General features: G+C 39.0%; 1 protein-coding gene across 3 annotated transcripts; it reads left to right on the top strand.

Annotated features, from left to right (window-relative positions):
• Positions 1–27,972: 27,972 nt before the first annotated feature.
• LRIF1 (ligand dependent nuclear receptor interacting factor 1) lies at positions 27,973–51,237 on the top strand. 3 transcript variants are annotated; one of them, XM_007526921.3, is made up of 4 exons: positions 27,973–28,409; positions 46,889–48,398; positions 49,751–50,026; positions 50,772–51,237. In XM_007526921.3, the coding sequence occupies exons 1-4, from the start codon at positions 28,342–28,344 to the stop codon at positions 51,210–51,212; spliced, it is 2,295 nt and encodes a 764-aa protein (XP_007526983.2). In that variant the 5' UTR covers positions 27,973–28,341; the 3' UTR covers positions 51,213–51,237. The 3 variants fall into 3 exon arrangements, with proteins under 3 accessions (XP_007526983.2, XP_060057887.1, XP_060057888.1); XM_060201904.1 differs by having other exon boundaries at positions 46,897–48,398; XM_060201905.1 differs by lacking the exon at positions 46,889–48,398 and having other exon boundaries at positions 27,981–28,409.
• The last annotated feature ends 15,652 nt before the right edge of the window (positions 51,238–66,889 follow it).

The raw sequence follows: 66,889 nt of genomic DNA on the forward strand, positions 1-66,889 counted from the left end.
AAGTTGCATAAGTCCACATGAAACACCAGTTAACTGTCAGTATTCAGAGTCTAGAATATATTTCCTGTGTCTGTCTCTCTAAGATCCCAAATGGCATTGACAGACTGATGGGGGTCTGCCTGAGCTCTTATAGTAAGATAACATATTACTTAAGCAGGTGAACTTTAAGCAGGTGAATTTTAGCTTTAGTGGATAAGATCCTGGTATCTTGAAAATGGCCCATTGTTTGGTTGAGTCAGCATCTCTCTTCATCTGGGAGTGGTGGATCCAAGGGTGTATGTAGTCCAGCAACTTTTACTGCTGTCAGTGTAGTTAGGATCAAAGGAAAAGTTTCTTTCCACTGGGGTTCTAAGGTTTTGGACTGGTGACACCTTATCCACACCATGTCTCCAGGATGGAAGAGGTCAGGTATTACTCCAGAAGGGGCCCGTAGGGCAGCATGGACAGTTTGGTGAATCTGCTGTTGTACTTGTTGAAGTGCCTGAAGAGACTGGAGAAGGTTCTGGTTAGAGATTTCAGTTAGTTGCTCTTCTCTGAGCTTTGGGAGTATAGGAGAAAGGTCTCCCATACACTATCTTGAAGATAAAAAATCCCTGTTAGTAGTGGGTACACATAGCCCAGAGAAGGGCAAAGGGAAGGAGGCTCACCCACCCCTCACTGGTCTGTGTAGTTAATTTGGTCAAAGACTCTTTTTAAATCATATTCATCCTTTCTACTTGCCCCAAATATAATTTCCATTTAATACCTAAAGCCTTTGACAATAATTGAGTGATCTGGGCTATGAAAGCTGGGCCATTATTGGATCCCCATTGCTAATGGAAGGTAAACTAGTTCCTGTACTAACTTTTTTACTGTAACCTGAGCTGTTTCTGTAAAAGTAGGGAAAGCTTCTACCCATCCTGAAAAAGTATAAATGAAAACAAGTAAATAACAGTAACCATTTTGTCCAGGTTTGATTTCAGTAAAGTCCACTTCCCACTGTTCTCCTGGGGACACTCCTCTCATCTGTACTCCAGGGAATACTCTTGTGGGCATCCCTCCATTAGTCTGGGTTCAGGCATCACACCGGAGAACAACATACTTGGCCATCTGTTCAAGGTGTGGGATTGTAGTACTGACCCTGCAAAAGGTCAGTCAGTTTGGTGCTGCTGAGGTGTGTTGCTTGATGAGTCTGATACACCAGGATTAGGCCAAGGGCCTCCAGAAGAAAGATCCTCTCATCAGGTAACACTTTCCATACTGTTTTATCTTGTTTCCCCAAGTTGTTTTGCCTGCTGTAACTCATTTTCATTATAAACAGTATTCTGAGGCAGCCTTGGTGTTGAGAGACTGATGAGGACTTCAATGGGCCCCACTGGTTTTAGGGCTGCTTGATGGGCTACTGGGTCAGCTGCATGACTTCCTATTGCCTCAGGGGAGTCATCTTTCTGATGACCTCAACAGTGAATTATAACCAATATTTTTGGTAACCAAATGGCTTCAAATAGCTCAAGAATCTCATCTACATTTTTAATTTCCTTTCCTCCCTAAGTCCTCTTTCTTGGTAGATTGACCCATCAACATGTGCTGTTGCAAAAGCATAGCAGCTATCTGTGTAGATGTTGACAATCTTGTCTTTCCCCCATCTCAAAGCTTGAGTGGGAATGTCACTTGATCAAAACTTGTGAAGAGTACTCTGCAGAATGCTCACAAGGCTAGAAATTGACCTTCCTTATGACCCAGGTGTCGGGTCTCTGGTGGGGTGATCTCCAGGGGAAAGGTAATGGACCGGTTCTTTCTTGCTCATGACAGGGGTGACATGAAGTAAAAGACACTGGGGAGCTCTCCAGCGTGCTCAGAACTCATTTATTAGCTAGGTGGACATGAGTTAAATAGAAAACCAAACAAAGGGAATTATTATTGAAATATGTCAGAAATTACAGGTTTCTTAAAGGTCGGCTTGCCCCTATGGTAGGGGGCTGGTATGACAGGAATTGATGAGACAGTTATTCTCCATGACGCAAGCAACTTAATTATCCAAAGGTATCTGAGAGAAGCATAGGGTTTAAACCAGAAGGGTGAGACAGAGAGAAGATGGATATCAAAAAGCCATTTAGTGGGGAGTCGGGCTGTAGCACAGTGGGTTAAGCGCAGGTGGTGCAAAGCACAAGGACCAGCATAAGGATCCCGGTTTGAACCCCGGCTCCCCACCTGCAGGGGAGTCGCTTCACAGGCGGTGAAGCAGGTCTGCAGGTGTCTATCTTTCTCTCCTCCTCTGTCTTCCCCTCCTCTCTCCATTTCTCTCTGTCCTATCCAACAACGACAACAACGATAATAACTACAACAATAAAACAACAAGGGCAACAAAAGGGAATAAATAAATAAAATAAATATTTAAAAACTTTTAAAAAGCCATTTAGTTTGGAATTTCTCTTGTCTGGGGTCTGAGGTATGTGATGAAGGGTGTGATAAGGTGTGCTCTTCTGTGATCAGAAGGTGACTTTGAATAAGTGAATCTGCGGCCATGTGGCCTGCAGTTAATGGAGGGAAGTATTGGGGTTTCTGTGGATCTGAGAGTCAAGAAGGAAAGAACTAAGTCTGAGTTTCCCCCCTTTTGCTCACCTCGGTTGAAAGAGACTTACCAAGAGGTTATCTTCTCAAACCTCCATCCAAGGACAGGGGTGGTTCTCCTTAAGCTCTATCAGGCTTACATATAGTCCCAACACCCAGGAATTCCTCTTCTAGGGATATATCATAAGGAGTCAGACACACTCATCTAAAAGGATTCATGTATACATATATTAATAGCAGCACAATTTGTAATAGCTAAAACCTAAACCCAGGTGTCCAACAACAGATGAGTAGCTGATAAGATTGTGGTATATATACACAATGAATATTGCTCAGCTATTAAGAACAATGAATCTGCCTTCTTTGACTCATCTTGGATAAAACTTGAAGAAATTATGTTGAGTGAGATAATCCAGAAAGAGAAATATGAGCACGGGATGACCTCAGTTATAAACAGAAATTGAGAAAGAACAAAAAGAGGAACACAAAGCAAAACTTGGGCTGAGTCTGGAGTATTACACCAAAGTAAAAGACCTTGGGGGGTAGATTTTAAGCTCCTTTGTATGGGCTTGGGGGAGGGACACAGATTGGTGTTAATCTATACTCCCATTAACCTATAGTCTTATAAATCATTATTTAATGTGTCAGGGGTAAATCAGTTGAGTTTCGAGTTTTTTTTTTTTTTTACTTTTTTTTAATATTTATTTTATTTATTTATTCCCTTTTGTTGCCCTTGTTGTTTTATTGTTGTAGTTATTATTGTTGTTGTTGTTGGATAGGACAGAGAGAAATGGAGAGAGGAGGGGAAGACAGAGAGGAGGAGAGAAAGACACCAGCAGACCTGCTTCACCACCTGTGAAGCGACTCCCCTGCAGGTGGGGACCCGGGGTTCGAACTGGGATCCTTATGCTGGTCCTTGTGCTTTGCGCCACTTGCGCTTAACCTGCTGCGCTACAGCCCGACTCCCTCGAGTTTTTTTAATGCATAGGTTTCAACTCAGTATCTATTCCTTTTGTCTAAACATTTAATGTGTCAAATTTCTTGACTGAAATAATTTTGACACTGGGATTAAGTTGTTAAAACAATTCTTTTTTTATTAGTAATTTAATAGTGATTGACAAGATTGTAGGATAAGAGGGGTATAATTCCATACAATTCCCACTACTAGAGTTCCCTAACCCTTCCATCCACTGGAAGTTTCTCTAATCTTTATCTCTCTAGGAGTATGGACCAAAATTTTTATGGGGTTCAGAAGGTGGTAGGTCTGACTTCTGCAATTGATTCTCCACTGGACATGGGCATTGACAGGTCAATCTATACCCCTAATCTGTTTCTATCTTTCCCAATTGGGGTAGGGCTCTGATAAGGTGGTGTTCTAAGACACATTGTGAGGTTGTCTGTTCAGGGAAGTCAGATTGGTGTCATGGTAGCATCTGCAACTTGGTGGCTTTATGCTGTCTTTGCCCCCACTGTTTGTGTGTGTGTGTGTGTGTGAGTGTGTGTGTTTTACAGTTTATCCTAGTTATTATTGGTTCCTGTAGTTTCCATGTATGTGGATTTTGTTGCCTCCATATAGCAGAAAATAGCTGTGGTGCTGCTACGGTCTGCATCTTGCCTCCTAACCGCTATTAAAGCATTTCTAATACCAATTTTTAAATAACAAATAGGCTATAATCTAAGACCAGGTATATCAGAAGCATCTGGTCCTGTCAGTATCTAAGATATAATTATTTGTAAATAACATTAAATGACATAAATCATGGTGAATTCAAGTATGGTACAGTAAATCCTAACCATGGGATTTTTTTTTTTGCCTCCAGGGTTATTGCTGGGGCTCAGTGCTTGCACTGTGAATCCACTGACCCTGGAGGCCACTTCCCTCCCTTTTGTTGCCCTTGTTGTTGTAGCCTTGTTGTGGTTATTATTGTTATTGTTGATGTCATTCATTGTTGAATAGGACAGAGAGAAATGGAGAGAGGAGGGGAAGACAGAGAGGGGGAGAGAAAGACAGACACCTGCAGACCTGTTTCACCGCCTGTGAAGCGACTCCTCCTGCAGGTGGGGAGCTGGGGGCTCGAACCAGGATCTTTATGCAGGTCCTTGCACTTTGTGCCACCTGTGCTTAACCCACTGCGCTACTGTCCAGCCCCCTAAATGGGATTTTTTTTAAAAAATAAACCAAGCCATAAAATAATTTTGTTGTAATAATGACTATCTTTTGCTGTCTTAAACACTAACAGTAAGGAGCCTTCTTAATTCTTTTTAAAACCCACATTTTCCCTAATCCTAGAACCTTTGGGACTTTCCTTGAATTTCTTTTTTTTTTCTTTCTTTCTTATTTTTTTATTTAAGAAAGGAGACATTTGCAAAACCATAGTATAAGAGGGGTACAGTTCCATACAATTCCCACAACCTGATCTCCATATCCCATCCCCTCCCCTGATAGCTTTCCCATTCTCTATCCCTCTGGGAGCATGGACCCAGGGTCATTGTGGGTTGCAGAAGGTAGAAGGTCTGGCTTCTGTAATTGCTTCCCCACTGAACATGGGCATTGACTGGTCGATCCATACTCCCAGTCTGCCTCTCTCTTTTCCTAGTAGGGTGGGGCTCTTGGGAGGTGGAGCTCCAGTACACATTTGTGGGGTTGTCTGTCCAGGGAAGTCTGGTCGGCATCGTGCTGGCATCCAGAACCTGGTGGCTGAAAAGAGAGTTAACATACAAAGCCAAACAAATTGTTGAAAAACCATTTCCATTTCTACCTGCTGCTTCTCCTTTTTTTTTTTATAAGGAACATCTTTTATTTATTTATTATTTATTTTATTCCCTTTTGTTGCCCTTGTTGTCTTATTATTATTGATGTCGTCATTGTTAGGACAGAAAGAAATGGAGAGAAGAGGGGAAGACAGATGGGGAGAGAAAGACAGACAACTGCAGACCTGCTTAACTGCCTGTGAAAAGACTCCACTGCAAGTGGGGAGCCAGGGGCTTGAACAGGAATCCTTATGCCGGTCCTTGCACTTTGCACCACCTGCGCTTAACCCGTTGTGCTACCGCCTGACTTCCTGATTCTCCTTTTTAACTCTTTCTCTATGATATTGCCTCTGGTGACCTCAACTATACAAATGTAATAGTGCCTCCATGCCATGTTTCACTTTGGAGTATATCCAGAGGTGCCAATCATGAGGTGTCAACTCTTCTATTCCAATAATCTGGTGAGAACTTTTTCTTTTCTTTTTTTATTTATAAAAAGGAAACATTGGGGAGTTGGACATTAGCACAGCAGATTAAGCTCAAGTGGTGCAAAGCACAAGGACTGGCCTAAGGATCCTGGTTCGAGTCCCCAGCTCCCCACTTGCAAGGGAGTCACTTCACAGGCAGTGAAGCAGGTCTGTAGGTGTCTTTCTCTCCCCCTCTCTGTCTTCCTCTCCTCTCTCCATTTCTCTCTGTCCTATCTTACAACACTGACATCAATAACAACAATAATAACTACAACAACAATGCAAACCAACAAGGGCAACAAAAGGGAAATAAATAAATAAAGGAAACATTGACAAAACCATAGGATAAGAGGGGTACAAATCCACACATTTCTACCACCAGAACTCCATATCCCATACCCTCCCCTGATAGCTTTCCTATTCTCTTTCCTTCTAGAAGTATGGACCCAAGGTCATTGTGGGATGCAGAAGGTGGAAGGTCTGGTTTTCATAATTGCTTCCCCGTTGAACATGGGCATTGACAGGTCGATCCATACTCCCAGACCTTTCATAATTCATGGGACTCCATTATTCCATTTCAAATGGCACATTCCCTAACAAAGTCATAGACCCTAGATATAAAGCAGAGCCTAAGGGACAGGGTAAATGTGCACATATATCCATAACTCAGGGGGAAAATACGTACCTCAAAGTAAAAGTACTCAGTAACTTGCTATAAATAGACTTAGACTTAATAAGTTCATCAAGCTGGTAGAAAGACCTAAAGAAGACACCATAATATATATAATCAAATATTTACTAGTTAGGCCTAGAAACCCTCCTCTACTACACTCCACATCACTTCCCTCAATCACTTTAAGTCTAACCTCATCAGGTAAAGTAACTACAAAAACTAGGTAAGGACAAGATCAATTCCAACGAATCCCATTACCTGAGGTCCTAGTCAGGGAATCCTTGTAATATTACATTGATATAATGAGCTAGACCTCTACTAGATCCCATCCCTCTATTCACCATCACTGGTCATTTCCATCAGAAATGTCATCATATGTCCTCTTGTGGTCCTCTACAGACATCTCCCTTGCTGTAGAGCAGAAATGGTAGGGACTACCACACTCTCCAAAGAGAAACTGAGTCAATCTACTATGCCACTCAACAAAGATTGGTCCTGAAATGATTACAGCATAGAATGTTCTTAGCCATAACTATAGTCTGTGAGCCTAGACTGATAGGAACAAAGAGGTTATACAGGCTCCTGTGCTAAATATAAATAGATATAGGCCCTAGGTCAGACTGATAGGATTAACATTTCATGGTATTTATGTATTCTACTTATATTTGGGAGCTACTCTGCCCTAATCTAGCTTTTAGTGCTAGTCTCAACTCTGACACAATCTTTCCAGACAATACTTTTAGTTCATCTGCATGCTAGTTATCAGGTTCAGGTAAATATTAGTAAAGTCATGCAGCCACATGGAACCTGCCTAACAAAATTTCCCAGCTTCCTCCCACACAAAGACTCTACTTTCATTTGCCTTATCCCCACCTTTGGGTGGCTGTTTATTGAACAATTTGCAGATGCTACCATGATGCCATCCTGACCTCTCTGGACAGATGACCTCACCACTGTGTCTTGAAACCACATTCCTCCAAAGCCCTATGCCTCTAAGGAAATATACAAACAGGGTGGGGGTATTTATTGACCTGCACATCCATGTCCAGTGGTGAAGCAATTACAGAAGACAGAATTTACACCTTCTTTACCCCATAAGGAATTTTGATCCATACTCTAAGAGAGGGATAAAGAATAAGGAAGCTCCCAATAGAGGATATGGGACAAAGAAATCTGTTGTTGGGAACTGTGTGGAATTATACCCCTGTTATCTTACAATATTGTTAATCATTATTAAATCACTAATAAAAATTAAAAAAAGAAAATAACCTAAAAACTCACCAATTTGTAACTGACTTCTTAAGTTTCCAATGCTGTTACTTCACAGAGACTGGGATAGCAGGGAGACCAGTCCACCTGCATATCAGATGTCAGGTTCAGGCAAAAACTAATAAAGTCATAGATCCTTTGGAATATACCTAAAATAGTCCTAGCTTTTTCCAAAACAGAGACCACAAATATTCATCTACAATAGTCTTGTGTTCAGGTTTATGATTTGTCAACAATTTGTTCTACTTTATATCTTAACTCTTTTCAGCCACCAGGTTCCAGATGCTACCATGATGCCAACCTGACTTCCCTGGGCAGATAATCCCATCAATATGTCCTAGAGCGCCACTTCTTCAGACCTCTGCCCCACTAAGGAAAGAGAGAGACAGGCTGGGAGTATGGATCAGCCTGTCAATGCCCATGTTTAACAGGGAAGCAATTACAGACTCGAGACCTTCCACCTTCTGCATCCCATAATGACCCCGGGTCCATGCTTCCAGAGGCATAAAAAATAGGAACGCTTTCAAGGGAGGGGATGAGATGGATTTCTGGTGGTGGGAGTTACATGGAATTGTACTTCTTGTATCCTAAGGTCTTGTCAGTGTTTCCATTCTATAAATAATAATTAAAAAAAAAGAAATGAGGGAAAAGGTCTCAAAACTTAAGAAGGGGACAAAACCATTCTTTGGATTAAAGAAATTATCATCAACAGATCATGCTGAGAAACTTGGACAACCACATGCAGGAAAGTAAAACTAGACCACCACCTGACACCATACAACAAGGTTAAATATAAATAAATTAAAGATTTAAATATTAGACTAGAAACTTTAATTTAAAAAATTCTTATTTTTTCTATTTTCTTGACCTTGTTTTTATTGTTGTAGTTATTGATGTCATCATTGTTAGATGGGACAGAGAGAAATGGAGAGAGGAGGGGAGAGAGGCAGAGAGGAGGAGAGAAAGATAGACACCTGCAGACCTGCTTCACCACCTGTGAAGTGACTCCCCTGCAGGTGGGGATCCAGGGGCTCTAACTAGGATCCTTACACTGGTCCTTGAACTTCACACCACATGTGCTTAACTCACTGCGCTACCACCTGACCCCTGAAACTCTATAATTTATAGAGGAAAATGTTGATAAAAATTTGCAGGATACAATTTTGAAATACATATCAAATATGTATTTGGAGAATCAACCCATAGGCATTAGAAATGAAAACAAGATTAAATAAATGGAATTACATGAAACTAAATAGTTTCTGCACATCAAAAGCAAATAATACAAGAATAATGAGACAACCCATTAGATGGGAGAAGACATCACACACATCAGACAAGTGACTGATACCATACATATATACAGAATTTGTACATATCTACTAAAGAAGCAAAAGTAATCAAATAAATTGGGCCAAATAATTAAACAAAAACTTTTCTAAGGAAGAGATATACATGGGCCACAGACATATAAGGAAATGCTCCGCTTCACTTATCATTAGAGAAATGCAAACTAAAACTATGCTGAGATATCATCTCACATTTGAGAGAATGGTTTACATTACAAACCAGGAAATGACAGGTGTTGGAGAGGTTGTGGGGAAATAGGGACTCTGGTTCACTGCTGGTCAGAATGCAAACTGGTACAACCTCATTGGAAGACTGTATGGAGAACGTTTAAGCAAATGAACATGGAATTAACTCATGACCCAGCACTCTTGGGGAGTTATACACTAAACATTCAAGAACTAATTTGAAGGGATATTTGTGTCTGTATGTTTATAGTGTTTATAGTTGCATCATTCACAATAGACTATGAGTGGAAGCAGCCTAAATGCCTATCATCAGATAACTGGCTAAAGAAGCTATGGGATATATATTCCTTTTTTTTTTTTTTTTAAGAAAGGAGACATTAACAAAACCATAGAATAAGAGGGGTACAGTTCCACAATTCCCATAACCCAATCCCCATATCCCATCCCCTCCCCCAATAGCCTTCCTGTTCTCTATCTCTCTCTGGGAATATGGATCCAGGGTTGTTGTGGGTTGCAGAGGGTGGAAGGTCTGGCTTCTGTAATTGCTTCCCTGCTGAACATGGGCATTGACTGGTTGATCCATACTCCCAGTATGCCTCTCTCTTTCCCTAGTAGGGTGGGTCTCTGGGGAAGCGGAGCTCCAGTACACATTGATGGGGTCATCTGTCCAGGGAAGTCTGATCAGCATCTTGTTGGCATCCGGAACCTGGTGGCTGAAAAGAGAGTTAACATACAAAGCCAAACAAACTGTTGAACAATCATTGACCTAAAGACTGGAATAGTGCAGATGAGGTGTTGGGGCATTCCCTGCATGCTCTTGTGTACTTTTGCTTTCAGATATATATTTTTTCCCTAGTTTATGGGCACATGTGAACCTATGCTCTATCTCAGGGGATCTGGACTATATCTAGGTTTGGGGACTTTATTGGGGAGTAGACCACCTGGAATGGAATTAGAAAATGCCAGGAAAGGAAAGGAAAGGAAACGAAAGGTCTCATCTAAGTGATGAAGCTGAAGGGCTGTCATTCCACACCTGAAGTCTCTGGACACAGTCCGAAGTGAAGCATGTTGTGGTGGCACTCATTGCATTGATGACATTGTGATTTGTGGATGCAATATTATTTGATTTGAATTGAAGGCAGCATGTAGGAAAGTGACACCCCCCCCAAGGTTCCAGGACTGGGGAAAATATAGGCTCGATAGTGGAAATGTGAGGTTACTGTTGTCTTAGGGTTCAAGAAGACAATGGATAGTTATTGTTATCATCACATTATTTGGTGATTGGGTTAAGTTTGGAAAGTCCCTTTGTTAGGGTTTGGGGTATAATACCCAGCATCTTGTATATAGCTGTGCTACCAGTTGCTTCTGTTCTCCCTGGTCTAGGCTTTTGAGAGAGTCCACATATCAAAGACTTAGCCTATGTGTTAAAAATACTCAGTCTGTGTTTTAAGAAGTTCTAGACATATGATCAATTTCCCCCCTCTCATATTAATTAAATAATGGTTTATATGTTTACACTTTAATAGGAATGTACATAAAGACCATTCCCACCACCAAAAGACTGTGTCCCATCCCCTCCCAAACCCCCCCATCACACCAGGAAGCTCAATGGCCACCCTACCCTTCACCACAGGGTTTTTACATTGGTGCCCTGCTCTCAATTTAATCAGATCCTGCTTTTAGTTTCCCTTTCTGTTCTTCTTTCTCAGCTTTTGTTGATGAGTGGGATCATCCCATACTCATCTTTATCTTTCTGACTTAGCTCACTTAACATAATTCCTTCTAGCTCTGTCCAAGATAAGGTGGGCTCATTGTTCTTAATAGCTGCATAGTATTCCATTGTGTATATGTACCACAGCTTTCTCAGCCACTCATTTGCTGTTGGGCATCTGGGTTCCTTCCAGGTTTTAGCTATTATGAATTGTGCTGCTATGAACATATATGTACACATATCTTTTTGGTTGGGCATTATGGAATCTTTGGGATATATCCCCAGGAGAGGAATTAGGGTCATATGGAAGGTCTATGTCTAGCCTTGTGAGAGTTCTCCAGACTGCTCTCCATAGAGGCTAGAATAATTTACATTCCCACCAGCAGTGGAAATGGGTTCCTCTGTCCCCACAGCCTCTCCAAAATTTGTTACTGCTTTCCTTTTTGATGTATGCCATTCTCACAGGAGTGAGATGGTATCTCGGTGTTATCTTTATTTGCATTTCTCTGACAATCAGCGACCTGGAGCAGTTTTTTCATATGTTTTTAGCCTTTTGGATCTCCTCTGAAGTGAAAGTCTTATTCATATCCTCTGCCCATTTTTAGATGGGGTCATTTGCTTTTTTTGTGCTAAGTTTGCTGAGTTCTTTGTATATTTTGGTGATTAGTCTCTTGTCTAATGTTTGGCATATGAAGATCTCCCATTTTGTGAGGGGTCTCTTTAGGATAGTTTCTTTGGCTGTGCGGAAGCTTTTCAATTTGATGTAGTCCTATTGGTTTGTTTCTGTTTTAGTCTTTCTTGCAATTGGGTTTGTTTCATCAAAGATGTCCTTGAGGTTTAGGTGGGAAAGTGTTTCACCAATGTTTTCCCCTAGGTATTTATAATTTACGGTGTGACATCCAGGTCTTTGATGCATTTGGAGTTGATTTTTGTTTCTGGTGAGATAAGGTGGTTCAATTTCATTCTTCTGCATGTTACAACCCCATTTTCCCAGCATCATTTATTGAAGAGAGTCTCCTTCTTCCATTTAATACTTTGGGCCCCCTTATCAAAGATTAGATGTCTGTAGGTGTGGGGGTTTAGGTCTGGGCTTTCAATTCTGTTCCACTGGTCTGTGTGCCTATTTCTGTTCCAGTACCAGGCTGTTTTGATGATGATGGCCTCATAATGTAGTTTGAGAGCTGGGAGTGTAATGCCTCCATTTCTGTTTCTTTTCCTCAAGATGGTTTTGGCAATTCTAGGTGATTTCTGGTTCTATATAAATGATTGTAGTGTTTGTTCTATTCTTTTAAAGAAGCTTGGTGGAACTCTGATGGGGATCACATTAAATTTGTATATGGCTCTGGGGAGAATATTCATTTTGATGATATTTATTCTTCTGGTCCATGAGCATGGGATGTCTTTCCATTTCTCTTAAATTGGATGTCTCTTCCATTTCTTGGTATCAGTTTCTATTTCCTTGAGTAGTGACTCATAGTTTTCAGTATATAAGTCTTTCACTTCTTTGGTCAGCTTTACACCTAGGTATTATATTGATTTTCCTGTAGCAGTGAATGGGAGTGATTTCTGGATGTCTTCTTCTTCAGATTTAGTGTTTGCATAGAGAAATGCCACTGATTTTTGTACATTGATTTTGTAGCCTGACACCTTGCTATGTTGCCTAAGAACTTTCAGTAGTTTTCTACTGGGTTCTTTAGGTTTTTCTATGTATACTATCGTATCATCTGCAAAGAGTGAGAGCTTGTCTTCTTCCCTTCCTATCTGTTTTCATTTGATTTCTTTCTCTTGCCTGATTCCTATGGCAATAACTTCCAATATTATGTTGAAGAGTAATGGTGATAATGGACAGCATTGTCTAGTTCCTGATCTGAGGGGAAACGCTTTCAGCTTCTGTCCACTGAGTATGATGTTGGCTGTAGTTTTGCTATATATAGGTTCCACTATCTTGAGGAATTTCCCATCTATTCCCATTTTTTGTAGAGTTTTGAGCATGAATGGGTGTTGGATTTTGTCAAATGCTTTCTCTGCATCTATTGAGATAATCATGTGGTTTTTGGCATTGCTTTTATTGATGTGGTGAATGACATTGATTGACTTATGTATGTTGAACCAGCCTTGTATTCCTGGGATAAATCCCACTTGGTCATGATGATCAATCTATTTGATATACTGCTTTATCTGGTTGGCCAAGATCTTGTTTAATATTTTGACTTCTGTGTTCATCAGAGATATAGGTCTGTAGTTTTCCTTTTTTTGTTGTGTCTCTATCTGCTTTTGGTATCTGGGTGATGTTGGCTTCATAGAAGGTGGAAGCAAGTGTTCCTGTTTTTTGATCTTATGGAAAAGCTTTAGGAATATGGGTATTAACTGTTTCCTGAAGGTTTTGTAGAATTTATTTGTGAAGTCATCTGGTCTGGGGCTTTTGTTGTTGGGGAGATTCTTAATAACAGTTTCGATTCCTTTGTCTGTGATTGGTGCAGTTAGGTCTTGTAGTTCTTCTTGGTTCAGGTTTGGAAGGGCAGACGCTTCTAGGAATTCTTCAATTTCTTCCAGATTTTCTATTTTGGTGGCATATAGTTCTTCATAGAAGTTTCGCATGATTCTCTGGATTTCTGTGGTGTCAGTTGTGATATCTCCTCTATCATTTACAATTCAATTAATTTGAGTCTTCTCCCTTTTTTTAGTGAGTCTGGCTAGGGGTTAGTCAATCTTGTTTAATTTTTCAAAGAACCAACATTTGGCTTCATTGATCTTTTGTATGGTTCTCTTATTTTCGATGTTGTTTATTTCTGCTCTAATTTTAGTGATTTCTGTCCTTCTGGTTGCTTTATGGTCTTTTGTTCCTCTTCATCTAAGTCCTTAAGATGTGCAGTAAGGTTGTTTATTTGGGTTTTTTCTTGTTGTTTAATATGTGATTGTATAGCTATGAGTTTTCCTCTCAGTACTGCTTTAGAAGAGTCCCAAATATTTTGATAGGTTGTGTCTTCATTTTCATTTGTTTCCAGGAACATTTGAATTTCCTGCTTGAGTGTCTCTCTGACCCAGTGGTTCTTAAGCAGTATGTTGTTTAGTTTACAAATTCTGTGACTTTTAATAGTTTTCTGTTTGTTGTTGAATTTTAGCTTTACTCCACTGTGGTCTGAGAAGATACTTGGGATGATTTCAATGCTCTTGAATTAGTTGATGCTGTCTTGATGGCATAAAATGTGGTCTATCCTTGAGTATGTGTTGTGGGGATTTGAAAAGAATATGTATTCCAATTTTTGGGGGTGAAGAACTCTGAAAATGTCCAGGAGGTCTAGTCTGTCCATCTCTTCATTTAATTCTCTTGTTTCTTTGTTGATTCTGTGCTTTGTTGGTCTGTCTAAGTGTGAGAGTGGGGAGGTAAACTCTCCCACTATTATTGTATTACTATTGATGTATTTTTGAAGTTCTTTGAGTAGTTGCTTGATGTATTTAGATGGTCCCTCATTGGGTGCATACATGTTAATAATTGTTAAATCTTCTTGGCTGATTTATCCTTTAATTATTATGTAATGACCTTGCCTATCTTTTATTTATTACTTTATTTAATTTAAAATCCATTGTGTCAGAGATAAGAATGGCTGTTCCTGCTTTTTGTGGTCCATTAGCCTGTAGGATAGTTTTCCATCCTTTCACTTTAAGTCTGTGTTTATCTTGTTGGGTCAAGTGGGATTCTTGCAAGCAGTATATGGTTGGGTTATGTTTTCTTTTTTTTTTAATTTTTTAATGTTTTTTATTTTTTATTTAAGAAAGGATTAATTAACAAAACCATAGGGTAGGAGGGGTACAGTTCCATACAATTCCCACCACCTAATCTCCATTTCCCACCCCTCACCCCCCGATAGCTTTCCCATTCTCTATCCCTCTGGGAGCATGGACCCAGGGTCATTGTGGGTTGCAGAAGGTAGAAGGTCTGGCTTCTGTAATTGCTTCCCCGCTGAACATGGGCGTTGACTGGTCGGTCCATACTCACAGTCTGCCTCTCTCTTTCCCTAGTAGGGTCGGTCTCTGGGGAAGTGGAGCTCCAGGACACATTGGTGGGGTCTTCAGTCTAGGGAAGCCTGGCTGGCATCCTGATGACATCTGGAACCTGGTGACTGAAAAGAGAGTTAACATACAAAGCCAAACAAATTGTTGAGAAATCATGGACCCAAAGCTTGGAATAGTGGAGAGGAAATGTTAGGGGGGTACTCACTGCAAACTCTAGTGTACTTCTGCTTTCAGGCATATATTTTGCAGTAGTTTACGGATACGTGTGAACATATGATCTCTCTCACAGAAACTGGTGTATATCTAGGTTATGGGACTTTGTTAGAAAGTGAACCACCTGAGATGAAATTAGAGTATATTATAAAAGGAAAGGTCTCCCCTGAGTAATGAAGTTAAGGGTTGTCATTCCACATGTGAAGTCTCTGGACACAGTCTGAAGTGAAGCATGTTAGGTGGCAATCGTTGTATTGGTTAGGTTGTGATCGGCAGATGCAATATTATTTGATATGGATTGGAGAGGCATATGGGAAAGTGGGCCCTATCCAAGGGTTCCAGGACTGGGGGAAGTAGAGGCTCTATAGTGGAGATGTGAGGTTCCTGCTGTCTTAGGGTTCAAAAAGACAATGGATAGTTAATGTTATCATCACATTGTTTGGTAATTGGGTTAACTTTGAAAAGTCCTTTTGTTGGGGTTTGCTGTACAGTACCCAGTATCTTGTATATAGCTGTGCTATTGGTTGCTTCTGATCTACTTGGTCTAGGCTTTTGAGAGAGTCCGCATATCAAATACACAGCCTATATATTAAAAAGTTTCAGTTTGTGTTTTGAAAAACTTCGAGACATACAATTAATTTCACCCTCTCTTATTAATTAACTAGTGATTTATATGACTACATTTTACTAGGAGTGTACATAAACACCATTCCCACCACCAAAGACTGTGACCCATCCCTCCCACCCACTCCTACCCCCCACTGTCCCAGGAATCTGCATGTCTACTCCTCACCATAGGGTTTTTACTTTGGTGCCCTACTTACAATTTGGTCAGGTCCTGCTTTTAGTTTCCCTTTCAGATCTTCTTACTCAACTTCTATTGATGAGTGGGATCATCCCATACTCATCTTTATCTTTCTGACTTAGCTCACTTAATATAATTCCTTCTAGCTCTGTCCAAGATGGGTCAGCGAAGTTGGGTTCATTGTCCTTGATAGCTGCATAGTATTCCATTGTGTATATATACCACAGCTTTCTCAGCCACTCATCTGGTGTTGGGTACCTGGGTTGCATCCAGGTTTTAGCTATTATGAATTGTGCTGCTATGAAAATAGGAGTACACACCTCTTTTTGGCTGGGTGTTATGGAGTCCTTGGATTGGAAGAATAAATATCCTCAAAATGAGTATTCTCCCCAGAGCTATATACAAATTTAATGCAATACCCATCAAAGTTCCACCAAGCTTCTTTAAGAGAATAGAACAAACACTACAATCATTTATCTGGAACATGAAAACACCTAGAACTGCCAAGACCATCTTAAGGAAAATGGAGGCATCACACTTCCAGACCTTAAACTATATTATAAAGCCATCATAATCAAAACTCCATGGTAATGGAACAAAAATAGGCACACAGACCAGTGGAACATAATTGAAAGCCCAGAAATAAATCCCCACACCTATCAACATCTAATCTTTGATAAGGGCGCCCAGAATATTAAATGGAAAAAGGAGGCTCTCTTCAGTAAATGGTGCTGGGAAAACTGGGTTGTAACATGCAGAAGAATGAAATTGAACCACTTTATCTCACCAGAAACAAAAATCAACTCCAAATGGATCAAAGACCTAGATGTCAGACCAGAAACAACCAAATACTTAGAGGAAAACATTGGTAAAACACTTTCCCACCTACACCTCAAGGACATCTTTGATGAATCAAACCCAATTGCAAGGAAGACTAAAGCAGAAATACACCAATTGAAAAACTTCTGCACATCCAAAGAAACTATTAAACCAACAAAGAGACCCCTCACAGAATGGGAGAAGATCTTCACATGGCATAAATCAGACAAGAAACTAATCACCAAAATATATAAAGAGCTCAGCAGAGTTAGCACCAAAAAAGCAAATGACTCCATCCAAAATTGGGCAGAGGATATAAACAAAACATTCACTTCAGAGGAGATCCAAAAGGCTAACAAACATATGAAAAACTGCTCTAGTTCACTGTCAGAGAAATGCAAATTAATTCAACACTAAGATACTACCTCACTCCTGTAAGAATGGGTTATGTTTTCTGATCCATCCTCCCACTCTGTGTCTTTTGATGTGTGAATTTAAGCCATTGACATTTATTGATAATATGGATTTAATGTGTCATAGTGCCATTGTTCAATAATATTTTATTTGTTCTGATATGTTGCAAGTATTATGGTGATGCTCTTGTTTATAAGATGTCTTTTAGAACCTCATTCAGTGTGGGTTTGATGACGGTTGCTTCCTTTAACTTATGTTTGTCTGAGAAGGTTTTAATGACTCCATCTAGTTTGAGTGAAAGTCTAGCAGGATATATTATCCTTGGTTGAAACCCTATTTCATTCAGGGCTCGAGAGATATCTTGTCATTCTCTTCTGGCCTTTAGAGTTTGGATGGAGAAGTCGGCTGATAGTCTTATGGGTTTTCCCCTGTATGTGATTTTTTGTTTTTCTCTTACAGCCTTTAGGGTCCTTTCTTTATCCTTACTTCTTTTCATTGTGAGTATGATGTGTCTTGGTTTATTCAGGTCTGGGTTGATTCTGTTTGGGGCTCTCTGAGCCTCCTGGATCTTAATGTCCTTTCTGTTGTTTAGGTCTGGGAAGTTTTCTTCTATGATTTCCTCTAGAATGTTTATTTCTCCTTCCTCTATTTTTTCCTCTGGCAGGCCAATTATACGAATGTTACTTCTTTCGAGATCATCCCATATGTCTCTGCTGTTTTTTTCAGTGTCTCTCAATCTCTTTTTGAGCTCTTTCACCTCTTTCTTAGTTTTCTCTAGCCCATCCTCTGTCTGGCTAATTCTGTTGTCTGCTTCTGCTAGTCTGCTTTCCCTTCCCTCAGCTGCTTTCTTCATTTCAGCTATTTCAGCTTTCAATTCTCTAATTGCCTTAAGGTAGTTAGTATTTTCCTTGAGGATCTCATCTGTTGTTTCCCTTATACTGCTATTCCTTTCCTTCAAAGTTGTTTTCATTTCTGTGATTAATAAATTTATTGCTTGCATGCTTTTCTTATCTATGGTTACTTCTGGCTGATTTGTAGTTTATTCTGGGCTCTTGTCTTCATTCACTGTAGTAGCAGTTTTACTTGCTCTTTGTCTACCCATTTTTAATGCTCTTTTTATGTTCTGTTGTTCCTAAGTTATTGTGTTTTGTGTACAAGCCACACTATACTAAATGCCTTTATGACAAATGCAATCACCACCCTCAGAAATTACAAAAGTAACTAAAGCAATGACTGAAGCAGTTTAACCAATACCAGTTAGTCCCACAATATCACCAGTTCATGAAAAAATAGCAACCAAATCCAAATGAAAAAGAAAGATAAAGGGAAAAGGAGGATAGCAGGAATAGAAAATTATGCAAATCTACTGTCTACCATAATTTCTAGGGGTATCAAGAGGAGAAGGGGAAATAGAGTGGAGACAAACACAAATAGAGTTTGCTCTGCTTCAGATTTCTTCCCTGAAGTAGTTCACAAATGAGTATCAGTGAATTCAGAAGGCAGAGGAAGGAGGAAGGGAGAAAGGAAGACAGGGGAAAGAAAGAGAGAAAAGAAAAAAGAAAAGAAGAAAAGTTAAAAAAAGTGAAAGGTGATGTTGTATGCTTTACATTGGTTTGTTCTAGCCCTCCCCCTGCCAGGAAAATTGGTTTAGTCCTTCTAGTTTCGCGGGTCCACTTGTCCCCGCCCCAAGAAACCCCGACAGAGTTCCAGAGTTGGAGAGTTCGAGAGTTCTTTGCGCCACCGTGGGGGAAGGAAGCAGGAGAGTTCTGTTTGGTGATTAGTTTGGGTTTATGAATCGTTGTTCTTGAATAAAGAAATACAGCTTCCCAGCCCAGCTGTATGTCTCTGGTCTTCTCTGTTACCCGCCCGTGAAGCTAGCCTGGCCTGCTGAAGCCAGCTCAGATAAAACAAAAAGGAAAGTTGTGTTTTTTAAATTTATTTAATTGGCTTGGAGGTGGGAGTGGGCGAGAGTGGATAGAGGCGGTATGAAAAATGAGACAAGTTTCTATCACAGTGATAGTTCTTGTCACCTAGCAATGGAAGGTATGCTAAGAGTTAATTTTGGCCAACCTGAGGGAGAGGTGGCAAAGGGATATGCATGTATATATAATAATATTAGTAAAATAAAACATAGTAAAAAGCCCAAGCAGTGGGTCTGCAGCTTGGACAGCTCCCAGTTAGCATATGCACATTGAGTCTAGACAACTGATTGAGAAAGAAAACACAAAACCAAACAAAAGAAAAAAACTTTCTCTTCCAATCTGTATGCCTTTAATTCCTTGCTCCTGCCTGATTGCTATGGCAAGAACTTCCAACACTATGTTGAATAGTAATGGTGATAGTGGGCAGCCCTGTCTAGTACCTGATCTGAGGGGAAATGCTTCCAGTTTTTCACCATTGAGTATGATGTTGGCTGTAGGTTCGCTATATATAGACTCCACTATCTTCAGGAATTTTCCATCTATTCCTATTTTTTGTAGTGTTTTGATCATAAAGGGATGTTGTATTTTGTCAAAGGCTTTCTCTGCATCTATTGATATGACCATGTGGTTTTTGGTCTTGCTTTTGTTGATGTGGTGGATCACATTGATTGATTTACGTATATTAAACCAACCTTGCATGCCTGAGATAAACCCCACTTGGTCATGATGAACAATCTTTTTGATATACTGCTGTATCCGGTCGGCTAGAATTTTGTTCAATATTTTCGCATCTATGTTCATCAGAGATATTGGTCTGTAGTTTTCTTTTTTGGTTGTGTCCCTGTCTGCTTTTGGTATCAGGGTGATGTTGGCTTCATAGAAGCTGGCAGGGAGTATTCCAGTGTCTTCAATCTTCTGGAAGACTTTTAAAAGTAGAGGTATTAGTTCTTCTTTGAAAGTTTTGTAGAATTCATTTGTAAAACCATCTGGTCCAGGACTTTTATTTTTGGGGAGATTTTTGATAACTGTTTCAATTTCATTAGCTGTGATGGGCCTGTTCATATTATCCACTTCCTCTTTACTTAGTTTTGGAAGTTGGTAGGTATCTAGGAAATCATTCATTTCTTCCAGGTTCTCTAACTTGGTGGCATATAGTTGTTCATAGAAGCCTCGCATGATATGTTGAATTTCTGCAGTGTCTGTTGTGATATCTCCTCTTTCATTTACTATCCGATTTATTTGGGTCTTCTCCCTTTTTTGTTTTGTGAGTCTGGCTAAAGGTTTGTCGATTTTGTTTACTCTTTCGAAGAACCAACATTTACTTTCATTGATCTTTTGTATGGTTTTCCTATTCTCAATGTTATTTATTTCTGCCCTAACTTTAGTAATTTCTGTCCTTCTGGTTGCTTTAGGGTTCCTTTGTTGTTCTTCTTCTAGATCTTTAAGATGTGCAATCAGGCTGTTTATTTGTGCCTTTTTTTGTTTCCTAATGTGTGCTTGTATAGCTATGAACTTCCCTCTTAGCTATGAACTTCCCACTTTTCCAAGCTTTGGGTCCATGATTGCTCAACAATTTGTTTGGCTTTGTATGTTAACTCTCTTTTCAGTCACCAGGTTCCAGGTGTCATCAGGATGCCGGCCAGACTTCCCTGGATTGAAGACACCACCAATGTGTCCTGGAGCTCAGCTTCCCCAGAGACCCATCCTACTAGGGAAAGAGAGAGGCAGACTGGGAGTATGGACCGACCAGTCAACGCCAATGTTCAGCGAGGAAGCAATTACAGAAGCCAGACCTTCTACCTTCTGCAACCCTCAATGACCCTGGGTCCATGCTCCCAGAGGGATAGAGAATGGGAAAGCTATCGGGGGAGGGGGTGGGATATGGAGATTGGGCGGTGGGAATTGTGTGGAGTTGTACCCCTCCTACCCTATGGTTTTGTTAATTAATCCTTTCTTAAATAAAAAAAAAAAGAAAAAAACTTTCAAGCATTCTTTCCCAGGCTGGGTGAGGTTTTCTTGATTAGCTAATTGTCACTCCAAATGGGTCTAAGTCCCTTACTCAGAGGAAAAATCAAAAATAGCCTAGAAATTTGGAAGAGCAGTTGGAGTGGCACCCTGGTGGGTCCAGAATCTTGGTAAAGAAATGAGATCAGTGGGGAGCAGTAGCTCCCAAACCCCCAGGTCTGATTATGGGGAGAGGGGTTCTGAGAGAAATAATCAAGAAATTTCCATTCTTTTTGCTCTAATTTTTAATGCAAATTGAATTATAGTCACCTCCTTGGACTCACGTTTAGGATGCCTCGTTTGTCCCTCTGAAGGCCAGCATTTCTAAGGCTTTCTAGCAGTTGTTGTCAGAACTCATACTGGTGCAGCTACCTTCCAGTCACCATCTTGGCTCTGCCCCCTACTAGTTTTCAGGATATATATTCAATTGAATACTACTCTACAATAAAAAAGATGACATTGTGTCCTTTGAGACAAAATGGATGAAACTGGAGGTGACTATGCCTTAAGAAATAAGTAAGTAAATGAAAGGCAAATACCAGATGGTTTCAGTCATATGTGGAATCCATTTCCATGAACTTGCCAAAAAATATCCAAACAAAACAGACACACGCAAACTGTACGACTTATAATAACTATGATGGTTATTTTTGGGAGGTGGGGATACAGAGCTTTGGTGGTGTGTTTGGTGCAGAATTACATTTTTTAATCTTACAATTTTATAACTATTAATAAGTAAAATAAAAAATAAATAAAGCAAAAAAGAGAAAAATAGTAAAATATGGGGTGGTTTATCTAACTTGAAGGCAATAAACAAAGAAAGATAACAAGATCATCGAATGATGCTATATCTTTGGTCTCAGACTACAGGACTAAAGTTATCTACCAAGATAGGAAGAATGGAGGACAGTTAATGGACTTCAAGAGCAGAGTGTGTCCACTAGATTTTGACAGAGGAATATTAGTGCTTTCATAGGAGTAAGTTGTAGAAACACATATTGAGTAGTATGAAATCTTAATTCAACACTATTTAAAAAGGATAAAAATATAACTCATTAGGCAAGAAGCATTACGTGCTAAGCATGCCACCAATCTTTGAGCCCTGACACATCTGAAATAAAATGGTGCTGGAGGAAGTTTCTATGGGTGGTGTTTTCCCCGTCTTTCTGTAATGAAAAAAAATATCTGGAATTGCAAAATCACACATAGCTACAGGGCCTAGGTACAGACACACAAACACAGAAAAACAGAAATTAAAAAAAACTTGCTTTTCAGTGAACTCAATGACAGTGAGTTTCAGTTACAGTTACAGAAAGTTGACATAGATGTGAGAACACACAGCACAGATGTTAAGGAAGCAATGTTGGGATATGTGTAGTGGTGCACCAACTAGAATGCAATTGTTATCATGAGTTAGAACCAGGGTTAAACCTTCTATCATTCATCTGCAGGTGGAAAGCTTCATGAGTGTAGAAGCAATATTACAGGCTTTTCTCTGTCTGGTCCTTCTCAAGTTCTCTGTATAATAGAAAGGGGCAGGGGGGAAATGAAAGAAGAAAAAATAAAAGAAAAAGAAAAAGGCAGTATGCAGCAAGTAATGGATTCATTGTTCCATTAGTGGAGATGAAGAAATCACCCTAGTGAAAATAAAAATAAGCATCAATGAAAAAAAATAAGATAAGCAAGCAAGAATATGCAAGCTTTTTAAAAAGTAACTTTTCATAAAAAGATAACTAACATAAAGTCAATATAAATAACTCATCCCTCCATTACCTTAAATATGGGAGACATTTGGCTGAATGATAAATTACAATCACTCTATAATTGAATAGCTGTTAGAATGTACTTTTTTTCTGCCAATGTATCAGAACTTTAGGTTCTTTAATCAGTTTTACCTCATGAAAGAGTTAATTGAATATGTGTAATTTTTTTGTCATCTGTGGGTTATACTACTTTGAACTTATACCCCCTCCCCATAATTTTCATATATAAAAGAGGAACAGGGGGAGCCAAGATGGTGACTTGTAGACTACACTTGGAGTGAGCTCTGCAAGGATGCTGTTTTAAACCTGGGAAGTTTGGGTGAGGGTAGAGTTCTGGGTCAGTGGTGGAGGAGTACAGAAGTGAGTCTGAGTGGCACCCTATAATTCACCCTAGAGCTGGCTAACAGAGGCCAAAAAGGACAAAAGAAACACGGATTCAGCTGGGAGTCTTCAGTTTTGCTGTTTGACTCTACATTCCCCCAGCTACAGGATCAACCCCCACACCTGCTACTTCTGGTAGCCCTCCGGTGGTGCACTAATTTCTTTATTAAGGTTCTTGGATCATCAGGGGTATCATACAAAGGAGGGGGGTATTTCCCCAAAGACTTTTTAAGGGGTCTGGAGCTCTATATGAGTGACAGAATACCTGAACAATCAGGGTCTCATTCTTCCCTGGGTAAGAATACCTGTCTTCATTCCCTCTACCCCCTGAACTTGTTTTTTGCTGTTTATAATTGTTTGTTTTTGCTTGGTTTAGGAAGGGGATGGGGCTGTGTGTAGCCAATATGTTTGGTTAAATCTGCAGACTGGCTGTTAGAGTTTTTAATTCTATTCTATTTTATTATTATTATTATTATTATTATTATTATTATTATTATTATTATTATTTTGTATGTCTCTTTTCCCCTCCTCTTCAGGTTGACCAAAATTGACTGTTGTTTTTTCCAATGATAGGTAACTGCGTGTTCTACTCATTGTGGAAGAACTTGCTCCTCTCTCTCCCTCTTATCCACTTGTCTTTTGATTTCCTACTAGCTGATACAAAAATCTCTTTCCATCAGCTCCTTTTTTTCCCGTTTTTCCCTTTTTCTTTCTGTATTCATTAGCATATGTTTGTGAATTGTCTTGTGGAATAAATCTGACTTGGAGTGTACTCTTTCATTCTCTCTCCTTCTCTCCTTTTACCTTGTGTCTACCTCTTTTTTCCTCTCCTTTTTCTTTCCACTATCTCTAGAATTAATAGTTGACAGTTGATTTTCATAATTATCTATTCTTGCTTTTTATTTTTTTATATTTATTTTTCCTTTTGTTGCTCTTGTTCTTTATTGTTGTTGTGGTTATTATTATTGTTATTGATGTCATCATTGTTACATAGGACAGAGAGAAATGGAGAGGAGGGGAAGACAGAGAGGGGAAGAGAAAGATAGATACCTGCAGACATGCTTTACCACCTGTGAAGCGACTCCCCTGCAGGTAGGGAGCCAGGGGCTCAAATCAGGATTCTTATGTCGGTCCTAGAACTTTGCACCATGTCCACTTAACTGACTGTGTTACCGCCTGACTCCCTGATTTTTCATTTTTCTTTTCTTTTTGTTTTTATTTTTGGAATGCAGGTGTTTCTTGGCTAACTGGTATTGGTTGAACTGCACTAATCTTTGCTTTGGTTGTTACTGTTGTGCTTTCTGAGGTTTGTGACTTCCTTTGTGAAAATACTTTAGTGTGGCTTGCATTCACACAACAACTGAAGGATGACAGGACAGAAAAATATAAACGATATCAATTTTAAAAAGTGGTTAAATTGAGAGCAAATAAAGCTACCACAATGAATCAGGACAGGAACCTAGAAAAAATTCCAAGTAAACAAGAAGTAACACCAAATAAGGATAATATCCAAGCAATAATTGACCTACTAATCACAGAAATGAGAACACCTAGTGAGGAAAAGTCTAGAAGAAACAGGGAAACAACAGATAAGACCATCAAGGAAAATAGCCACCTTGAGGTAGTTAGAGAATTGAAAGCTGAAATAGCTGAGTTAAAAGGCCAACTAGAAGAACAACCTAATACTGTTAACTGAGCAACGTAAAAAAAAAAAAAAAGCTGAACTGAAGGAAACTGAGGGAAAGGAAAGCAGGTTAACAGAAGCAGAAAACAGAATTAGCCAGGTAAAGAATGAATTAGAAAAATCAAAGAAGGAGATAAAAGAGCTAAAAAAGTGATTGAGAGATACTGAAAACAACAGAGACATATGAGATGATCTCAAAAGAAGTAAATTCAAATAATTGAGCTACTAGAGAAAGGAGAGGAAGGGGAAGAAAATATACTAGAGGAAATAATAGAAGAAAACTTCCCAGACCTAAACAACAGAAAGGACATTAAGATTCAAGAGGTAAAGAGACTCCCAAACAGAATAAACCTGGCCCCGAAGACACCAAGACACATCACTGTTATGATGAAAAGATGTAAGGATAAAGAAAGGATCCTAAAGGCTGCAAGAGAACAACAGTCACATACATCAGAAAACCCGTAAGACTATCAGCAAACTTCTCCACTCAAACTCTAAAAGCCAGAAGAGAAATGCCAAGATATCTATCAAGCTCTCAATTGAACAGGGTTTCAACCAAGGATAGTATATCCTACTAAACTTTCATTTAAACTAGACAAAGGGATAAAAACCTTCTCAGAAAATCAACATTTAAAGGAGGCAACCATCACCAAGCCTGCCCTGAAAGAGGTTCTAAAGACCACTTGTAAACAAGAACATAATACTTGCCACATATCAGAGCAAATAAAGAATTGTTGAATAATGGCACTATAATACATTCAATTCATAATATCAATAAATGTCAGTGGCTTAAACTCACCCATTAAAAGGCACAGAGTGGGAGGATGGATCAGAAAACACAATCCAACCATATGCTGCTTGCAAGAATCCCACTTAACCCAACAAGACAAACACAGACTTAAAATGAAAAGGTGGAAAACTACCATACAGGCTAATGGACCACAAAAAAAGGCAGGAACAGTCACTCTCATCTCTGACACAATAGACTTTAAATTAAATAAAGTAATAAAAGATAGGCAAGGTCATTACATAATGATCAGAGGATCAATAAATCAAGAAGATTCAACAATTATTAAAATATATGCACCCAAATGGCCCATCTGAATACATCAAACACTAACTGAAATACAGAAATACATCAATAGTAATACAGTAAACGTAGGAGACTTCAACACCCCAATCTCATACTTAGATGAACAAAGTGGAGAATGAACAAAAACCAAAAGAATTAATTGAAAAGATGGATAGACAAGACCTCCTGGAATGTTCAGAGTTCTTCACCCCAAGAAACTGGAAAACACATTGTTTTCAAATCCACACACCACATCTAAAAGGATAGACTGCAGGTTATACCACAAATACAGTATCAACAAATACAAGAGCATTGAACATACCAGTCATCTTCTCAGATCATAGTGGAGTAAAGCTAGCACTCAACAACAAACAGAAAGTTACTAAAAGTCAAAAAATTTGGAAACTCAACAACATATTGCTTAATAACCACTGGGTCAAAGAGGAAATGAAGCAAGAAATTCAAATGTTTCTAGAAACACATGAAAATAAAGACACGAGCTATCAGAATAAACAGGACACAGCTAAAGCAGTACTTAGGAGAACACTCATAGCCATACAATCACACATTAGAGAACAAGAAAAACTCAAGTAAACAACCTTACTGCATGACTAAAATACTTAGAAGAGGAACAAAGGAACCCTAAAGCAACCAGAAGGACTGAAATCACCAAAATTAAAGTGGAAATAAACAACAACGAAAATAAGAAAACTATACAAAATATCAATGAAGCCAAATGTTGGTTCTTTGAAAAATTAAACAACATTGACAAATTCTTAGCCAGTCTCACTAAAAAAAAAGAAAAAAAGGATAAGACTCAAATAAACAGAATTGTTAATGATAGAGGAGATATGACAACAGACACCAGAGAAATCCAAAAAATCATGTGAAGCTTCTACGAACAACTATATGCCACCAAGCTAGTGAATCTGGAATTAATGGAAGAATTCCTAATTTCATATACACTTCCAAAACTGAACCAGGAAGAAATACAGAACCTAAATGAACCAATCACAGGCAAAGGAATCTCAACAGTTAAGAATCTTCCCCAAAACAAAAGTCCAGGACCAAATGGTTTTACAAATAAATTCTACAAAACCATCAAGAAACAGTTAATACCTATACTTTTAAAACTCTTCCAAAAGCTTGAAGAAAGAGGAACACTCACTTCCACCTTCTACAAAGCCAACATCACCCTGATACCAAAAGCAGATAGGAACACAACAAAAAAGGGAAACTACAGACCAATATCTCTGATATTTTAAACCTCGCTTTTCAGACCTTCTTTAAGCCTCAGCTGAACGATGTCTACCCCTTAGAGACGAATCCATTTTTTCAGCTATGAGATTTAACAAATAGAATCAATAGACTTTTGAAAAAGTTTTCCTTGGATGTTGCAAAATGCCCAAAACGTTTCTACATCGTGAGCGAAACTAAGAAAATGAACAAACTGTTAACTAAGGCAGAAAAGTAGAGTGGGGGAGTCAAGATAGAGACAAGTTTCAGTAAAGAGAACAGAAAAAACAAAATTAGAAAAACCCTCAGGATGAGACAAAACATGGTACTGGCTAAGGCAAATATCTGAAATACTGTCACATCAGGAATGTAAGTAAGACTCCAAATGGGCCTTGGGGTGGGAAAACAAAGCTCACACTAATCGCGAGCACAAGGGCAGAAATTTTAAGATTGACCCCGGAAACATTTTGTTTTGGGTAGGCAGGGAGAGAATTTCCTCTTGCAATTCGTTACTTGATCCGGAAGAAGAGCTCATAAACCTTCCTAGCGATTGGCTCATATTAGAAAGGCGGGGCTTCAGCGAGCCTGTCATCTCGCCACCGGATGTGACACACAGGAAGTCGCCGTTGGAACTTTGCTCGGGTAGGTGGCTGGGCGTCGGTGGGCGGGGTTGGCAGGGCCGGTCTGCCTGGTCTTCGCCGGGAACCCCACCCTGCACAGGGACGTGGGTGCTGGCCACGCCCCCTCCCGCGAGGCTCCTGGGCTTTGTGGTTGCGTTGGCAGCCCCAGAGGGCGGAGTCACGCTGAGCTCCGAGCCAGTGGGACAGGGGCCGGCATCTGAGTCTTCCGGTTTCGGGGGGCCGTGGGCCGCCCCCCTGCCGCCTGAGGACACGCCCTGTTTTCGCCCGCTGTTCAGTTGGAACCCCTGAGTCGCTCCAGGGCAGCTCCAACCCCACAGTGTCGCTTTCGTTTTCCCCTCCGCTCCCGTCCACTTCTGAGGACCCGGCCCCTCTTTGCCCAACTCCCCTGGAAGTGCCGGCCCCTCCCGCCCCTCTAAAATGTCTAATAACCTGCAGAGGGTCATCCTGAAACCCGCCGAGGAAAAGGCTGGCGGCGCCTCGCATTGGTAAGTAGCAGTTTCGGCTCTTCCCCCGACATGCCTGCCCCGCGCCCGCCCCGCGCCCGCCCGTCCTCGGCACGTCCTTCCCCGGGGGCCGTTGTGGGCGGACGTTCACCGATTCCAGGGCGCCCCGGCCCGGCGGGGCCGTCCCACCTCTCGCAGGGAAGCGTCCGGGGACGCGTCGGTTTCCCTGCGTTTGGGGCGCTCCCTCCCTCGGGCCGCCGGGAAACGTAAAAAAACAAAACAGAAAAGCCGGCCTCTGAGCCTGACGCTGTCAGGACTCCGGCGGCTCCAGCTCTGAGGCGGACAGAGTAGATTTCCACGGGCGAGGACGAGCATCATGGCCGACGCTCCTGTGTGATCTGAAAGCTTCTGGAAGCTTCGCGCACTCGCGGACGCACCCTCGCGCGAGCGCCCCGCCCTCCCGGGTGGCAAGTGCAGCCCAGGGGGCGCTGGGCTGGGAGGCAGCTGTGATGTGCAGAGCTAGTGAGAAATAAAATAGTGCTTGCGCATGTGTACTGTGATCAACCAGCGTGCACGTCGTGACGCCGGTATGTTGGTGGTGGCGGTTCCAGAACAAAGGAATCTTCAAGAAAATTCTGACTGTAGAGCTCTGTCAAGAGGAACAAAGGGCATTCCTTTGTGAAGTCAGTCCATTGAACCCGCCTTATCTGCAGCAGGTGCGAGTCAGCGAGTCAGCGCCCACAGCTCAACCTTAATTGAAGAGATAGATGGCCGTTCACGTTTCTTAGTCAAACTTTATTTTTAATTTAGTAATCTTTATCCCTGAGATTTTTTGTTTTGTTTTTTGCCAGTACATTAGAAGTTGAACCAAATACACCTTATTTTAGTCATTATGAATTGAAAGAGGAAGGTCTGCTTGAAGACAATCATTGTCTAGATTTAAGTCTGACTTTGCCAATTACTGCTTATGAGGCCAATTGTCATGTTTCCAATCAGTAAGTAAGGGTACTGGGAAATATTTTAAGGAGTAAAAGAATGAGTATTCATGTAATGAGAAGTTAGGGGAAATGGAGAAGCACTATCTGTTAGCTACTATTGCTGCTATTATCAGAGTACAACTTTCTTATTACAAGTAGATACAAAACCTAATTATAATACAGATATTTTAAAAGAGTACACAATATTCTAAGAGAAAATGGTCACTGAAAGTTGTCAAAGTAGTACTGTACTACCAATAAAGAACTGGCAGTTCAAGTCACAAAATAAGCGAGGCTTTTTTGTGTATCTGTTGTTCATTACTTGCTTTACCTTCTCCCTGTCCCTTTTTGGTGGAAGTTGAAAAAAATCCAAGATAGTGATTTGCATAGATAAGCAAAAGTTGGATTGCTTTTTTTTTTTTTTTTTAGGACAGAAGTGGAGAGAGGAGGGAAAGACAGAGAGGAGAGAAAGACCTGCTTCCTCACTTGTGAAGCGACCTCCCTGCAGTTGGGGAGCTGGGGGATCGAATCAGGATCCTTAAGCCAGTTCTTGCACTTTGCGCCACATGTGCTTAACCCGCTATGCTACCGTCCAGCCCCCTTTTCTACCTTTTAGTACCTTGGCATATTTACTTTAATGTATACAAAGTATATTTTAGCACTGTTACTTTTTTGAAATAAATAAAATAGTGGTGAAAGATTAATCTTTTTACTAATACTGTACTGTAATTATATATATATATACATATACATTTTCTTTTTTTTTGCCTCATGGGTTATCGATGTGGCTTAGTGCCTGCACTACGAATCCACTGCTCCTGGAGGCCATTTTTTTCCCATTTTGTTGCCCTTGTTATTAGATAGGACTGAGAGAAATCGAGAGAGGAGGAGAAGACAGAGAGGGGAGAGAAAGATCAATACCTATAGACCTGTTTCACTGCTTGGGAAATGACCACCCTGCAGGTGGGGAGCCAGGCTTGAAATGGGATCCTTAAGCCCATCCTGTCCTTGTGCTTCACACCATGTGTGCTTAACCTGCTGTGCTACCACCTGCCATCCCCCATATATTTTCTTTCTTTCTTATTGGATAGGGACTGAGAGAAATTGAGAGGGAGCAGGAAAGATAGGAGAGAGAAGCTTTCCCCATGCAGGAGGGTACTAGGGGCTTGTAATTGTAATGTGTGCATTGTAATGTGTGTGCTTAACCAGGTGTGCCACCACCTGGCCCTGTGTACTGTAATTCTTAACCAGTTTTTTGTTTTATCATTTTTACTGGATCATTAATGGTTTACAGTACAGGTTTGACACATGGGTATAAGTTTTCATCTCCCTTTGATAGGTATCTGCAAAACACTCTCACCCCCAATGTAGGTCCCCCTCCACCATCATGCACCTGGATCCAAAGCCTCCCACCAGCCAAATACCCCCACCCCACCAATACCTCCCCAGAGTTCTTGGCTTTGGTGCAACACGTTTAGTGATACTTTGTTTTTGTTTTGAGGTTTTATTATTATTTTATTTTACAAAATTACATGTCAACAGGGGTTTAAATCCACACCATTCCCATGTTCTGAATTTTCAGTCTCCCCACTGTAAGCCACCACAGTTCTAAGGTTGTAGACATGTGCCAACCATCATCTCTACAGCTGTCTACATATATACTTAATTGCCCTATTTTTATTCCTGATCAATCCTCTCTTCCCCTCCAAGCCATTCATGACAACATTACTTCCTCCATATGCCCCTCTCTGTTCCCCCCTCTCTCTAGGTGCTGATGGAGCTAGAGTTCAGAGCCCTCTTATCTCCTTCCATCACTTCTCCCCCGATGGGAGTATGGTCAGGGTTGTTTTTGGGATGCAGAAGGTGGATGTTCTGTCTTCTGTAATTGCTTCTCCACTGGACATGGACATTGGCATTCTATCCATACCCCCCAGCCTGTTTCTATGTTACCCTAGTAGAGGTCTGGAGAGGTGAGGTTCCAGGGCACATTGGTGAGGTCGTCTACCCAGAGAAGTCAGGATGGAATTGTAGTAGCATCTGTAACCTGGTGTCTGGAAGGTGGCCGGACATAAGTTGAGACAAAATGGTTAATGAAGAGGAACCAAAATGTAGGATTAGAGCAGATGAGATTAGGGGTCTTAGAGTATAACAAAGCTAGGAAGTCCATTTTAGGCATGTTCCTGGAGGGCACATACTATGATAGTTTTGCTTGAGTTTGATAGCTAGTATGAAGTTGGATGAGAATATTGTCTGAGAGAATGGTGTCAGATTAGGGAAAAGGGCTAGAAAGTTGGATTAGGGCAGTGAATAGCTCCAATTCTTGAAAAAAATTCTGTGAGTAAAATTAACTATTTGCCTCCATCCATCTGACCCAGGGCATGCATATATTTAATATTTATATTTAGCACCAGAGCCTGTGTAACCTCTAAGACCCTATTGGCCTGAGGCTCTCAGCTGATGGTCACAGCTGGGAACATTTCAGGCTGCACTCATTTTACGACCAGTCTTCCTTGAGTAGCAGGGCAGGATAACCCAGCTTCCATTTTGAGACTGGGTCTATCCCTATCATTGCTGCTTTATGGTGAGATCAAGGTCCTGGGAGGGCATACAAGATTCTGTTCCTGATGGAAGCGGTCAGTGGTGGTGAAGAGGGATCGATTAAAGGTCTGGGCCCATCATATATGTATGGTAATCCAAGGATTCCCTAACTAGGGTCCTAGTTGATGAGGTGGTATGATACTGACCAACAGGGCCATTATTATTATTATATTTTTTGTGACCTTGGGAGAACCTCTGTAGTTTTCTTTCTTTTTTTTTATTTAAGAAAGGATAAATTAACAAAACCATAGGGTAGGAGGGGTACAACTCCACACAATTCCCACCACCGAGTCTCCATATCCCACCCCCTCCCCTGATAGCTTTCCCATTCTCTATCCCTCTGGGAGCATGGACCCAGGGTCATTGTGGGTTGGAGAAGGTAGAAGGTCTGGCTTCTGTAATTGCTTCCCCGCTGAACATGGGCGTTGACTGGTCAGTCCATACTCCCAGTATGCCTCTCTCTTTCCCTATTAGAGTGGGTCTCTGGGGAAACGGAACTCCAAGACACATTGGTGGAGTCTTCAGTCCAGGGAAGCCTGGCCGGCATCCTGATGACATCTGGAACCTGGTGACTGAAAAGAGAGTTAACATACAAAGCCAAACAAATTGTTGAGAAATCGTGGACCCAAAGCTTGGAATAGTGGAGAGGAAGTGTTAGGGGGGTACTCACTGCAAATTCTAGTGTACTTCTGCTTTCAGGTATATATTTTGCAGTAGTTTATGGATACGTGTGAACATATGCTCTCTCTCACAGAAACTGGTGTATATCTAGGTTTTGGGACTTTATTAGAAAGTGAGCCACCTGGGATGGAATTAGAGAAAGGTCTCACCCGAGTAATGAAGCTGAAGGGTTGTCATTCCACACGTGAATTCTCTGGACACAGTCTGAGCTGAAGCATGTTGAGGTGGCAATCATTGTGTTGATTAGGTTGCAATCAGCAGATGCAGTATTATTTTATATGGATTGGGAGAGGCATACGGGAAAGTGGGCCCTATCCAAAGGTTCCAGGACTGGGGGGAGTAGAGGCTCTATAGTGGAGATGTGAGGTTCCTGCTGTCTTAGGGTTCAAAAAGACAATGGATAGTTAATGTTATCATGACATTATTTGGTAATTGGGTTAACTTTGAAAAGTCCTTTTGTTAGGGTTTGCTGTACAGTACCCAGTATCTTGTATATAGTTGTGAAAAGGGCCATTCTCTTGTCCTTATCCAACTTTTGTAGTCCCCCCTTTATCTGATGACCTTAGACTTTCTCCTAGTTGTTTAAACATTTGAGTATCCTTTGTTGAACCCAACCAGAATTAGGTTTTTGGGATCTGTCTTTGAGCATTTCTGCTAGGCTGTCCAGCTAATTTGGTCTAAGTCCAATCAATTAGAGAATTTTTGATGCCTTTTTTTGGGCACTTCAACCGTTATTGAGCACTTTAACTTTGAGTTATATAATTGCCCCTTGCTTATGGATGCATGTACACCTGTACACAATACCCTAAACCCCAGCCTATATTGGGTATCTGTTACTTAGTTAAATGATGTGCGATCTAACATAGATGTAGGTAGTCCCATGTGTTAGGAAAGATCTCACCAGTTTTTAAGAGTTGCAAGGTTGACTTCTCGGGCTTAGCATCTCTGTTTACAGTCCATAGCAGGCAGAATGTGGGGTGGCAGCACTAGAAGCAGTTTGGTTGAAGTTGACAGAGGTGGTATGATGATAAGGATTCACAGGAAATTTCAACAAGTATGGGCATAGTCGTAGAGGTACCAGGACTAGGAGTAATGAGGATCTAAAAGAGAATGCAAGGAGTTTCATGTAGTCTTAGAAAGAGCTTAGAATATCAATTATTAATTATTACCATAACCAGGTTAGTTGGGGAGTTTCTTTTCTGTGACAATCCAATGGTTTGTGTCTATAGTAATATACTTGACTTCACTATGTTTTGAGCCCCTTTAGTGGTATCTGAACCTGTTTGTATTTTAGATTCTTTTTTTTTTTTTTTTTTTTTCCTCCTCCAGGGTTATTGCTGGGCTCGGTGCCTGCACCATGAATCCACCGCTCCTGGAGGCCATTTTTCCGCCCCTTTTGTTGCCCTTGTTGTAGCTTCGTTGTGGTTATTATTGCCCTTGTTGATGCAACTCGTTGTTGGATAGGACAGAGAGAAATGGAGAGAGGAGGGGAAGACAGAGGGGGAGAGAAAGATAGACACCTGCAGACCTGCTTCACCGCCTGTGAAGCGACTCCCCTGCAGGTGGGGAGCCGGGGGCTCGAACCGGGATCCTTACGCCAGTTCCTGCGCTTTGCGCCACATGCGCTTAACCCACTGCGCCACCGCCCGACCCCCTGTATTTTAGATTCTTACAGGGCCAAATGGTCTTGATCTTTCTGACCTAAAGCTGTAGTTGGTTTAGATGTTCAAAGAGTTGTTCTTTTTCTTTTTGTTAAGTGGTATGAGCTCTTTATAGATTTTTAAAAATATATTTATTTATTCCTTTTTGTTGCCCTGTCGTCATTGTTGGATAGGACAGAGAGAAATGGAGAGAGATGGGGAAGTCAGAGAGGGGGAGAGATAGACACCTGCAGACCTGCTTCACCACCTGTGAAGCAACCCCCTTGCAGGTGGGGAATCGGGGGGCTCAAACCGGGATCCTTATTCCAGCCCTTGCGCTTTGCGCCACCTGCGCTTAACTCGCTGAGCTACTGCCTGACTCTGTATAGATGTTTGTTATCAACCACTTTTCTGACATACGGTTTGCAAATATGTTCTCCCATTTTCTGGGTTTCCTGTTTATCCTTGTGGAGTTTTCTTTTGATATAGAAGCTTTTTAATTTGATATAGCTCCATTTGTTCAATCTTGTTTTTGTTTCCCGTGCCCATGGGGTGAAGTCTCCAAATATGTCTTTAGTGGTAATGTCATGACATATTTCATCAGTGTGTTCTTCTATGTATTTTATACTTTCAGGTCTGATATCCAGATCTATGATCCATTTTGAGTTAATTTTGGTGTATAGTGTTAATTGGTGGTCTAGTTTAATTTTTCTACATGCAGCTGTCCAATTCTGCCAACACCATTTGTTAAAGAAACTTTCTTTTCCTGAAGAGGCAGATTTAGTCCCTTTGTCAGATGTGAGGTGCCTGTACCTTTGTGAATTGAGTTCTGGACTCTGTCTTACTCCATTGGTCCATATGACCCATCTTTGTTCAAATACCAGACTGTTTTTTTTTAATTTTTTAAAATATTTATTTTATTTATCTATTCCCTTTTGTTGCCCTTGTTGTTTTATTGTTGTAGTCGTTGTTGGATAGGACAGAGAGAAATGGAGAGAGGAGGGTTAGACAGAGAGGAGGAGAGAAAGAAAGACACCTGCAGTCCTGCTTCACCGCCTGTGAAGCGACTCCCCTGCAGGTGGGGAGCTGGGGTTCGAACCGGGATCCTTATGCCGGTCCTTGTGCTTTGCGCCACCTGCGCTTAACCCACTGCGCTACAGCCCAACTCCCCAAATACCAGACTGTTTTAACTACTATTGCTTTGTAGTGGTAACCTGAAGTTGGGTATTGTGATGCCTCCATTTTTCTTCTTTTTCCTTAGGAGTGCTTTGCTATTTGTGCTTTTTTAAAGTTCCACATGAATTTTTGAATTATCTGTTCTATATCTTTGAAATATATCATTGGGATTTTAATAGGGATTACATTAAATCTGTAGATTGCTTTATTCAGAATTACCATTTTAATGATATTTAGTCTTCCAGTCCATAAATGGAATGTTCTTCCATCTCTTTTTATCATCCTCTATTTCTTTTAAAGTGTTATAGTTTTCCTTGAAAAGGCCCATTTTGTCCTTTGTTAGATTTACATCTAGGTATTTAATCTTTTTGGATTCAATTGTAAATGGTATTGCTTCCTTCAGTTTTTTTTTTAAGAAATTAAAAAAAAATTTTTTTTGTTATCTTTATTTATTTATTGGATAGAGACAGCCAGAAATCAAGAGGGAAAGGGTTGATAGAGAGGGAGAGAGATAGAGAGACACTTGTGGCCCTGCTTCACCACTTGGAAAGCTTTCCCCCTGCAGGTGGGGACTGGGGGCTTGAACCCAGGTCCTTGCATACTGTAATGTGTGCGCTTAACCAGGTGCACCATCACCTGGCCCCTACTTCCTTCAGTTTCTATTCCTCTGACCCATCTTTTGCATAAAGAAGTACCACATACTTGTAGATACTGATTTTGTAGCCTATTTCTTTACTGAATTATTGATGATTTCCAGTAGTTTCTTGGCAGAGTTTCCAGGGTCCTTTAGATATACTGACATATCATGTGCAAATAATGAGAGTTTAATTTTATCTTTTCTGATTTGTATTCCTTTGATATCTCTTTCTTGTCTGATTGCAATGGCAAGGACTTCTAGGACTATGTTGAATAGAAGTGGTGAGAGTGGCTGTCCTTGTCTAGTTCCTGATTTTAGGGGGAAAGCTCTCAGTTTTTCCCTATTGACTATGATGTTAAGTTTGGATTTATCATATATGGCCTTTATTATACTAAGGAATTTTCCTTCCACTCCCAGTTTCTCAAAGACCTTTATCATAAATGAGTGTTGTACCTTGTTGAATGCTTCTTCTACATCAATTGATAAAATCATGTGATTTTTATCTTTTGATTTGTTGATATAGTAGATAACATTGATTGACTTGCATGGGGACGAATCCCACTTGATCCTGGTGGCTTATTCTCTTAATATGTTGTTGGATTCAGTTAGCCAAGATTTTGTTGAGGGTCTTTGCATCAACATTCATCAGGGATATAGGTCTATAGTTTTCTTTTGGTGGGGTCCTTTTCTGCTTTATGGATGAGGTGATGTTAGCCTCATAGATGTGTTTGGGATTGTTTCCTCTTCTATTTTTTGGAAGAGTTTGAGGAGGATGGGTGTTAGTTCTGTGAATGTTTTGTGAAATTTATTAGTCAGGTCCCAGCCATTTGTTCTTGGGTAGGCTTTTGATTACTGTTTCAATTTCTTTGCTAGTGATTGGCCTGTTAAGCTTATCTGCTTCCTCTTGAGTCAAGGTTGGCAGTTGTATGACTAAGAATGTGTCCATTTCTTGTGTGTTGTCAAATTTGGCTCCATACAGATGTCCATAATTGTATTATCCTTTGAATCTCTATCTCAGCTGTTGTAATATTTCCTCTTTAATTTTTAAGTGATTTTACTATAGCATTCTTTTTTTTCTTAGTGAGTGTAGGTAGTGGTTTATCTATTTTATTTATCCTTTTAAAGAACCAGTTCCTGGTTTCATTAATCTTCTTCTTGATTAAGTATGTTCTGAGGATTGCCGAAATTCTCAGCTAAAATTTCTCCGAAAATTATCTCTGGTCCTTTGACCTAGTCTTCAGCCTCAGATATTCCTATCACTCTTATATTGGACTTTTTGATAGAGTCTGCAGTTTCACAGAGAGTTGCTTCATTCTTTCTAAATCTTTTCTCTCCCTCATCTTTGAATTGAAAGAGTGGACTAATTGTATCTTCTAGACTGGAAATTCTTTCTTCTACATGCATGAGTCTATTTCCTAAACCTTTTATCTGAGTTTGAACTGCACTACAGGTGTCTTTCAGACCTTGCAGTTCTGTTTGAATTTTTTCTTTCATGCTTCCTAACTGCTTAGTGAATTCTGCTTGAAGTTTTAAGCTTTTTGTAGGCTTTAGCAAATTCTTTTCTGAGTTCCTCTTTTATGTGTCTTTAATTCCAAAGTAAAATGCTCTTTCAGTTCTTGTTTAGATTCTTGGAGAGTTCTCATAATGAGCTTTCTATAGTCTGTCTATGATAGTCTCTTTGTATCTGGAATTTCTTGGATTTCCTCTGTTTTGCTACTGTTTGTCTGTATTGGCATACTTTGTTGCTTGTTCTAATTTCTTTTTTTTTTTAATTGGGGAATTAATGTTTTACATTCAATAGTAAGTACAGTAGTTTGTACATGCATAACACTCCCCAGTTTCCCATATAACAATACAACACCCACTAGGTCCACAATAACCAGAACTATAAATGCATAAACAAAGAAATTAGAACAAGAACAAGAAGGATTCAGAGGCTTGTTCTAATTTCTTTGTTTATGCATTTATAGTTCTGGTTATTGTTGGCCAGTAGGTGGTGCTACTGTGATCTGTAGGCTTCTATATGACCCATTGCTGTGGGTCCTGGGGCTGTTTTGCAGGAGCAAAAGCTCTCTTGTTTTTGTTGTGTCCTTCCGTTAAATTCAAAAGACTGAGAAAACCCTAGCCAAAGATTGGGAGGTATAAGCTTCCTTTTCTTCTGAAGCTACAAACTGTACTCACTATTCAAAATAGTACCTTGCCACCTGCCTGGGATTTCATACTTGTCTGTGTTGATCATCCCAGACCCCTTTATGCCGTAGTCGCATGTGAGCACCCATCTGAGGCTGTAGATCTTTCTTCAGCTGTATATCTTTCTTCAGCTGTAGATCTTTCTTCAGCTGTAGATTATGGGTGCAACTGGGTCTCTTGTACTTAACTGTAGTTTTGGGGAGAGTGCCGATCTAGTTGCTGCCAGTCCATAAACCACGCCTTCTGGAAGTTTTGTCAAGTTTCTAACTCTATTGGCTATGTTTGGTATTTTTAACATTAAAAGTTGAAAAATGCTTTATTATATTCATCAGTCATTGTATTTTCAGCTTATTGTGGCTTATTCATTATTTTCATCTAAATTTGAATGCATTTATTTCATCAAATCATTGAGGCTTTACATACTGATTTGGGATATAGGCCATGTGCCTTTCTGAAGCTATTTGATACTTATTTTGGTTATTGGTTGCATATTTGATTCTTTTGTAAGTAACAACCTACGTTGTCCAGTTATGATGTTGCAAATAATAATTTGATAATTGTCAGCTCTTTAGTTTGTTGGAAACTTTGTTTCCTTAATTTTCTCATAACACATTTAATGACAGTAAATCGTTTTCTTTGTGATCTTAAAATGACTTTAATATTTAAATTTTTTGTAGATACTTAAATTTTCTTGCTAATGTTTCTATTGTAATGTTCATTGTACAGAATCTTTAAAATATCTAATTTATCAGGGCATTAAATGTAAAACAAAGGAAAAAATCTGAAAGATATTTTGTAGTAGGTTTCAAGTTTATTTAGATTTGGGCTATATTAACAAAGAGCAAAATAGGAGTCAGAATGGTATAGTGGAAAAAAGATAGGCTTTGGAGTTGGACTTAAAATCATATCCTAGTTCATCACTTATCAGTGTAGTTCACTGAAAAAGATCCATGGTATCTGACTAGGGATATAGCATAATTATGCAAAAGACTTTAATGCCTGAGGCTTTGCGGTCCCTAGCCCTAATATAAGAAAGAGCTGCACAGTGCTCTAGTAAAATAAAATAAAATAAAATAAATTCATGGTGTGCTACTGTGCGATAAACTGCTAAATAGATTAAGTGACTAAAAAACAGGATATGGGCCATACCATGAAAAAAAAAAGTCTAGTGGGGAGATGATGAAATAACGTTTTTCCTTTGTTTTATTTTTTATTAATTTGTTTATAAAATAAAAAATATTGACAAGACCATAGGATAAGAAGGGGTACAACTCCACACAATTTCCACCACCAGAGTTCCATATCCTGTCCTCTCCCTTGAAAGCTTTCTTATTCTTTATCCCTCTGGGAGCATGGACCCAGGGTTATTATGGGGTGCAGAAGGAAAGTCTGGCTTCTGTAATTGCTTCTCTGCTGGATATGGGCATTGACAGGTCAATCCTTATTCCCAGCCTGTCTTTCTCCCTAGTGGGGCAGGGCTCTGGAGAGAGAAGGGTGCAGGGTACATTGGTGAGGTCTTCTGCCCAGAGAAGTCAGGTTGGCATCATGGTAGCATCTGCAACTTGGTGGCTGAAAAAGCATTAAAATATAAAACAGAACAAATTGATTAGTAGTCAGGAACCTAAAGGTAAAAATATGGCAGATGAGTTTTGGGATCTCCATTTTGGAAAAAGCTATTAGGTCTGTTTTAGATATAGTCTAAAGGGCCCATGCCTTTACTAATTATTGCCTGAGCACGACAGCTAACATACAGGTGGACCTTAAATTATTGTCTATGTAGGACTAGAATGCTGGATCAGGGCAGGGAGTAGCTCCCAATATGGTAAAGGTATATAAATAGATGCAGTACATTTTAAAATAGCCTATACACAATATGTAACAACATAGTGAAAGAGAATTGTGGGGGGAAATGCTGGAGAAGCTGAGTTGGTAAGTGTATCAGCTGTCCAGTTAATGATGAATACAAGATATATTCAGGAACAGTGAACTGGTAAATAAAGCACCTTATAGCTAACACCAGCACTTGTTTGTTGTTTGATATAGTACAGTCTAGATGAAAAGATAGTTTACTTTATGCCTTTGTTAGGGCTTCATTGCTCCAAGCCAACCTTTTTTCCAATAGAAATAAACAGAGAGAGGGTAAGACGCCACACGTACTGAAACAACCTTCACTGCAGTGGGGCTTGAGTTATGTGCAAAATAATGGTTTGCCCTTCTAGTAAGATTTGATATTACCTTTTGTGTATTATTCAGAGGACTGTGAAATGTGTACTTTAGATAACCAGTGACAGTGTGGATCTTAGAGGTGAGGGATCAGTCATATACGTTATCTCTGAATTGTCCTTTCAGAGGTTCTAAGGGCCTGAACTAGCTGATATAGAGTAAGGATTAAATTTAAGAGATAGGGGGCCAAGTGGTGGTTCATTCAGTTGAATGCACACATCACCATGAACAAGTACTTGGGTTTGAAAGCCCACTCCCTGTGTGGGGACAGTTCACAAGTGAAGCAGGTCTACAGGTGTCTGTCTTCCTCTCTCCCTTTCTCTTTCCCTCTCATCTCTCAATTTCTATCAGAAGAAGAAAAAAAAAAAGGGTAAGGAATTAAAGAAATACAGAAGAAACTATTACAGACTTTCTCAGTGACTTTACATAACGGGTGATAAAGTGGGGTGCCCGTTTTCTGGATATCTATCAGTATATTAATTGCTTTGAGGACCACATCTAAAAAGCAGTCAGGTACATTGAATTATAACAAAGTAGGGACAGAACTGAAAATAGTCTTGTGAATCATTAGAGTAGAGCATTACAATAACAGCTTGCAATAATACATCTCACAGTAATAGGAACTAGGATATCATGTCATTGGCAGTTGACTTCTATCAGCCATTCACTTTTTGTTTTCAAATGGGGAGCTAAAGTGAGTTTCATCATTGTCATCCTTTCTCTACCCCCCCACGTTTAGTCTCCTATCTAAGTACTAACCATATCAGATGAGATTATGGGTATTCAGGCTGGCTTGGCTGTAGACACTCCCCACACAAGAGTTTGATTTGGTTTTGTTAGATGTTTCATTGTCAGTTCATTGTGTACGTAGTTTTGTGTGATGTTTTATGTTTACTTTTGTGGTGTGTGCATGTATGATAAAAACAGGCATATGTGATATAGGCTAAATAAAATCTCTTTCCCATTGATTCCTGAGTTTATACAATTAGAGTTTTTACATTAGAGGTGGGCTAATATAAATGTCAGATAGGATTGCTCAAGAAAGCATGTGATTCTGAATAATTTAATATTACTGAAACCATCCATTTTTCTCAACTATAAAATGAGAATAGTAGTGCCCATCTTTAGAAACTGTTCATTAGGATTAGAATTAATGAAAAATACTCATAATACCATATATATATCATCCAGGGTTATCACTGGGGTTTGGGGCTGGTAGTATGAATTCACTGCAGCTAGTAGTCACTTTATTTTATTTTATTGAATAGCACAGAGAGAAATTGAGAGAGATGGGGGTTGTAGAGTGGGAGAGAGAAAGACACCTGCAATCCTGCTTCACTACTTGTGAAGTGTCCTATATAATTATGTAGTCTTTAGTGAAAAGTGTCAAGAATGAAAATGGACACAAAACTAAAAAACATTGTTTACAGTAGAAATCTTGATAAGAAGAGGTTTAAGATAGAGGAATAATTAGACATCAGTTCAGTTTTAGCTATGAGCACTTAGGAATGAGAATGGCAAACGCTAGAAGAAGAAGGAGTGAGAATAAAGACAAATTTAGGGGTTTTGGGTGGCTCATCAGTAGAGTGCATGTGTGAGACACTGGGTTTGAGCTATATAGAATCAATGACAAGAAAAATGCTTATAAATGTGTGAATGTTGTTATGTTCTGTCGCTTCAATAAAAAAAAGGAGAAAATTAACTGTGGACACATTGGTAGTCTTTGAGACTGTGGTATAGTAGAGTAATGGAAAAGAAACTGCAGAATAGAACGGACAACTCATTGGCACATCAATGACTGGAAGTTGGTAGATTGTCTTAATTATGGCTCATTAGCACCATCTACCAATTCCCTATCATTGAACTTGGCTGCTTAATTACAGTCTTCTCTTTAGTTTTATATGACTTAAGCATCAATGCGTTTTGCCTTTTTTTTTCAGTACATGATTTTTTTTTCCCCTCCAGTGATCTTTTGAGCCATCTTCTCTAGTTTCAGTTATTCCTGTATCCACAAAATTCATTTAAAGCAAACTGTCTTGTTAACACCAGTTCCTATATTTACTCGCATAATTGTTTTAATACTCTTACTATGACTATTTTTAAATATTATCTGGACCTCCTGTCTAATAATTCCTGTTTTATCTCTCTATCCATGTGTGTTCAAGTTTCTTATCCAGTAGATTCTATATTTCATCATGTATGATTATAGTTGTGTCCCTCTTTTGAAGCTCCCTGCAACTCTAGATGAACTCAGCAATTTGTTTTCTTTTTGTTTATACTTTATAAAGCAAGGAAAATCTCTCAAGGGTACAAATTAGCATTATAAATTTATAATCTTCACCTGTCTCCCTGGCCTATAAATACTGCCTGGTGACTCGATAGGGTGGCTCTTTCTCTCAAGGACTGTTCAAAATATTTTTTGATTCTCTTCAAAATTAAATTAGATTAGAACCACTTCAACTCTCAGATATCAGGACTATGATCTTCCCCTGCAAATGCTTGTAACTTCATTTCCATTTCCAATCAAAGAAGATATATCTCTAGTAAGTTCTAAGATTCAATCCTTTATTTTGGCTCTCCTTTTCTACCTCCTTCTCAAACCTTATACTGGTGTTGCCTCTCTTTCTCTTATAGAAATAAGTAGTCTTTTTCTTTTTTGACTTACATGAGTATTTACATGTGCTCTGGTTCATTTAACTATATATAGTTTGAACCTAAATCTTAAGTCTCGTACCAGACTCTTGTTTCCTCTTTGCAGTCAAAGTTCCTAAGACACCTTTTATCCTTCTTTTTATCCTTCATATTCACTCCTCAGCAATGTTGTTCCTCACCAAACTGCTTTTACTCAGGTCTTCAGTTACCTACATGCAATTAGTTCCCTTGTTGATAAGTTTACATCCTGCTTGACCTCTCAGAAACTTCTAGTAGAATTTCCCCTACCCCCTTTTAAATTATCTCTCCCTTTGACTTTCATTGCATGAGAAGCTCTTGGTTTTCTTTTTACCACTCAAAGAAAAATGGGAATCTGTTAAAGTGTTTTAATCAGTGAAGTGCCAAATTTAGTATACTGAATGAACCAAATGAGGGAAGATAGGACTAAAGAAGACGGGTTAAGAAGTTACCACAGTAGTCCAAGTTAGGCATGGTGGTTTCTTGGATTAGTTGGTGACAGTTGATTTGAAAAACACTGAACAGATCAAAGAAAAATTATGGGATAATACCAACAGAATTTTATGATAGACTGAATGGATAGACTGTGAGAAAGGTGGAGCTCTTTGTTCTAACTTAGGTAAACTTAGGTATCTAAAGTTGCTGGGATGCTACTTATCAGAGAAAAAAGCACTGGAGAGGAAATTTGTGATGGGGGAGGGTAGAAATATTGTCATGTTTGAGTTTTAGGTGCATTAGAAATTCTGAACAGATCAGGGGAGTCAAGAGGATTAAGTGTGAAAGAAGTTGGATAGATTGAATCTTAGAACTAACATACAAATTTTGAATTGTTGATACATAAGTGGTAATTTAAGTATGTATTTTAAAACACCTAGGGAAAGTACACAGATATACAGAATAGAAATAGAAGAATTTAAACACAGTGAAGTCCAACATTTGAATGCTGACATAAGTAGCATGAATTGGGAAAGAAGGCTAGAGACACTACAGATGTAGGAAAATGTTATATCAGAGAGGCCTTAAAAAGAGAACAAGAAGGGAGTCGGGTGGTAGTAAAGCAGGTTAAGCGCAGGTGGCGCAAAGTGCCTAAGGATCCCAGTTCCAGCCCCTGGCTCCCCACCTGCAGAGCAGTCGCTTCACAGGCGGTGAAGCAGGTCTGCAGGTGTCTTATCTTTCTCTCTCCCTCTCTGCCTCTCCTCTCTCCATTTCTCTCTGTCCTATCCAACAACAACAACATCAGTAACAACAACAATAATAACTACAACAATAAAACAACAAAGGCAACAAAAGGGAATAAATAAAATATTTTTTAAAAAAAGAGAACAAGAAACATAGCAAGTAGTTTTGTACTCATCCAAAGGTGAAAGTGTGGGTCAGTTTGGAGGTTGTGGAAAGAATTAACTTAGAATTTTGTTAAGATGAGAATTAAATATGACTCAAATTCTGTAAGCCACAGAGAACAAGTGTCCTATACTCCTGGTTCCCAAAGTGATGACCTAGGTATACAAAACTATCTTCAATATCTCTGCTTTTATTTATTTATTTATTTGTTCCCTTTTGTTGCCCTTGTTGTTATATTGTTATTGTTGTTGTTATTGATGTCGTCATTGTTGGATAGGACAGAGAGAAATTGAGAGAGGAGGGGAAGATAGAGAAGGGGAGAAAAAGACAGACACCTGCAGACCTGCTTCATCCCCAGTGAAGCGACTCCTCTGCAGGTGGGGAGCTGTGGCTCCAACTGGGATCCTTACACCGGTCTTTGTGCTTTGCACCACCTGTGCTTAACCCACTGAGCTACCACCTGACTTCCAATCTCTCTGCTTCTTAACCTCTTCTCTCATTTATCTCACTTAATAAAAATAGTTTAAAGTCACATACCCAGTAGTATAAGTTCATGTTGGAATTGTAGCTCTGTAAATTTTTATCTAATTAAAATTGAAATAATGATCCAAAATTTTTTAATATATAATGAAGTTGAAATTTCTTTTTCAAGCCCTGAAAATAAAAAATTATCCTTTTCTTGTCATTTCTGCTCTTTAGAGATTATGTTTTAATTTACTAAAAGTAAATATTTTTATTAATTTCTTTATTGGAGGATTAATGGTTTACAGTCAACAGTAAAATACAATAGTTTGTAAATATATATGTAAATATTCTTGAAGCACTGTCATGACAAGAGTCTTTAAAGAAGCTTTAAAATATTCATAAGGATAAAATGTTTGGGGTTGCAAGAAACTAAAACAAAGTACTAGTGTTTCCTAGAATGCATACAATTTTGGTATTGGTTTTTATTAATAACTGAGGTTTTAAAAAATTCGTCTGTTTAGAAAACTAATTATTTCTACTATAATTTTTTTCTCTTTGTTTTATCTTAGTCCTATAAGATCACACTGGACCTGTAGAACAGGAATTATTCACTGATTTTGCTAGAATTCAGCAGGAAAATCAGTCTGTAGCCAATCAAGCAGATTACTGTTTGATAATAACTTGTGATATGCACAACAAAAGCAATTAGCAGGTATACTGTATGTTAGCTATTTAAGGGCCAAAGGAAGTCAGAAAGTACATTTATTGGGGAGTATAATTTATTCTGAGACTTAAATAGGTGGAAGAAGTGTATCCAGTTTGTGTGAATCCTTGAATCCCATGAGGGATTCATGTTTTCTAGGACCTAAAAGGTAGTTTTACTTATAAATATATGCATTCAATAAATCCATAGATAATTAATTATACAGAGGATTTATAGTGACATTTGTTATTTAACAGACTTATTTTACTTATTTCATAGGAGGTGGAGTTTTAGTTGAGAGAGAAGCCAGGGCACTACTCTGGTATATACAGTGCTGGGGACTGAACCAGGAATCTCAGGCATACAAGTCCTGCACTCTTACCAATTATTTTCCTGTTTATTATGTTGGCATTTCCAGACAGTCTTTACAAGAAATAGCCAATAAGTACCAAGATTAGTGTTAACTCAGTTAAATGACTATTAAAATCCAGTATGTTTCATGCTCATTGACAACTATTTGACACAAATAGCATTACACCTACAAGTTAACAAGTATGAATAATTGCTCTGCTAAACTATGGTTGTTCAGTACCATATTTCAAATGTACTGGAACATAAGTATTCAAAGACGAAAATAATTTTTACATGAGTAACTCAACTTTAGTCTCCAAAACTGTGGCACAGTAAGGTGTCACCAAAAAAGATGACTTAAGCAAAAGAAAAGAGTAGTTGATAGAATTTGCAAGTGATTTTTTTCAGTAACAACACAGAACAGATTAAGTATATGAGGGATGGTAGAAAACAGTGAGGGGAATAGAATTAGCTGAAATGGAAGTAAAATAAGAAGCCTAGTAAAAGCAAGAGGAGATCAACAGGAAAGAATTTAAGAAAAGAGAAGGAAGGAACTATTATAATAATTTAAGAAGAATTAATTTTATTAGACATACTTTTATATAAGGTAAAAATATCTTAACTCATGCTTTTAATTTTAGGAATAAATGTTAGTATCTTAAACTCATTGCCTAGTTATATGATAAGATCTTCATCAAAGCTGATTATATCTACTTCTATTTTTTCAAAACCTTTGCAATATTTCCCTTTGAAAACTCAGAAACTATTTTTATTATATTAAAATTTTTATATTTGAAAATACATATTTTTAAATTAAATGTATTTATCATGTAGTATGTTGGATTATTTACTTATAATGTTTTTTTAAGTGTTTCAGGCTGCATGTACCAAGTAGTTCAGACGATTGGCTCGGATGGAAAAAATCTTCTGCAATTACTTCCAATTCCTAGTTCCTCTGGAAATCTTATACCACTAGTTCAATCTTCAGTCATGTCTGATGCTTTGAAAGGGAATACAGGAAGCCCAGTTCAACTCACATTTCAGACTCAGATTTCCAGCTCTTCCACAACTGCATCAGTTCAATTGCCCATTTTTCAGCCAGCCAGTTCTTCAAACTATGTCCTTACAAGAACAGTAGACACAACAGACAAAGTTAGAGTTACGTCTGTGGTAACTGAAAATCTCACCTCATCAGTTTCTAAAGTTCAAAGTCATGGTGTGAAAATTGATGGACTCACCATGCAAACATTTGCTGTTCCTCCCTCCTCAAAACAAAATGATTCACCTTACTTTATAGTAAATACTCAGAGTCTTCCAATGACTGTGAAGTCTCCAGTTTTGCCTTCTGGGCATCATTTACAGATTCCAGCTCATGCTGAAGTGAAGTCTGTACCTGCATCGTCATTGCCTCCTTCAGTTCAGCAAAAGATACTTTCAACTACAACCACAAGTACCTCAGGAACAGTTGAGGCCTCCCAAATACCAACTGTTATTTATGTATCTCCTGTAAACACAGTGAAAAATGTAGTTACCAAGAACCTTCCAAATATTTACCCCAAACCTGCTACAGAAATAGCAAAGCCAGTGATGCTAAATTCCACACCAATTCCAGTGAATGTCAATAACGAGACACAATTAAAAGATGGTCAGCACTCTCAAACTGCTCCTGTGAAATGGATTTTTCGAGAAAATCTACAACCTCGCACTCCATCTCTTGTTCCTGTTAAGTCTTCAAATAATGTGGCTTCAAATATTTTAAAAACTTTTATAGATAGGAAAAGTTCGGAAGACAGTACTGTAAATATGCCACCACTGAGTACTGTCAGTTCTAATGCGGCACAGTCCAAAAGTATACCTATTAAAGATAATGCTTTGGTAATGTTTAATGGGAAAGTATATCTATTGGCTAAAAAGGGGACAGAAGTTTTGCCATCACAAATTGACCAACAGATTTCTGTTTCTCCTGATAACCCACCAAGAAAAGATATAGGACAGATAGTGAATTCAAGTCCAGTCACAGAAATATCCAGAGAGGTTGTAAACATTGTTTTGGCAAAAAGTAAATCTTCCCTGATGGAGACAAAATCATATTCAAATACCCAACTTACTTCTATGACCAATCTAATTGTAGAGAAGAATAACAAAGTGGAAAAACCATCTCTTTCTACCCCAAACTCACATAACATGAACCAATCCACTAACTACTTAAGACAAAATAAGACTTTATTCACAAACTCAGTGTCTTCAGATGGATTTAGCACAGGACAGAATTTCCCCAGAGAAGGAAATATCATCCAGAGCATAGAGAAAATATATTCCTCTAATGATGCAACATCTGTTACTTCACAGCAGTGTGTTTTCAGAGACCAAGAATCAAAGGTAATTTTCCCTATGTTAGGGTACTTTTAAAATCTATCTGTATATATATATATATATAGTTCACTCATACTTTTCAGAGTTATCTGTGACTCTTATTTTCCCCTCTTCTTCCATTTTCCACTCCATCATTGTATCTGCATGAATGCTTCAGTCAGAACTTATCTGAAGTAAATGTTTGAGGAGTATAATTGAGAAAACCCAACCAGTATCTTTGAAAGTTGACATGTCAAATCTTCAAAATAAAGACAGATCATAGAGTAGTAAGGCTTAGAAAAGTTAGAGAAGGATAATGTAAATTTACAGTTGAAGTTATGTGCGTGTGTGTCTCGTGTGTCTACACATACACATTTATGCACATGCATATATACATTTATATACATGTGTATTTAATAGCCTAGTGTTAATATATGAAGAGATTCAGTGCATAGGTAGGAGGCTTGGTGGTTTTTGTTTGTTTTGTGGTGGTAGGAAAACATCAAGTAATTTTTCTAGGTAGATAGTCAAAGGGAGATAGTAGAGTTATCAGTACTTCGCTGTCATTTGTGGAAATACGATTTGCCAACATTCTAAAATGAGTTTTTCTTGTAGAAAAGTTTTCTTTTCCTTTTTTCTTCTCTTTTTCTAGCTTTTCCTTTTCTACCTACCATAATTGCCTTTCTTTTCTGTTGGGTTGTCAGAAAAATCATGATGCATTTTTGCATAGAAAAGCAGAAAAATACGTAACTCTTCCCACAATCCAGTACGTAAGGTATATCTCTCGATCTGGGAGATGACAGAGATTAGAACTAGACTTGCAAACATGAGTTCTGAGTTTAATTACTGGCATCACATGCGCCAAAGTGATGCTTTGGTTCACTTTCTATCTCATTAATAAGTTTGAAAAAATAGCATTAAAAATGTATGTGTTTCTGCTCATTAAATATTTGTACCTACCTTTTCTTACTTAGAGATCTACTTAATCATGCCATGTTCCTCCCCTTCAGTACCGAATTTGTTAAACGCCAGAGGCTTAAGGAGTTACTGTTTGATTAAGTATAAGATTAATGTCACAGATTATCTTTAAACTTCTGATTGGTCTCTTTCCATCTTACTTTTTTTTTTTTTAAATAACTATGACTGTTTGTTACCTGGTTTTTAGAAAAGTAAAATAAATGAGAAATGTCTTCAGTGTATACTCAGCTAAATTAAGATTTTTGAGTGTATTGTGGTAAGACAACTGGAATGTAACCCAACCATTTAGAACTTTAAAGCATATGGTTTCAAGTGAGATAAAATAATCTCTTAGTCTAGTAAAATATCAGTAGTGTAAGTTATTGCAATACTGTTTGTGTGTTTTCTTTTCCTAATTCCAGATCCAGAATGAGATGGCATCAACATTAGAAAAAGTTACTCAGGAAAGAAGTAATAAAAGAAATTCTGAAGTGAGAAACAATAAAGCATCATTTTTGAAGAGTGATGCTGAATTTAAAAAGATATTTGGTGTTACTAAAGATGTGAGAGTATCCCTTACACGGATCCCTGTTGATTTGGGCTCTGGAGACCGTTTTCATTCCATTAGCCATTTGGTGAAGAATGATACTCATAAAGAAACAGAGCTTATAAAAGTGAAGGCAGAACAGAAAAAACAGGTAATTTTAAAATTTCCTTTGTAGGCACTCCTATGATAATATGTGTGATATATATATATATATATATATATATATATATATATACACACACACACAAATTGATTTGTTTTTGTCAAGTTTTGTACATTAATATGAATGACAGGTGTTACCAAATTTGTATGCATATATATAGTGTTGGGAAAATCACACATGCACTGCACATCCACAGTTAATTAAAACATATTGTTTCAAGTATTGCTGTTTATTGTTTATCATAAAATTGTAAGAAGATGGCTAGAAACTAATTATCGTAATTAGTCTCTAAACTAATTATCCTGCTTTGAAGACCATGAGGTAAATATTCCAAGTGAAGGGAAAATAAAAACATGCAGGTCTTCACAGTAGAATAATGATAAGAAATAATCCTATAACTTTGAAAAGATTCTACTTGTATCTGCTATACAAAAGAAAAGACTAATTTTTCTCAGATTCTTCACAGATTACTTATATTTTGATGGCACTTCAATACAACTTCTAGTATTTGACTTGAGCAGGAAAATGAATTAAATTGTTCTCAATGAATAGCATTAGAATACTGCAATTAATTTGGGTAGTGTGCAGTGGTAAACATTTATTTCTTGCTGTTCTCTTAAGACTTAGTCAATTGCTAAGTATTTGAATCTGCAAACTTGTTAAATTTGTGAGGATACTACACCTGACAATATATTTTTTTTCTTTTTTGGAATCTAACTCAACATTGCATCAGGGAGTTGATAAGAAAAGAAAAGTAAAAACCATAAAGAAGATGACAGGAAATACAAAGAGGAGAAAAACTGATAATGCTCAAACCACAACAGTAAATGGAGAAACTAATGCCATCAGTTCCCAGCTTGTTGACAGTACTTTACCAACTCCAGACATATCACAACAGCAAACTCTCATAAGCCATGATGAAACTAGAGAAGAGAAGAGAACTGAAGTAGAATACCGTACCCAGGAGAACAAGAAGAAAGGCACACTGTGTTCAAATGCAACTTTTGAACAAAGTCATTCCTTTAATAAAAATTATACTGAAGATATTTTCCCCATGGCACCGCCAGAATTGGAAGAAACTGTTCGAGATGAAAAAATAAGAAGACTTAAGCAGTTGCTGAGGGAGAAAGAAGCAGCACTTGAAGAAATGCGTAAGAAGATGAATCAAAAATAATAAAATATTGCTGCTTTAAGACTTCTGTGAAATCAAGCTGTGTTTTTTCATATACTGTTGTCTTAAATTATAGGTGTGTTCTGAAAGTTTGAATATGAAACTTACATTTTTATTAGTTGACTTTAAGGAATACAGAAAAAATTTATTAGCAAATGACTTGTGAATAAGCTACATATGTTATCAGAACCTTTGTCTAGATTTTTTACTTTAGAAGGAAAACTTTTCTATTTTTCTGTCATTTTAGCTAGTATTTCTCGTTTAACTACCTGTGCAAGGTTTTTGTTGTTTCTGTCTTTAGCTAAATTGCTCAGTGTTATTCCAACAATGGATACTCATTGTGTGAAGTTACAAAGAGAGGAAATGAGTTCTAAACTTATCCTTGATAATGGACTTCTAGTGTATGCACTTAGTCTCTTTACCCATAAAATGATAGCTTCTACTCACTAGTGTAATTTTTTAAAAGATTTCTTGAAGGAAAATGTATTATAGCAACATAATATAAAGGCTCAAACTTTTCTCAAGATAATGACCAGATACTTTATAACTTTTACAGAGTAGTTTCATATTATGCAAAACAGGTTTTTAGAATTCTGGCCACTTGATATTTGCTTAAAGTGGCTGTTTTGCCATGTCTGTGACCCAGGTCAAGCCTATCCCACAATGTACTGAAGGACGCTTCAGTGCTCTGGTCTCTTTCACTCTGCTATACTATCTCTATCAAAAAAGAAGAAAGTGATATGTTATTTCTACACAAAGTTTTAATTTTAGGTACACATGTAACTTGAATTGTGTAAAAATAAATCTAAACGATGTCCACATTTAATACATTATAAAATTGTAACATTTGTTCTTTTCTTAATATAGGCAAACATACTTTTTCTTTTTAAGGTTTTATTTATTTATGAGAAAGATAGGAGGAGAGAGAAAGAACCAGACATCACTCTGGCATGTGCTGCTAGGGATTGAACTCAGGACCTCATGCTTGAGAGTCCAAAGTGTTATCACTGTGCCACCTCCTGGACCATTAGGCAAACATATTTTTTATCTGATCTTTGATTTGGAGGAATTGAAAGTGGTGTGGGGATAGGGAGTAAGGGGAAGGAGAAAGTTATTCCTAAAATGACAAATGTATTCTCCTGCCTCTTTTTTGGGGGTGGGTAACATTTTTTAATGCTTTTTTTAAATCTTTTTTAAATATTTATTTCCTTTTGTTGCCCTTGTTTTATTGTTATAGTTATTATTGTTGTTACTGATGTCATTGTTTTAAGATAGGACAGAGAGGAATGGAGAGAGGAGGGGAAGACGGGGAAAGAGAGACAGACACCTGCAGACCTGCTTCACCTCTTGTGAAGCTACTCCCCTGCAGGAGCTTAAACTGGGATCCTTAGGCCAGTCCTTGTGATTTGCTCCAAGTGCGCTTAATCTGCTGTGCTACCACTCGACTCCGGGGTGGGTAACATCTTTATTAAAATAATTAACATAGAATATGGGCTTTAGATCAAATCAAGGGAGTTTACAGTTAAATAAGAGTTCACCCTTTTAAAGTGTAGAATGCAGTGATTCTTTTAACCAGTTATATAGCCGTTGATCTGTGTTAACTTTAAAATGTTTAGCACCATTCAAAAACCACATACTTATTAGCATACTCTCTCTGTATGCCACTTGACCAACACAGTTATACTTTGTCTCTGGACTTGCTTATTGTGAATATTCATTTTCATGAAATGTATTTTTCATTGTATTTACTTTTATGATTGGTTTCTTCCACTTAGCTTGATGTTGTCAAGTGTTTATCTGTAGTATGTATTAGTACTTAATTACTTTAATTGTTGAATAATATTCCAATGTATGGATATCCCACATTTTGTTTAGCCATTCAACTGTTTAAATTTCTGGCTGCTAGAGTGTTCTGTTGCTATAAATGTAGGATGTTATGTTGCTAATGTTATGAATCTTCACATACAGATCTTGTATCTGTGGGCCCCTATTTTGAGCTCTCTGGGATATATACCTAGAAATATAATTGGTGGATAACATGCTGTTTGTTGAACATTTTGAATAACTGTTAAACTATATGAATCAAGTTTTCCTTTCTCTACTCCACCAAAATAGATAACTTGTTAAGAACATTAGTGGGCGTCGGGCGGTGGCACACTGGGTTAAGCACACACAGTAATAAGTACAAGGATCCTGATTCAAGCCCCTGACGTCCCATTTGCAGGGGTCACTTCACAAGCGGTGAAGCAAGTCTGCAGGTGTTTGCCTTTCTCTCTTCCTCTCTATCTTCCCCTCCCCTCTCAATTTCTGTCTTATCCAAAAATTAATTAAAATAAAAATGGCCACAAGAGCAGTGGATTTGTAGTGCCAGCACCAAGTGCCAGTGATAACTCTGAAGGCAAAAATAAATAAAAAAAAAAAAAATCAGTGATTTCCATGTTGCTAGATTCTGTTGTCAATCTTCTTAAATATATATCAGTAGGAACATATCATGAATCATTTCCTTTGAAAAAAATTAAGCATTTCAATATTAAAGGTGTGGTACATATAGAAAATTAGGATATAAGGCAAGCTAAGATATTAAAATTTCATTTTTCCATCATCTAGAATTCCATAGCATATATTCTGATCTTTCTCTAAGTCCTGTATATCTTACCCTACTACTTTTTTCCCCCAGGGTGCTGCTCAGCTCCAGGTTATAGTGTTACTGGGGCTTGAACCTGATAATTCTGGTGCCTCATCGTGAAAATCTTTTCCAGTACTACTAGTGCTATTTCCCAGCACTTTTTAAGTCAAAATATGGTACTACTCTGAAACATGCCCCCATCTTTCCCTTTCTTTCTTTTGATTTATCGTTTCTTTACAATACTATATAGAAGTTCTGCCTTTTTGGGTGGGGGAGTATATCTTCATACCTCATAACAGTTCAAAGCCCACTAGGTCCTCTTCTGTCTTGCAGGACCTGAAACCCACCCCCCACCCCCCACCTCACCACTACCAGTCTTTTACTTTGGTGCAATACACCTAATCCAGTCCCTGTTGTGCTTTGTGTTTTCCATTATGTTCTTATTTCTCAATTTCTATGAGTGGGATCATCCCATACTCCTCCTCCTCTTTCTGGCTGATCTCACTTAACAAGATTCATTCAAGATCCATCCAAGATGAGGTAAAGAACGTGAACTCATTTTTTTTTTTGTCAATTTTTTAAAATATCTTTATTGGGGTATTAATGTTTTACATTCCACAGTAAATACAATAGTTTGTACATACATAACATTAACCAGTTTTCCATATAACAACAATACAACTCCCACTAGGTCCTCTGTCATCCTGTATTCTCCCCCCCCACACACACCCCAGAGTCTTTTACTCTGGTGCAATATGCCAACTCCAGTTCATGTTCTACTTGTGTTTTCCCTTCTAATCTTGTTTTTCAACTTCTTCCTGATAATGAGATAATCCCATATTCATCTTTCTGTTTCTGACTTTCTCACTTAACATGATTTTTTCAAGCTCTATCCAAGATGGGCTGAAAATGGTGAAGTCACCATTTTTAGTAGCTGTATAGTATTCCATTGTGTATATATACCACAACTTGCTCAGCCACTCATCTGTTGTTGGACACCTGGGTTGCTTTCAGGTTTTGGCTATTAACAAATTGTGCTGCTAAGAAAATGTGTACACAGATCTTTTTGGATGGGTGTGTGGGGTTCCTTAGGATATATCCCCAGGAGAGGAATTGCAGGATCATAGGGTAGGTCTATTTCTAGCCTTCTGAGAATTCTCCAGACTCGTGTTAATTTTGTAGTCTGACACCTTACTGTATTGCCTGATGACTTCCAAAAGCTTCTTGCTGGATTCCTTAAGTTTTTCTGTATACTGGTAAATGGGGAGAGTTTGACTTCTCTTCCAATCTGTATCCCTTTATCCTTGGTCCTGCCTGATTGCTATGGCAAGAACTTCCAACACTATGTAGAATAGTAATGGTGATAGTGGGCAGCCCTGTCTAGTACCTGATCTGAGGGGAAATGCTTCCAGTTTTTCACCATTGAGTATGATGTTGGCTGTTGGTTTGCTATATATAGTCTCCACTATCTTCAGGAATTTTCCATCTATTCCCATTTTTTGTAGCGTTTTAATAATAAAGGGATGTTGTATTTTGTCAAAGGCTTTCTCTGCATCTGTTGATATGACCATGTGGTTTTTGGTCTTGCTTTTATTGATGTGGTGGATCATGTTGATTGATTTACGTCTATTAAACCAACCTTGCATCCCTGGGATAAACCCCATTTGGTCATGATGAACAATCTTTTTAATATACTGTTGTATCCGGTTGGCTAGAATTTTGTTCAGTATTTTCGCATCTATGTTCATCAGAGATATTGGTCTGTAGTTTTCTTTTTTGGTTGTGTCCCTGTCTGCTTTTGGTATCAGGGTGATGCTGGCTTCATAGAAGCTGGAAGAGAGTATTCCAGTGTCTTCAATCTTCTGGAAGACTTTTAAAAGTAGAGGTTTTAGTTCTTCTTTGAAGGTTTTATAGAATTCATTTGTAAAACCATCTGGTCCAGGACTTTTATTTTTGGGAAGGTTTTTGATAACTGATTAGCTGTGATAGGCCTGTTCATATTATCTAGTTCCTCTTTATTTAATTTTGGAAGTTCATAGGTATCTAGGAAATTGTCCATTTCTTCCAGGTTCTCTAGCTTGATGGCATATAGTTGTTCATAGAAGCCTCATATGATATGTTGAATCTCTGTGGTGTCTGCTGTGATATCTCCTCTTTCATTTATGATCGATTTATTTGGGTCTTCTCCCTTTTTTGTTTTGTGAGTCTGGCTAAAGGTTTGTTGATTTTGTTGACTCTTTTGAAGAACCAAGATTTACTTTTGCTGATTTTTTTGTATGGTTTTCTTATTTTCAGTGTTACTGATTTCTGCCCTAACTTCAGTGATTTCTGCCCTTCTGGTTGCTTTAGGGTTCCTTTGTTCTTCTTCTTCTTCTAGGTCTTTAAGATGTGCAGTCAGGCTGTTCATTTGTGCTTTTTCTTGTTTCCTAATGTGTGCTTGTATGGCTATGAACTTCCCTCTCAGTGCCTTAGCTGTGTCCCAAATATTTTGATAGCTTGTGTCTTCATTCTCATTGAACTCTAGAAACATTTTGATTTCTTCCTTTATTTCCTCTTTGACCCAGTAGTTGTTAAGTAGTGTACTGTTGAGCTTCCACATTTTGGGACTGTTACTAATCTTTTGTTGATTATTAAGTGTTAGTTTAATTCCACTGTGGTCTGAGAAAATACTTGGGATGATTTCAGTGCTCTTGAATTTGCTGGTGCTGTCTTTGTGGCCTAATGTATGGTCTGTCCTTGAGAATGACCCATGTGGACTTGAGTAGAATGTGGATTCCAGTTTCTTGGGGTGAATGATTCTGAAAATATACACTAGTTCTAGTTTATCTGCTCATTTAGCTCCCTAATTTATTTTATTTTAATTTTTTGAATTTACTGGAGAATTAATGTTTTACATTCAACAGTAAATACAGTAGTTTTTATATGCTTAACATTTTTTCAGTTTTCCATATAACAATACAACCCCCACTAGGGCCTCTGTCATCCTTCTTGGACCTATATTCTTCCCCACCGCCACCACCACCCCAGAGTCTTTTACTTTGGTCCAATATGCCAATTCCAGTTCAGGTTCTACTTGTGTTTTCTCTTCTGATCTTGTTTTTCAACTTCTGCCTGAGTGTAGTTCCCTCATTTCTTTATTGGTTTTCTGCCTGGATGATCTGTCAAGCTGAGAGAGTGGGGTTTTGAAGGCCCCTACTATTACTGTGTTGCTGTTAATATACTGCTGTAGCTATTTTAGTAGATGTTTGATGTATTTGGATGGCTTCTTATTGGATGCATAGATGTTAATAATTGTTAAGTCCTCTTGATCTGAGTATTAAGTAATGTCCATCCCTATCTTTTTTAATCTTAACTGTTTTAAAGTCTATTGTGTCAGATATGAGAATAGCTGTTTTTGCCCTTTTTTTGTGGGCCCATTGGCTTGTATGATAGTTTTCCATCCTTTCACTTTGAGTCTGTGTTTGTCTTGTTGAGTTAGGTGGGTTTCCTGTAGACAGCATATTGTTGAGTTGTATTTTCTGATCCATCTTCCTACTCTGTGCCTTTTAATAGGTGAATCCAGGCCATTGACATTTATTGATATCAAAGATTAAAGATATTTTAATGCCATTCTTGCAGATTTTTAGAGTGTTCTGATGTATGGCCTATTTATGGTGGTCTGATTCTTTATAGGAGAACTTTCAGAACTTCTTTCAGGGCAGGCTTGGTGATAGTGATTCTTTCAACTGTTGCTTGTCTGAGAAGGTTTTGATGCTTCCATCTAGTCTGAATGACAGTCTAGCAGGATACAGTAGTCTTGATTGAAAGCCCTTCTCATTGAGCACTCAATAGATATCTTGCCATTCTCCTCTGGCCTGTAGTATTTGTTTGGAGAAATGTGCTGCTAATCTTATGGATTTTCCTTTGTAGGTGACTCTTTGTTTTTCTCTTGCAGCCTTCATGATCCTTTATCCTTATTCCTTTCCAATCTCAGTATGATGTGTCATGGTGTCTTTAAGTCTGGGTTAATTATTTTTGGGACCCTCTGGGCTTCTTGAACCTTTATGTCTTTGATGTTGTCTATACTAGAGAAATTCTCAGCTATTTATTTCCTGAAGAATGTTTTCTTCCCCTTTCCCTCTCTTTCTTCCTCTGGTAAGCCAACAATGCATATAATATTTATATTACAGCAGCTTCCTTCCCTTCATGTTGCTGGTTTTTCATAGACTGACCCTGAGTAGTTCATAGACTTTACAGACTATTGCCCTGGCCATTAGATAAAAGGAAAAGGGGAGATGCTGGGAAATTGTGCAGATGCAGTCACATCTGCTATGTTGTCCCCTCAGGCTACTGCTAGTTCCCGTGAGAGTTGGGACATTCTTGGAGTGCCTGTTCCACCATGTTGTGCCCTCAGGGCATTGTCTATTTCCCCGTGATATTTGGAGTGCTTTGGTTACTCCTCCCCCTCCCATTCTCACGAGAGTTATTATCCTATCCTGGAGTGCTATGGTTACTCCTCCCCCTTCCCATTATCGCGAAAGCTGCTCCTATAAAAGCCCTTTTTCTTCCGCACCTCTCTCTCTTGCCAGCGCTTCCCTTCGGTGTTTAGATGCAGGAAAGGTTACTGCGTGAGGTGGCCATTTTCACTACCTCCACATGGCCCAACCTGCTTCTCTGCACCCAACTCTGAGGTGCCGGCTCAAATAAAGATTTGTGTTCCCTCTTCGCTCCGGACCTCCTCTCTCTCTTCCCTGTGGCACAGAACGACAGGGTCTTTTATTTCTTTACTGAAGAAAAAGTTTTCCACATTCTTCAGTTGAGTAGCAGCCATCAGTTAATCCTCGTTTGTCTAAATCAAGGTTTCCCAAATGTCCTTAGGGGTACTTTAGTGTCTCAAGTTTACTCACAGCACTTTTAGATCAATCAGCATAACAATTCTCTTTACAAAGGCAATACACTTAATACCTTGATGTATTTGCATCTGTATTAGTTTTCTATCCCTGCATAATAAATTATCACAATTTAGCAATATTTTTAGTATTAATTTATAAAATAGAAATATGGACAAGACCATAGGATAAAAGGGGTACAATTCCATACAGTTCCCACCAAAAGACCTTCCTATCCCATTCCCTCCCTTGAAAAGCTTTCCTGTTCTTTATCCCTCTGGGAGTATGGACCCAGGATCATTATGGGGTACAGAAGGTGGGAGGTTTGGCTATTGTAATTGCTTCCCCGCTGAACATGAGCATTGGCAGGTCGATCCATACTCCCAGCCTGTGTCTCTCTTTCCCTAGTGGGACAGGGCTCTGGGGAGGTGGGACAGGACACATGGTGGGGTCATCTGCCCTGGGAATTCTGGTTGGCATCATGGTATCATATGGAACTTGGTGGCTGAGAAAGAAGTAAGATAGAAAGCACAGCAGATTGTTGACTATTCATGAACCTAAAGGCTGGGATATTGCAGATGAGGATTTGGGGTTTCTATTTTGGAAAAAGCTAGTAGGTGTATTTTAGGTATACTCTAAGGGGCCCATGATTTTACTAATTTTTGTCTGAATCTGACAGCTAACATGCAGATGGGCCCAAGTTATTGTCTTGAGAGATGGTATCATAGTTGGAAAGGGGACTCAAAAGATGAATCAGGGAAGTGAGTAGCTCCCAAATATGGGGAAAATATAAAAATATCATTAATTGTAAACCTCGTCAATTTGATCTGGGGCTTATACTCAGTGCAGGAGCCTATGTAACCTCTGCATCCCTGTAGGTCTGATCTCGCATTCTGTCATCACGGCTAGGAACATTCCAGGCTGCACTAAATTCAGGACCCATCCTCAAGTGATAGAGTATGTAGCTCAAACTCCTTTCAGAGAATGGAGCAGTCCCTACCACTGTTGATCCACACTGAGGGCAAGTTCCTATAGGGGCCCCCAAAGGAGTCCATAATGATGTTCCTGATGGAGATGGCCAGTGACAGTGGAGAGAGGGATCTGTTAGAGCTCTAGGCCCATCATATCTGTGTAGGAATCTCAGGACTCCCTGACTAGGGCCCTAGGTGATGGGGTGGCCACAATTTAGCAATTTAAAAGCAACATAATTATCTCACAATTCTAGAGTCTAAGAGAGCTAGTTTTGGTTCTTACAGAACTAAAGTCAATATGTAAATAGCCTACGTTCTTGTCTGGGGGCTGGGGGCTGAAACTTGGAGCTTATTCAAGATAGTTGACAACACAGTTCTTGTGATTATAGGAGTGAAGTTTGCATTCTCTTCTAGATGGGGAAATTGTGTAGTCTTTAAGGTTGCTCTCTAGTCCTTGCATACAGCTCTCTCTACATGGTGTACCAAAATTTCAAGCTTTGAATCTGACTTCTGTCAGGGGCCATAAAAAAAGAGCTTTGGCTTCATGTGGTTATATTAGCACCACCCAGGTACTAGTAGTCTGTTGTATAATTGCAACTGTGATATTCCATATCTCATGTACACTGAAAGGGAAAAGGTAAGGTAAGTCATTGTGTGTGTGTGTGTATTCTTGGAATTCATTTATTAGATGTTAGATCTTCATAATCGTCTGAAGATATAATGTACAAAAAGGTGAAGAAAAACATTTAATTCTTAAAAATAACTATTAGAATGATAAGGTTTCTGGAAGCTCGACAACATGAAAGTTTGGAATCAAATCGGACATTGCCAGCATCAATTTTGGTTCCTATTACTTGGAATGTGGTGTGTGATTTTTATTCCAGAAAATATAATTTTTTCCCACAATTTTCTAACATGTTGCTTAGTATACTGTTGAGTAAATAACTGAACAGGTAGATGATATAATGTTCAATAGATAGCGGGTATTGCTTTAAAAAAGGATATTCATTGTACTTCTGGAAATGTGTTCTGTTGACTTGTAGACCCTTACTGCACAATTTGAGAATTTCGTGTCTTAACCACTTAGTGTAATTTCTTTCCAGAACTATTGTATATTGTCATTCAAGAATGATTTACAAACAACTTTGACCTGAAGAATTATAGTGCCCCACTAAAACAGAGAAGGCTGACAAAGAAGCTAGTTTACAGAGGAGTCATGATTTCAGCTCTGACCATTCAATTTTTGAAATTAGTTGTTGAACACTTATGTAAGGATGTCAGGTAATGATGAATAAAGATTATCAGTAATAAATAGTAGTTGAAGCCATTTATCTGGATAACATCACCAAGAGAGTGCAAATATAGAAGATAAAAGTTGTGAACTAAGTACATTTAAAGGATGGAAAAGAACAATTAAGTAAATTGGGAAGAAGGTTGAAAGAAAAGAATATTAAATAGTGGGAGTCGAGCAGTAGCACACTGGGTTAAGCGCAGGTGGTGCAAAGCGCAAAGACCGGCATAAGGATCCCTGTTCGAGCCCCCAGCTCCCCACCTGCAGTGGAGTCGCTTCACAGGTGGTGAAGAAGGTCTGCAGGTGTCTTTCACTTCCCCTCTCTGTCTTCCCCTCCTCTCCCTATTTCTCTCTGTACTATCCAACAACAAACGATATCAACAAGAATAACTATAACAATAAAGAAACAAGGGCAACAAAAAGGAAGTAAATATTTAAAAAAATATTAAATAGTTTGTGTTTGTAAATCCTTCAAGAGTCTGATACATAAAAAAATTACCTTTACCCCTAATAGACATGCTGTATCTAGTTTCAATTTTACTTCATTTTATTGACTCTTTGTTCTATCCTTTGTTGTTTTGTTTTATTCTCATTTTCTTGCTTTTTAAAATTAATTAATAATAATGATTGGCAAGATTGTGGGATAAGAGGGCTACAAATCCATACAATTCCCACCACCAGAGTTCATATTCCTTCCCCTCCATTGGAAGATTCCCTATTTTTTTATTGTTATTTATTTATAAAAAGGAAATACTGACATAACCATAGGATAAGAAGGGTATAATTCCACACAATTCCCACCACCAGAACTCTGTATCCCATCCCCTCCCTTGATAGCTTTCCTGCTCTTTAACCCTCTGAGAGTATGGACCCAAGGTCCTTGTGGGGTGTAGAAGGTGGAAGGTCTGGCTTCTTTAATTGCTTCCCTGCTGAATATGGGTGATGACAGGTCGATCTATACTCCCAGCCTGCCTCTCTCTTTCCCTAGTGGGGTGGGGTTCTGAGGAATCGGAGCTCCAGGACACATTGGTAGGGTTGTGTGTCCAGGGAAGTCTGGCTGGCATCATGTTAGCATCTGGAACCTGGTGGCTGAAAAGAGAGAGTTAACATACAAAGTCAAACAAATTGTTGACTAATAATGAACCTAAAGGCTGGAATAGTGCAGAAGAAGAGTTGGGGGGGGGGTTGTCTGCATTTCGTAGATAGCTAGTAGGCATATTTTAGTTATATTCTAAAGGGCCGGTGGCTATACTAGTTTTTTTCTTTCTTTTTTTCTTTTTCCCTGAGCCTGAAATCTTATATGCTAGTGGATCCAAGTTATTGTCTGGGGAGATGATGTCATGGCTGGAAAAAGGACCAGAAAACTGGATCAGGGAAGAGAGTAGCTCTCAAATATGGGAAAGGGGTATAAATATTGTTGACTGTAAACCCCATCAAAATGATGTGATCTGGGACCCATATTAAGCTTAGGAGCCTATGTGACCTCTGCATCCCTGTAGATCTGAGCTCACATTCTGTGGTCATGGGTAGGAACATTCCAAGCTGTCCCAATATCAGGACCCATCTTCCTCAGGTGTAACAATAGAGTATGTTGTCCATCCTCCTTTCGAGAGCATGGAACATTCTCTACAGTTGTTGATCCAAGTTGAGGACAAGGTCCTGTGAGGGCCCACAAAGGAGTCTATTGTGCTGTTCTTGATAGAGATGACTGGCAACTATGGAGAGAGAGATTTACTTGAGGGGAAGATTCCATATTCTTTATTTCTCTGGGAGTATGGGTTAAAGATCTCTATGGGGTGCAGAAGGTGGGAAGTCTGGCTTCTGTAACTGCTTTTCTGCTGGACTTAGGCATTGATAAGTCAATCCTTACCTCCAACCTGTTTTTATCTCTCCCTAGTGGGGTAGGCGCTGGGGAGGTGGAGTTCCAGGACACATTGGTGAGGTCATCTGCCCAGGGAAGTCAGGTTGGCATCATGGTAGCATCTGTAATTTGATAGCTGAAAAGCACTAAGATATAAAGCAGAACAAAGTGTTTAATAATCAGGGTAAGAATATAGAACATGAGATTTGTATCCTGGGGGTCTTCATATTAGAAAAAAATGAGGAAATCTATTTTAGGTATATTGTAAGGAGCCCATGAATTTTGTAAGTTTTTGCCTGAGCCTGATAGCTAACATGCAAGTGGACTAAAAGTATTGTTTAGGACTGGTGCCAGAGTTGGGAATAGGAATGCTGGATCAGGGCAGAGAGAAGCTCCCAGAGGCTTACAAGAGGGTTTATGATGTTCTTGGTGGAGATAATCAGTGATGTTGTAGATAGGGATTTGTTAGAGGTCTAAGCCCATCATAACTATGTGGGAATCCCAGAATTCCCTGGCCAGGGCTCCAGATGATGGGATGGCCTGGTAGTGACCAATAGGGCCATCATTAAAGTGTGCCAGTCTCTTGCCCTTTTCCAGCTTTTGTAGTTTTTACATTACCAGACAGGGTTGGACTTGGAATGATTGAAGGAGGTGAAATAGGGAGTAGGTGAAGAAGGTATATAAAGGTCTAAGTATAAGTTATTTGATTAAGTACTTTATAGTGTCTTTTTTAGGTCTTTCTGCTTGCTTGCTGTACTTACTGAGTCATTGCAGACTATTGCATACTTTTACTTTAGATATATTTTTTCCCTTAACTTATGAATGCATGTGCATATGTGCTCTATCCCATAGACCCTGGTCTATATCTAGGTTCTATAACTTTGTTAGAAAGTACACCACCCAAAAATTGAAACTATAGGTTCCTATGAGCTAGGAAAGGTCTCACTAGATTATTAGAGGTGGAGGGTTGACATCCCAGGCCTAGTGTCTATGGACACATTCCGAGGTGAGACATGTTGACATGGCACTGGTTGTACCGATTTGGTTGAGATCAGCAGACACAGTATCAAGTGGTATGGGTCAAGAGAAGCATAAAGGAAAATAAGCAAAGCCCTAGAGGTTCCAGGACTGGAAGAAAACATGAGCTTTATAGAGAATGAGTAAGGTTCTTTGCTGTCTTAGAGTTTAAGAAGGTAATAAATAATAATTTTTTAATTTTTATTTATAAAATGTAAATACTAACAAGAGCATAGGATAAGAGGAGTACAATTGCCACTACCAGAACTCCATACCCCATCCCCTCCCCTGATAGCTTTCCTATTCTTTGTCCCTCTGGGAATATGGACCCAGGGTCTTTATGGGGTGCAGTAGGTGGGAGGTCTGACTTCTGTAATTGCTTCCCCGCCGAACCTGGGCATTGACAGGTTGATCCATACTCCCAGCCTGCCTCTCCCTTTCCCTAGTGGGAGGGGTTGGGGGTTCTAGAGAACTGGGGCTCCAATTGGAATTGGGAATTGGTGAGGTTGTCTGCCCAGGAAAGTCTGGCTGGCATCATGTTAGCAGCTGGAACTTGGTGGCTGAAAAAAGAGTTAAGATATGAAGCAGAACAAGTTGTTGACTAATCATGAACCTAACAGCTAGAATATTGCAGATGAAGAGCTGGGGGGGGGGGGCGCTGTCTCAATTTCATAGATAGCTAGTAGGCCTATTTTAGTTATATTCCAAAGTGCCCATGACTATACTAGTGCTTTCCTAAGCCTGACCTCTGATATGCAGATAGACCCAAGTTATTGTCTGGAGAGATAATGTCATGGCTGGAAAAAATGGCTAGAAAGCTGGATCAGGGAAGAGAGTAGCTCCCAAATATGGAAAAAGTGTATAAATATTATTGGCTATAAGTCCTATTGATTTGATCTGGGGCCCATATTCAGCATGGGAGCCTGTGTAACCTCTACATCCCTGTAGGTCCCAGCTCTCATTCTGTGGTCATGAGTAGGAATATTCCAAGTTGCACAATTTCAGGACCCATCTTCCTCAGGTATGTTATCCAACTTCCCTTCAGAGGATGGAACATTCTCTATCATTGTTGATCCACATTGAGGGCAAGGGCCTGTGGGGGCCCACAAAGGGGTCCATTATGTTGCTGATAGAGATGACCAGTGACAATGGAGAGAGGGATCTATTTGAGGTCTAGGCCTATTGTGTCTGTATGGGAATCCCAGACCTCCCCAACTAGGGCCCCAGATGATGGGGTAGCCTCATAGTGACTAAGTATTCATAACTAGCTAAAACCTGGAAGCAAACTAGGTGCTCAACAACAGATGAATGGCTGATAAAGCTGTGGTATATATACACAATGAAATACTATGCAGCTATTAAGAACAATGAACCTGGGAGTTGGGCGGTAGCACACCAGGTTAAGCGCAGATGGCGCAAAGCACAAGGACCTGCATAAGGATCCTGGTTCGAGCCCCCGGCTCTCCACCTGTAGGGTTGTCGCTTCACAAGCAGTGAAGCAGGTCTGCAGGTGTCTATATTTCTCTCCCCCTCTTTGTCTTTCCCTCCTCTCCATTTCTCTCTGTCCTATCCAACAACAACGACATCAATAATAACAACAATAAAACAACAAGGGCAACTAAAGGAAATATATTTTTTTTAAAAAACAATGAACCTACCTTCTCTGACCCATCTTGGATGGAGCTAGAATGAATTATGTTAAGTGAGCTTAGTCAGAAAGACAAAGACGAGTATGGAAGAACAGAAAGGGAAACTCAAAGTGGAATCTGACAGTTTGGAGTAGGGCACCATAAAAAGTTGGAAGGTGAGAGTAGATGTTCAGCTTCACTGGCGGGGTGGGAGGTTGGGATGGGATGGAACACAGTCCTTTGTGTTGATTAGGTTGGCATCAGCAGATGCAATATTATTTGGTATGAATTGAGAGAAGCATGCAGGAAAGTGAGCCCCACTCTAGATGTTCCAGCACTGGGGAAATATAGGCTCTATAGAGGAAGCAGGAGGTTCCTGCTGTCTTAGGGTTTAAGAAGGCATTAGATAGTTATTGCTATAATCATATTATTTGGCGATTGGGTTAACTTAGAAAAATCCCTTTGTTAGGATTTTCTGTATCATACACAACATCACCATAATTTATGTCCTTTGACATTATTTGTATATAGCTATGCCACTGGTTGCTTCTGTTCTCCCTGGTCTAAGCTTTTAAGAGAGTCAACATATCAAAGACTCAGCCTATGGTCTGTGCATTAAAAAGTTTGAGACATTAAATGAATTTTTCCCCTCTCACATTAATTAAATAGTGATTTATATGACTACAGATTAATAAGATTATACATAAACACCATACCCACCACCAAAACACTGTTCCCCCCCCCCCACCTCATGAAGCCAAACATACACCCTCACCCTTAACCCAGGGTTTTTACTTTAGTGCCCTACTCCAAATTCAGTCAAATCCTGCTTTGAGTTTCCCTCTCTGTTCTTCAAGGGCATCTTCGATGATACAAATACAACTTCAAGGAAGACTGAAACAAAAATAAAACAATGGGACTACATCAAATTAAAAAGCTTCTGCACAATGAAAGAAACCATCACCCAAACAAAGAGACTCCTCAAAGAATGGAAGTTCTTTACATATCTAATTTTTCTGATTCTTAATAAGGATTTGCAACTCTTGAAATCATCAAGCTCCCACATTTTTCTGATGCTGTATTTCATGATGCTAAATTTATCTGTTGATAGTCCAGCTCTCAAGTTCCAACTCTAACTTCTGAAATTCATTCAAATTAAGGACTTACCATTGCCACTTTACGAAAGATGATTATTTTAGCTCTCCAAAAGCTATCATACTTAATTTTAATTTTACCCTGCTTCCTAGAGCCCTTTACTTGACTCAAAACACCAAACCCAGTTCAAGTTCTTCTTTGTATTTCCCCTTCTGTTCCCATTTCTCAACTTCTATGAGTGATATCACTCCATATTCATCATTCTGCTTCTGACTTATCTCACTTAACATGATTCATTCAAGCTCCATCCAAGATGAGGTGAA

The sequence above is a fragment of the Erinaceus europaeus genome, chromosome 11 (genome assembly GCF_950295315.1).
Source record: "Erinaceus europaeus chromosome 11, mEriEur2.1, whole genome shotgun sequence".
Lineage (NCBI taxonomy): Eukaryota > Metazoa > Chordata > Mammalia > Eulipotyphla > Erinaceidae > Erinaceus > Erinaceus europaeus.

Coding starts and splice junctions, on each gene's coding strand:
- LRIF1 (XM_007526921.3), top strand. CDS start 28,342: ATGTCTAATAACCTGCAGAGGGTCATCCTGAAACCCGCCGAGGAAAAG. Junction 28,410..46,888: donor GCTGGCGGCGCCTCGCATTG/GTAAGTAGCAGT, acceptor TGTTTTTTTAAG/TGTTTCAGGCTGCATGTACC. Junction 50,027..50,771: donor AGGCAGAACAGAAAAAACAG/GTAATTTTAAAA, acceptor ACATTGCATCAG/GGAGTTGATAAGAAAAGAAA.